We start from the raw sequence: 72,089 nt of genomic DNA on the forward strand, positions 1-72,089 counted from the left end.
CCCGGCGGCTGACCACAGAAATCCATCTGTTTTAAAGATTCCCTCTAAATTCTAAAAAATAGAGTCACATGAGCTATTCTCTGCATAAATGGGGACACAGAAACATTTTGCAAATTGAGAGGCGACTAGACAGCAAACGGTGCATTCCAAGACTCCCTATGTTCCTATGAACGACCACTTCCTCTTTGCGATACTCTGTCAGATGCAGTGCGCTTCGGTGGCGGAAAGAATCGGGGAGCCGTGTTTCGCTGCTTCTGCCTGATATGGCACGCTTCGGCGGCGGAAGGATCAGTCAGCCCTGTTTCATGAGTTCAGACGCAGTGTGCTTCGGTGGCGGAAGAGATCGATGAGCCTCGTCCCGTGGTTCCGCTAGTTTATCTCCGTTCCCCTAAGACGGAGGCTTCCCTCCGTTTAGAAGCCAGCGGCTCGTGTTGCACCGGCCATCGTATCCGGCGCGGATCTGAGCTATCCAGCCTGCCCCGAGCCGACCCTGCACTACCATCAAAGCCGTTCCTGGCGAGCGCGGGAACGAGACCCGACGGACGCGGTGCTCCAGTGCGGCCGCGGGCCCTCTGAAGTGCGGTCACGTGACCCTGCCGGCCGGGCGGGGCCGGCCGGGCCTGGTCGAGGCCCAGGGGCTCGGGCGGCGGTGCTGGACCGCGCCGGCCGAGGCCGAGCGGCCTGCCGGACAGGTGTGCCCCATCCAGCCCACCGCACGGCGCAGCGAGGTGGCCCATTACCGCCCGGTTTCCAGGCCGCGGCGCGGACAATGGCCGTATCTCGGCGCTGGGCATCTGTAGCGCGGCACTGAGCGGCTGGGTGCGCCGGCTGCGTCGACGGACAGCGTCCATCCATCACCGCACCGGCTCAAAGCGAGCCGGCGCCGCAGCAATTAATAGCGCGCGCATTATCTGCTGGCCCCGGGAGGCGACGTGCCCGCGCCAGCATTAGCATGCGGCCCCCGGGACGCTACCGCCGCGGGGCGTATTAACCCGATCAGGCCGATTGCCAGTCATCGCATTAGCTGGAGGCGGTGGCACTCCCGGAAATAGTGTCTCGGGACTGCTCTGGCCCGGGGGCCCAGCAGAGTACGCCCATGGAACTCCGCCGCCGAAAGGAGCACCTGAGTTGTGCTTTTTTCAAATAGGAAACTCCTGCCAGCGCAGCGAAATCATTACCGTCACTAGTGATGCATAAAGCTCGTTAAAGCGGACATTTCCATGCCTGGTTTTATAGTTCTACTCGGGGAGCTGCCGGGGAAGAACAAAAAAAACAAAAACAAAAACGAGCACAGCTGCGCTGCAATGTTCGTTACTCAAATATAACCACTACTAAGTTCTAACATCATCCTAACACGGCACGATCTGACTGCAACCCAGACACGCCGTTAAGAAAGCCTAGAAACGTTTCAAGTCGCCTGCCCAAAGCATCGCACAACACAGCTAAGCCAAGTGGACGCAGCAACCTCAAAAGCACTTCGATCTCGGCTGGGCGACCGCTCACAGTCCAAAAACATCCCAACCAATCCACGGCCTGTCGGTGACTGGTCAGTCGTTGCAAATCGTCGCAGTCGTGTCTATATGGGTCCATCCGTACCCCGCCGTGACTGATATTGACACCTGGGTCACCTGGCGGGCTCGGTGGCGGGCGTCGCAGGCAGTACCGAGCCCGCGCCCCGTCTACGGCCGGGAGCGAAGACATCTGAAAAGTGCGACGTTCCGCCGGTACAGATATTCAATTCCCGGAGGCCGGTAAATCGCAGACAGTGTCGAGCAGAACAGATTGCGGCGCGGGAGCGGGGTCGTGCCGCGGACTGCAATTTACGGCGCCTGTCCAGTGGCAGCCGCCCCCGGCGCTGAGTCATCTCTCCCTCTCGATCTCGCCGATAAATGGCGGCCGCGCCTGTCACTGCTAGGGCAAATATCGCTCCTGGTCTGCGAAGGTTGGGAAAGGGCGCGTCGCATATTTGATCTTCCGCCGTCAAACAATGCTTGTAAAGGAAAAAACTCATGGCTGGCTATGGACTGAGCTCTGCAATGGGAGGTGGGCATCAGAGTACGAAAGCAAGTACCGTTAAATGTTTGTGTCGAGTGCCACTTCCGGCGACAATGAGCTAGATGACCTTACTTCGATTAAAGCCGTTTCTTGCGGTGCTTCAGCGTCTTCTCTCCATGCATGCTTTCCAAAGCATGTCCCTTGATGTTGAAATTCTGTCAGGATCTTCGCCTCCGCTAATGAACACCTGTGCTAATCTCTGCCTCAAGTTTAGTTTTCCTGGTTCAACCCAAAAAAAACTTCTGACAGACAACAAGACAACCCAAAAAAAGAAAACAAGACAAAAAGAGTTTTAAAATCCAGCAAAATGATCATTTGTTTAAATGCACGTTTTCAGGCTAGCATTCGCGGTCACATAACTAGGTCTGCGTGAAAAGTGATCAGCTTGAGCGTTTTTTTCAATCGTGCGGTGCGCAATTTTTCAACTTGAGCGGTTTAGCCGAACTGCCGTTCTGTCCAGAAGCTAATTTCTTTATTGCCAGGGGCATAGCCGGATCCTTGGTAAGGCCAAACAAATCGCTGGGTATGACACATTTGTTACTAAGGACATGCTTATATATATATATATATATATATATATATATGTATGTATATATAAATGAATAAATTACACATTCTTGCCCCCTATAACTAGAAGATAGGCCAGACGCTACCACGAATTCATTTCAGCCTTCAGCTTATACCACATAACCTGACAAAATCACGCGTTAAATGACTAGCAAGAGAAAAAGCCGCCGGCGCTGTTCACATCATTATGGTCCAGTGGACTCTTTCAAAACGATAGAACTCAGAAACTTCGCCAGAATTTTTATCTGGGCTGTACAGAAATAGCAAGGCTTGCACAAATATGGATTAAAAATAAAATGGGGCAGCAATTTGTATTAACATGGCAAGGCCATGTGGTCTGGGTATCTTCAACATTCAGTCAGAACTGATTGGTGGCGAAAGCTATGTAACGTAGTTTTGAGCATGCGCGCTCGTAATCTTAGAAACAAAAATATCCAAGCCAGGCGCTACAGTCTCCCTAGACCGTGCAGCGTTGCTTTCCCAGACGTGCAGTGGTTGACGCAGGTGTGTGAACCACTGCACTATCGGCACTCGACGCGCAGGTCCAAACGTTTTGATGGTATTTGTTTCATTGGTTGATTCTGCAAAATAGTAAGCGTTCTTGGGGAAACATGGGATGGCCTTGTGCGTTTTGAGCCCCTTGCGACCCACCTCTTTCAGCACTAAAGAAACCCCTTATTTCTTTCAGGTAAGGGGGCCCCACTGAGTGCAACACTACGGGACACATTGTTGTTCCCGGTTAAGAGCTGAAGGGCTATTCTGTCTCACCGCGGTGTGTTTTCCGGCCGTCATTCTGCCGACACGGGACGGATCCCCCGGGCCGATCAGGAGGCCCTTACAGGGATATACCATATCACATTGGTCCTCTCCCTGACGCGGGAGGCCTTCTGACCCGTGCAGTTGACCCCGGATCGGCGCATGAACCGCCATCGACGCAACAAGATTCCTGCTCGCCGTAGGTCGTCAAATATTTGGCACATGGACTACAGTTGGGCTTAACGGACCCATGCTGGAAATAGGTTGGAGTGCCCACCGTCCGGCGGTGGGGGCGCTGACTGACACGAGACTCTTCTATTGCCTCAATGTGAGTACTCTCCATAGGTTCCTGTTACCTTTAATTGTCAGAGGGCCCCGACCAACACAAGAAACCCTACGCTGTTCGAGTTCCCGTCCACGTCCCCGTACCCGTCCCTGTTGAACAAATCTTCCCCTGACCGATTCAAGGCCCCGTGTTGACACAGAATGCCTTGTTAGGTACTATGCGCCCCTGAGCGATACAGGAGCCCGACCGATGTAAATCGCAGGCCTGGCCTTGTCCCTGCTTGAGAAATGGGCGCCCAGAGCTCAAGCCAACAGGGAGCTGACTGTTCGTTGCTCGTGATGTCTGGTCGAAATAGAGGAACGCCCTGTCTCAGCGGTTCCTATTGGTGCAAGAAATCATCTTACTGACATTTGAGATCACGGCCCTATGGACAGGGGTCCTTAATGCGACCTGCATCCAGCACTTCGGACCCTTTAGCCCTTCCATTGGACCCTTGATTTCTGGTTTCGAGAGACCCTTCGGCCTCCCTTCAGGCCCCCTCAAAAACCGCTTCGAATCGGGGTCACCTGCTGCCACAGAACCCCTGTTCGGCACTTTGGCACCTAACTGACACAGGAGCCCTGCATTATATCAGGGAACCCAAACATTAAAAGTCGCGGACCCCGGTCTTGTTTCTACTTTGGAAGTGGGTCTCAAGGTTTTAGAGGGACATGAGGCCGACTGTTCGGTGATCGTGGTCTCTGACCGGCTTAGACGCCCGCATTGTCTCAGGGGTTCATAAAACGGTACAAGAAAACTTCTGACTGATATTTCAGGTCACGGCCCTAGGGGCCGCGATTCTTTACGTGACCTACGGCCAGTCCTCCGGGCCTTTATGCCCTCCAACCGGGCATTTGATAAGCAGTTCCGGTGGGCCGCCCGGGCCCTTCTTCGGGTCACATCAAACACTTCGCTTGGTCGGCTCGGGGCGCTCTGTTACGCGCTGTGAGCCCCTGGCAGATACAATGGCCTGACCAGTGTAAATCACTGGCCCCGGCTTTACAGCTGATTGGGAAGTGGGTCCTCAGGCCCATACCGACACAGGAGCCGAACATGTGGTACGGTGGTACCTGGCCGACATATGGGACCATAGCGACTCAAGGACGATAGGTTCCCGATCAACGCAAAGGTCCCACTAACCGTTATTTGAGGGTCCGTCTTCACAGGTCTGGGTCCCCTGAATAAGACACCGATCAGCCCTTTATGCCCTTAGACCCTCCAACCGGGCACTTGGTCGTCGAATCGGGTGTGCCCTCTACGTTCTCCAGGTCTCCTCGAACCCTGCCGCTGGCCATTTTTTTAGCCATTTTATCGCCAAACTCAGAGCCCCTGTTAGGCGCTGAGGGGCCACGAGCAATGCAAATCGCTGGCTCCGGCTTTGCCCGGCTCGGGAAATGGGCCCTTAGGCCCATGCTGCCACGGAGCCGACTGCGCGTTACTGATGGCATCTGACCGAAATATAGGCTGTTATCAACTCAGTGGGCCCCTGATCAGCGCGCAGGACCTTCCGGCTGGCATTTGGGCGTTCGGCCCTGTAGGCCGGGGCTCCCGAATAAAAACCCTTGCTGGCTTTTCGGGCCCTCAATAGTAGATTCCGATTGGCTGTTTAGGCCCCTCGAAACCAAGGGGGGGGGGGGCACGTGCCCCCTGCCTGCGCTAGCCCCCCGAGCCCCCCTGTCTGCACTACTGTTCGTAGTGACAAACAGTAGTGCAGAGTGTGAACAAACTGTGACGACGCCTGTCACCTCACGCTGCTCGGTGTCGCATACTTCGGAGGACCAGGCCTCACTCTCAGTGACGACGCCTGTCACCTCACGCTGCTCAGTGTCGCATACTTCAGAGGACCAGGCCTCACTCTCAGTGACGGTGCCTGTCACCTCACGCTGCTCGGTGTCGCATACTTCGGAGGACCAGGCCTCACTCTCAGTAACGACGCCTGTCACCTCACGCTGTTCGGTGTCACATACTTCAGAGGACCAGGCCTCACTCTCAGTGACGACGCCTGTCACCTCACGCTGTTCGGCGTCCCATACTTCAGAGCAGCTAGCCAGGCTGCTCTCGGGGATCTGTGACTTGTAAGCTTTTGACAGCTCGTGGGCGACGTTTGACATCGAGAAGGCGCCGGATAGCCGCCTTGTTGACGCTGTAGTTTACAACTTGTGTGTCGTTATCCCAGAGAGTGTCGTTAGCCCGGATAGTCTCGTTATCCCGGATCTGGTCATAGTTCCCAGGGAAGAACAGAGATGGTAAGATGCCTCCCTATGATGCTAAGATGCTGTCCCTATTCTGTGTTTTTGTGCATTTCACATTTGATACCAAATTAGGCCCCGTGTGATCTACTAACGTGAAAAGGGCTTATACCTGTCTGACGGTAGCTAGGCCTGGTGTTTGCAAGTAAACCAGCGAAGACGAAGAACCAGGATCTAATGTTTTGTGGGTGAACCAATAGGAGCTAGGAGGCATTGGCTGGCGTTAAAAACAGTGGCAAACAGAAACCAGGCTTCGGCTTTTTATAGACGATGGGACCAGAACAAGCCAGGAACCAGAGCCTGGCGCTTGTGAAATAATCAATGACAACCAGAGGCCAGGCTGTAGAGCTTCGAAAAGGAAGGATGGGAAACAAAATCCCCACCGTCTAGTGATTGTAATATAAGCGGTGAGAACCAAGAGCCAGCATTTGATGTTCACAGAAAGTGCAATAGAGTCAATAAACAGGAGCTGGTGTTTGCGAATAAATCAGCGGGAGCCAGGATGCATATCTTATTTTTCCGAAAGATCTGGCGGAAACCACGAAACAACATTCGAAATCAGGCGCGTACCTGTTGTAGACCGTGCTAGTTTGGTCCACGCAGATTATACACCTCGGAGGGTAGGTCAGCTTCATACGAAATCACCCCACCCAGCCTTGATCTGACGACCTGGATCCGAGGTAACGCGTGAGCTGAGATGGTTTTCACCTGGTACCGATTTCAAAGCTATGCTACGATTACGACGGATACTACAAACCCTCAAACTCTTAAGGTAACTTTGAGGATTCGTGAGTTATGCATAACCTGTAGCCTCATTAGTCACATGGCATATGTCAACACTATGTTTTTTAGATGAGAACGACAAGAACAATCGATTACCACTTAACCTTTAAAGAACTAACGGTGCCATCATGATCCTAAAAGGAAAGGACACAAGCATAGCCCAGGCGGTCGCGGCGAGCGAAATGCGCCACGGCATGACATGCCGAGCTAGACGCGAGCCTCAGGCTGAATCGTCGCATTGTTCAATTGGTGAGTCTCGCAATGACTGCGAATCATTTGTATTGTGAATCATTTCACCCCCATCTAAATCCAGAGAGTTTATACGGCAGCTGTAAATGCGACTCCCGTCGGGCACGACACGCGTACAAGCCGGCCGCCACAGCCACAAAGGCCGCTCGCTCGTGCGGCGAATGATCATGGGGTGGCCCCCACACGACCGCTCGCCGCCGCCCAGGCCGTGACACATGCACCCCGGCCGCTCGTGCAAGCCCGTCGCCGCCGCTCCCCGGTGCACGGCCGCCCGCCGCTGCGTCGCCCGTGTTTGCCGTCTGCCGGCCGGGCGCCGCAGTGGCCATTAGCGGCGGGTCAGCTGGCTGGAAGCACCGCTGGCAGACGTCTCTAACGGCGCCATTCGCGTCAGTCGCACACGTGAGCGGCGACGAACGCGGCGCACTTCCGCGGCGCCGCGCCAGCTGATTTTGGCGTCGGCCGGCTGCCGCGTCTGACTTTCAGGGCTTTAAGGTAAAAAATGAAACGATAGGAGATGCTTAGTGCTGGCGACACGGCAGCTGAGAGACGCGAACGCTGTTTCTGGGCTCTGGGTTGGAAGATATTCGCATCTATCCACACAAAAAAGCACAGCCAGTTGACGGCGGTGCGGTTTTTGTTGCCTTCAAGGAAAATATGCCTTCGGGTTTCGGTGGTTTTGGTGGTGAGCGGGTCTGATTGTGATGGCCTGGCAGTGAATTACACAGTTCCTCGGCATGCAGCTCTGGGTGGAAATTGCAAAACCTTCGCTGAGCTTTATAGATTTTACCTTTGATGATTAGTAAGATCCCAATTACTCGTAAGTCATGTCCGTCTATGGCAGTTACAGGTAGCGGTCCATAAAATTGCCTGGGTTCGAAAGCCAAGGTTTCGAAAAAAACACCTGGTCTCCGCTGTTGTAGCACTTGAAGCGGGTGTTTTGGTGACTTGCGTCCCGCGTGGGGACGGGGCTACGTTGTCGTGCCGAAGTTCACCAAGGAGACGCAAAGCTACACCGGCAATCGATGACTCATCAGACTGGAGCCTGTGCTTCGTTCCGCTGGGCTGGAACTGATTTGACACACGAAGTGAAGCAAATGGAGCTGAATCTAAGCCCGATTCAAGGCAATTTAAGGCTTCGAACTGAATACGGTCCCCGGACCCAGCGTGGCGCAGGCTTACACACACCGTGTCCTCCAGCATTGCTCGTCATAGCTCCTTAAATACCATGAGCGAACGCAAGTAAATCGAATCCTAGCGGACCAATGACTAGGACGTGCGTACTGTGGAGGATCACACCAACCGGGCCATGTCACAGTACCTAGAACCGAAACCAAGAACAGAACACCAAAAAGGTTTGCCACCTGTTCCTTAACCCTTTAACCATAAGCCATCCAAAACAAGAAAAATTTGAAGTGCTAACCCGGTCTATATGACCAGCGCAGTGTTTTCTGTGGTCAGAAATAAGGTATTGTACGTCAACAGGTACTATAGATCGCATACCTACTGTATACAGTACAGAGTGCCTCCGACGCTCGGCAATGCATTTGTAATAAACTGAGAACAGGAACGCTACTCAGATAAAATTAATAGTCTTATTCCTCGGGGGAAAACCAGATGAATGGACATAAAGATGCATTGATATTTCCGCAACATGCCGATATCGAAACGAATAGCAGAAGTGGTATGAGAAGACTCCTGCAGTTGGTTTCGATAAAAGCGCGATGCCGAAGTGTCAATGCATCTGCATCTCTATCACCCTGGGTTTCTCTGAGGAATAAGGCTATTACTACTGTCTTTTCTATGTGAATAATGTTGCTCGCAAATGTACTTAACAGCTTAGGTACGATGGTACATCAAATCATACATCCTCAGCTTCGCAAACACGACAAAGATGTGGTTATGCGCGTCGCATTCGTTCATCTAGCCCCAGCGCTACTGATAACATAGATAATTGACCTTGATTGGCCTCATATGACCTTGTTCTCCCTGCCCTCCTTGGCCTATGACCATGTTCTCACGTGACCTATTGTGACCTGGTTAGGTATTACAATCGCATGACAGCATGTTTCCAGTGGGTTATCCCAATTCTGCATCCAGAATTATCAAGCAAAATGTCTATTCTGAGCTCCGCATGTGTTTTTCAGAAAGCACCCATAAAGCTAGGTCATGCCCTAGGGCAAGGTCATGTGCTCTGTGGCCATACCATGGTTATGTAGTATGTAGTCCACGCTTAGTAGTTCGATTGATCTCCAACTTTCAGGTTACGGTGATCTTTTCCTGGCTTTGAAATTAGCTTGATGATCACTTCTCTGTGTGAGGGCAATGTTTTGGCTTGTATTAGTGATACAGCAAAAGCCCAATGCAGGAAATGCCCTTGTTCTGGCCAAAGTGTTCTAAAATTTAACTGGAAAACCGCCAGATTCCGGCATTTTACCTTGTTCCATCGACGGTAATGCATCTGTAACATCTTGTAACACAATCTCAGAATCAAGCTGTGTGCTGTCACCTGTCTTCAGTGTAGTGGTAATGTTACTGGACATAAATTCTTCGTCTAGCTATTTTTTCGTTTTCAGTTTTCGTAGCTGTATTTCACTTCTAAATTCCGTATCAACTCCGCGAGAATCAGCCGTGTTTGGGCAATCATGCCATCCCCTACCTGACCACACGGAATGTCTTTCTCGCCGTGTGATCCCTTTTTTAACGACAAATAATGTTCGCAATTCTTCTCTCCTTGCTCACGCCATAAAACGCTAAAGCAAACGATTAATCCCTCAATCGTCGGCCGTCTCATTGCTTCTAAATCAATCTTATCAAGCATTATCCAGTAGAGTGAGATCACTTTCAAATGTCATAGCGGCAAATCTCGCCTGTGCTTTGACGACTTCTTGCTTCAGACTGTCTTCTCGTGCTCTGAGCTGCCCACCTTTTTGTTCCGACAATCTCATACATCCTTCCCTTAACCTCATTTTGATTTTTTCATAGGATAATCAGTTCCTTATACGTAAAAAATGAGCAACACAGTAGCTCCAAAACGTCATGTATGCATGACTTAGTTTACGTTATGCGTAATTTTCGCCAAGTAAATGTGAAACATTAACATCCAGAGCTCCTTTCCCCCTGGCTGCTGCTGTGTCTGAACTGTGAGCGTTACTACGCCTTGGTTTGTTCTACATCCCGGCATCACATTTACCTCAGGGACCATATCTATCAAGGCGTCACTAGCAAAGAACATGACTAGATGACCGCACCCAAAACGTTTTTATGCGTCCAAGTGCTGTCTCCGCCGACAGGGTACATGCGTCTCCAGATGTCAACTAAACTATGTTTGTCAGCCAGTTGTATAACCAGTACCGATGATAAAATTCATATCGCCAAATCATATCATCATAATTATAGGATCCACCTCAATGTCTTCCAAATGTTCAACGACTGCCGCAAAGACATCTGGGCTGTTTTTGCTTGGCCCACATTTATTTCTCAACGTAAAAATGTTGGAGCCTAATTTGCATATCACAATGACGTAATTTCCACAGTCAGAATTGATTTATGCTATCAAACTGTGCTGTGCGCTACATTCAGTCAGTGTTAGTGTTCCACGGCTATACGAAGATTACCAAGAGTGGTAACATCCGCCTCTTCATAAGCTGTTGAAAAAGAAAAACAATTCAGTCATGTGAGTATCTTAAAGAAAACCAAATTGAAGCGTGCCTGACCAATATAATGGAAGACGTCACGCGGTTTCTTTTGCTAGCCCAGGTCCCTGCAGTCCACTGACATTTTGTTATGTCATCCATTGCTCACGGTACATGATTTTGTTATGTCATTCGTCCTAGAGAAAGGAAGCGTAAGATGACTCCCAAACATCATTGAATGAACCGAAATTTGTCTTTCGATACCGAACTGTGACAGCCCGCGAGCCGCCGGTCTGTGTAGGGCCGCTGCATGTGTGATGTCTGCGTCTATGATGAGCGCGCCTTGGATGCTGGCGTGTGTGATGAGTGCGCCTAGGATGCTGGCATGTGTGATGAGTGTGCCTTGGATGCTGGCATGTGTGATGCGTGCGCCTAGGATGCTGGCATGTGTGATGAGTGCGCCTTGGATGCCGGTATGTGTGATGAGTGCGCCTTGGATGCTGGCATGTGTGATGAGTGTGTCTTGGACACATGCGTGTGAATAGTGGGCGTGTGATGCGTGAGTATGCGCTGCTCGAGTATGTGGTCGCGCCTCTAAAGAGTACGTCCCTATGATTAACCGTGCCAAGTGCTCCAGCGATGCTCTCAGGCAATATCATGGAGAACGGCAGGTACATTACTAGCCCACACTGCGGTGTGAGCGAATTTCAAGTGAGCCAAAGTGTGACCGGGGGCAGCGTAATTTAGTTGTCAACCCTGAGTACTAACGGCAAACAGGTGTGCCGCGGGCGGCTGGAGGGTCCTAGCACTTATTCTTAAACACGATCATAAGCTTATCTAACCGTGTAACATGCAATGTTACTATATAGCTTGGGGCGCACACCATAGCAAAATGACAAGGCGTGACTATGGTCGATGCTTACGGAAAAGTCTCTAGACCTCCCCGGCCGGGCGCACAGCTGAAAAGTGCCTAACCACCAGCACGGTTCGCTGCGGGTGCCGTCTACGCCCGAAAGTGCGGCGCAACTTCCACCACAACAGCAGGCGGGTGCGTGGCCAACCCGGTCGGTGCAGGTCTAGCAGACCTTGAAACAAACATGTTCGAAACTTCAGCAGATCACGAAACGAGCATGTAACTCCCGGGCAGTAGTGGTTGGGTAAATGATCGTGACTACACAGACATTTGGCTGCAAACATTCTGTGATATTCCAACTATACGAGAAACTTAATTACGTTTGGATCAACGAGACGGATTCGGTTGGTTGACGAGGCCAAATGTGGCAGATCTATGCCTTTAGGATGCGACTTCAACGCTTCCCAGAAGCGAACTGCGACCGAAAAGGAATCTTTTGGAGACAGAAGCTGCGACCACTTGATGCCCCCAGATGGGGACCGGAAGATGATAATAGCGACAATATCATCTTTCAAAGAAGGACTCCAGCGGTCTGGACTAGCCTTTCTGGGCATCTAGATTTGTCTTTCTGGATCAACCGTCTGGAGTTGACTTTCCGGACTAGCTGTCTGGAGCCGTCTTTCTGGACGTCTGGAGTGTTTGTCTGGGAACACCAGACTGCGCCGGTCCTCCCGGCTGTGATGGCGTGCGCACAGCAAGTCCATACTTTTCTGCTGATGGTCACCGGTGTATAACTAAACGAAGATTCCGAAGTCGTGGTTTCGAAAACATTGAAAAATGTCATCAAACTAGTGAAATTATTGCCTTGGAATAAAAGCGTATCAATCAAGTGATGGAGTCAATAATGAAAGACAGTGCCACGCATCTGCAGGCGGTTTTGAACTGAAATAACCATCTTGAAGATCATTCGGTGCAGTTCACAGCCGTGCCCTTCTTAAAACTTAGGACTAAAGGCCAAAGACCCCTCCACTTTCTGAGCTACAACGCTCACAGATATGTGCGGACTTTTCGGGAGGAATGGTTCAAGGTAACCCAGTCATATACGAAGGCATAACAACGCCGACTAAATCCTGTTATTCCATTAACCATGCGACGATTAAAGCAGAAACGCAAAGCATTTGTCGAGTTCTTCATATCTAACGTTCGTGAGCACAATTTATGAATGGTGAGGATCGTCAGTTGACCCTCAGTCAATGTTGTACAAAGCAAGATGACATTAGCAAGTAATCACATATGGCGGAGCATATTTACTAAGCAGAGAATTTTGTTGTCTAGGGGATTGGTGTCCACTTAAAAATGTACCAATACTGATGAATGAGATTACTGTATCATGCATGATGTGTGTTTTAATATATTTGACTGGGAGCGTTCCCTTTCAGTGTTTCTGTACATCACCACTTATAGTTTCCATCGTCTTAATTTGCGCGTGACAATCATTACGGCATTTCTGGCGTCACCACTGACGAAAAACGACCAAGCGCGGAGGTATAAAACGTCAGAACCGTGACCGTTGCACGATATGATATCTAAGAAGCCAAGTTTCTTTCTAGATCTGAGACGGCAGCATGTACAATCGTAACTTAAGTGGTTGATTTGGGGTCGAATGATCATGAGAACATTTGAATGATAATTATAAATGCCTCAAAGTAGCTCAAGTCGATTATGTCCAGCGTTTCGTTGGGTTCAACTGTATGGGTGTAGAAAAGGCTAACTCTATGCTCATCTACTGTGCACACAATAAAGGACCACTGCAAGCTACATCATTTCAAAGGCATAATTTTCTGATGCGTCATGAAATTTCGACGAAATTGTGATAAGTGATTTACATGAATGAAAAGAACGAGTGATGAAATGATAGTTAACCTTTCTTTTAACTCTTGATGTTATGATACACGCTATGTTGCGTCAACACCTGGTGGGTGAATATTACCTTCCTCTAGAGTTGGCATGTGATGCAATTTTATCCCTCTCTTCACACAGTACTCGACAGATGACGCCTCTTGAAGGACCCACTGTGTTCAAAACGGTGACCGGCGGAAAGCTTTGCTTAATCAGACAAACTGGTCGGCTTTTGCATTTCTTCCAAGTTCACAAAATGGCGGTCTTGGAAATTGTAAACTGTACAACTTCCCGGAGAATGGCAGTTGTCATGGCTCGTCGTTCTGTGAGCCAGACGAAAGTACAGAAACCGACCAAAAGCTTGTATGATTGATGGAGAACCGTTGCCAGCCATCTTGGTGGACAAAGCAGGTGCAGCAAGGCAGGTCATCTGCGGAATAGTCACATGCAAAAATAGAGAGAGGACGTAGCTTTGCATCAAGCACGGGCACCGGATGAAGCCAGAATTTATCTACATGTTCTAAAGTCATTATCACAATATGCTCCAATGTGTCAAATGTTTCATTCATTATCAAAAAATAGTATATCACGTACAACTGTTACCAAGTTATATCAAAATATCGTAAGAATTGTACTACGCACAGGCGGCCTTTCCACGATTTAGTACTCCTAAATTATTTATTCACAAACGGTTTCCTGGAAAGCATTTACTCTTCGATGAAGAAGACGAACCCTGTGATTGTGTGTCAAATGGATATATGTATCCTTGTGAGAAGCTTGGAGCCTCCAGATGGAAGAATTTGTTATATGCACGCGCTTTCTGCAATGTGTATCACGACATCTTACAAGAGTCACACCCCGTGTAAGAACACAGCGTAACTTTGCTGACAGCTTACTTCAATGCGGTTTGCATCGCCTGCTTGCTGGGATTTACCTTGCTATCAACTTGGAAATGAGGAAAGACTGTCGCTTTACACGAAACTTCTGTATTCCCAGCCCTCCTCAAACATCGATCAAACCACGTTATTTCTCAACTGACATGCTTTCTTGGCAGCTGTCCATGACTGTTGGGGGCGAGCTGACACAATGCGGACTGGAAACTTCTGCCAACCGGTTTGGAAAACCATTAGCGCCTTGTCTCACTGTTCAAACATTCATAATTCCATTCCAGACGCTCATCTGGGGCTGTCACAGCTTGCAGTACACCGTAAGGGACATGGTGGTTGATGAATCGAACTGCCCGGCTTCACAGCTTGTTTCCCAAAAAGCTGTTTGTGGCGCGCCAGGCAGTTTTTCCAGCGTGAATGAGCAGTCGTGAACAGACAGTTGCCACTCGGGGTAATGTAGATTCAATCAGACCCAACCTCAAGGCATCTTACGGTAATCCCTGGTATCTCAGTCCTCACGGGCGTTATCGCTGTCTGTGCTGCCGCTGCTGCTGCTGCTGCTGCAATCGGACTCGGCGCCCTCCTTGTCCAGCACCGCAGACAACGCCAGATGTGTCCGGCGGCAGCTCTCCCTCCAGATGTGTCCGACGGTAGCTCTCCCCCAGATGTGTCCGGCGGCAGCTCTCCCTCCAGATGTCTCCGGTGGTAGCTCTCCCTCCAGATGTTTCCGGCGGTAGCTCTCCCTTCAGATGCGTCCGGAGGTAGCTCTCCAATCAGCTGTGTCCAGCGGCAGCTCTCCCTCCAGATATTTCCGGCGGCAGCTCTCCCTCCAGATGTGTCTGGCCGCAGCTCTCCCTCTAGATGTGTCCGGCGGTAGCTCTTCCTCCAGATTTGTCCGGCGGCAGCTCTCCCTTGAGTGTATTATTCGCATGCCGCCTGTGTATGTTAGCGTTACTGACGAACGGATCCGTTGCTGTAACCACGTACGCGATGAGGTCGGAGATCGTGTGCAGCCGGCTGTCATCCCCGTAAGGCGCAATCGAGAGTTAAGGACAGGTGCTGGCACGCCACAAAAACAGCTGGCGGTCTCTCGCAGTAAGTGCAGCCTTCAGGCCGCTGCGCATGGGCTCCGGTGCAGGCGGTGAAGATCTTTGGTGAGCTCCTGGTGAGCTCCCTCCGCTGGGCAGAGCTTCAGGCTGGTCTCGTGGTTGGTTACTTACTTGATTGGAGATAGTTCACGGTCGGAAGATCGCGCTGCCTCGCTTAGGTTGGTTTCTCATCAGTGTCTATCATGGCTTGTCAATGATGGCACAGCAAAGACGAGCCCGGAAGAGGTGTACTGCTACCGAAAACCCTCAAGGGCACTGATTTTTTTGCGTGAGTGCCGTGCTTTGCGCGCTTTGGCGTGCTGTCTCGGGGGAAGGGCACCGACAGTCAGCCCGTGGTACCAATGCGCCATCCAAAAGTAAACCAACAGTTATAAGTGAGTTTACTTCATCGTATCTGATGCTTGCTTCGATGTTTTCCAATGTGGAACATTTTCATCAAGTATGAGTGATGCAATTATTGATTATATTAATATATTTGTATATAATGATAAATGATAATATGAATAATAACTGAAAATAATAGATAGGATTAAATATGCATCATTTTTGTAATATTATGGATATATATATATACACCCATATATATATATATATATATATATATATATATATATATATATATATATATATATATTGTAAAGAGATCGCTGATTTTGGGCAGCGCATCACTAGACCACCGTTCTTAGAGACCTCGACCTCTTTCCTGACGTTGCCGACAATCCTCCCGGGAAAGAACTCTGCCAAACACACTGGCCTTGATTTTCCCATTGACTAACTGGCGAATTTCACATCTAATTTGCTGCGGCCAGGGCGTTTAAGCACCACCTTTGACAACCTTCTCTGTGCATTACTGATATGTGAGTCTCAAAAGCGGTTAGGAACAATAAAGCAAGAGAGCCGAACATATGCAGCCAGTGGCATGCATCAATAATGGGATCAATCACGCTTAAAGGAAATGTTCCACATTTGAGGTGCACTTTTAAGTGGAAAAGCCTGCTCTAGACGACACAATTTACCTGCTTAGTGAATATGCTCCTCAATACGTCACTGTTTGATTGCGTGATCACACCTTGCACAACATTGGTTGAAAGTCATTGATGGCCATTATATCTGGAAATCCCGCTCGCGAACGCCAGATATGACCGACTCGACATTTATAATTGTCTTGGCCTTGTTCGCCGCATGGCCAATGTAATGGCAGAATTTGAATGGCGTTATCATGGCGTCATGGAAATCCGAGTGACCTTGATATAGTCTCCCCGAAGTAGTCCGCACATTTTCCCGGGTTTGTAGCTCAGAATCTAGAGTTTTAAGTCTTTACAAGGGCAGGAATGTAAACTGCACCAAATGATCTGCCAGTTGGCTATTTTGGTTTAAACTCCAATATGAATATGAAGCACTCCGCTTAACTGGCCGAATTCTTGACCTCGGTATCCGACGTAACATGACGTGCGCGGGCGTGCTCACAGGTGACCTCACAGAGGGAGGTCCTTCGAATTCTCCCGCGCGATGGCTCACCAGTCGCCACCAATGGGAAAGGCACGGGGCATGGTAAATCACGTTTGGTAGCCAGAAGACAAATGGGAGCAATTATTGCCGACGGTTTCATCATCAGGAGGTGTGGTGAATCCGTTGATATGTGTCGCCTTTGTGGATTATGTTGAGTTCATCGGGGTTGTGATACATTTGTACAATTTTCCATTTAGCTATCATAACTGTGGGCGATATGATTATCGCTCGACATTTTTTGTACTGAACGTTGTTCATTTTATTGGCGCTTAGGCAGAGAAAACCCGTCAGCTGGCTGTTGATATAGTGTCAAATCTCTCATGCTGCTAACCCGCCTCACATCTGGCTACCTCAGCGGCATACAGTCACTCAAAATACGATACATTCAAGGCAATGCTGACGTCGTTTCGCCGACCATACTAGTCTAACGCAGCCATTGCCTGATCACTTGCAAAATGTTGAGAGAACCTCGGCGCAATCCCTTGTGATGAGAGCCGAAAACCTATCGCAAGATTTTGTCGCGCTTGTTCTAGAAAAGTGCCACCGTGCTACGGTGTGATTTTCAGGACTCCGTAATTATGTGAAGGATGATCCAGAGTGTATGTGTTTTGGCAGCTAAGGAGATATACAGAGACTAAAGCATTGGATTGGTAGCGCTAATTGCGATTCGAAATACATCATATTTGACAAAGGATATATTGTAGGAACAGGAAAGCTTTTTCATCTGCAACAGTAAAGATGCAATACCAACGCTATTCAAGGTTCTAGGCTCATGTTGCTATGCATTAAGTTAACGGAGAATTAAACGCGGTGCGCCCCCCCCCCCCCCCCCTCCCGCCCCATGACCGGCTAGAGCAGTTCTAAGACAGTTATAAATATCACTAAATATTTGTCAAACTTTACATTGCTTGTTTGAATGCTGTAGGTAACAATTTGAGAAGACATTGTGGAGGTGCAAAGAGCAGTCTTGCATCTATTCTTGTCGTGCAGTTCCCGACCTGCTTTATGGTGTATGATGTCTCTTGTGTCTACGCCCACCCCTGTGAACCGTCATCAAACTAGCACCGACCTAGCTCTAACTATGGACCGAGCTGCTTAAAAATGTTTTTAAGATGGTTTCTTTTGCTATTAAAGCTTAGGCAGTTAAAATTAGGCATACGCCAAAATGGCCAGGAGCGTGACTATGTGATGAAAGCATTACGCCATCAAGCATTTCCAAAGGAAAAGCGAATCCGTCCTGATGCCGCTGTCACCTACGGAAATCAATTAAAATCCGATTGATTTCTAGTTCCTTCTATGAGTTGAAACATCCAAGGGGTTGACGCCTAAAAACGGTGAAAACGAAAGCGATGGTGATTGTACCAAATCTTGCGCCAAAAGGTTATTAAAATTAAAACTTCTAGTGCGCATTTCTTTCATTATCACAAATCCGTCACAATGGCTTAGCTCTGTGCATTATTTCATTGTGTTGCTTGCAGATGATCGCGTAAGTTAACCACATTTTGAGGACCACGGCATCATCACAAACAAGCAATGAAAGCTTTTCTCCACAGAACACCATGCTGCGTGGACACAGCCAGGCATCGCACTTTCGACTGGTTGGCCTGCTAATTGTGCAGTGGGCTTTTGCAGTAGTGTTGGTATATTGCGAATATTTATGTATTAGTATCTCTTTTAAAGTTTTAGTTTCTTGTATTATGTACGGTAGTGGCCATATTGCATCGTGAATTATAGTATATTGTATAGTGTACTTGCCATGTTGTAATATGCATTGCAGGATATGGTATAGCGTGATAAAGTATATTGTGTGGTAGCCTTTGCTGACTCACCGAGACCTTGTCAGCCCGAATAGAAATTATATTGCATATGCATATTGCATATTGCAATGCATAAGGCTTAAAATTCCGTTTGGTGATAAACATTGTGAAAGTTATGATAACCCTTGATCATAAATCTCTTAGATAACTATAGCAAAAGTATTCAAAACCTAGTCACGTCAATCACGCATATTGACGACAAGTATCACCACAAGTGACCATTGATTTTCTTTACAGGCACCTGCACTGTATGGATACAGCCTGGCATTACGCCTGCAGTTGATGGGTACCCGAGGCCAAGCGGCACCAAAGAGAAACACCGCAGACCTCGTCGCGGTATACAATGGAAATGGAAAACAGTCGGTCCGATGGACTACGACGCAAGCGTGAACATGTCTAAAAATAGCTCCACGTAGGGCATTACTGTCGTACCCGCTAGTCGGGGTCCACTTTCTGGAATTGCAACAGCGCGCCCACTCATGTGTGCCGTTCCGGTTTTCATGCGCCATGCAGTGCACATCGCGCGCGGACGAGGCATTTGAAAATGAGCAATCACATTCATCAAGTTGACGGTGAAAGAAGACACGTGTACCATCACCGGCGACGGCAGTCTTGCCCGCCAACGGGAAATGATGATGATCGCTAAGCATGCAACGCCTAGAGCACGCCGAGGCGTCGGTCGGGCCATCCTGTATATTTGAGCTGCTCCGCGGGTGTCATCACACGCGCCGCCGCCCGAGCTGTCGGGCGGCGGTGCGTTCTCGGTGCAAACTATCCCATTATGAACGGCGGCGGTGGCGCGGCCGGGCCCTCCCAAAGGTAATAGGGGCGGCAGGACGGCTCCGCCGCCCCGTTCGCCGGGCCGATCAATAGCGAAATAGAAACCGCCGCCGTCGTGACCGCGTCGAACCGGCCCAGAGACGGGGCAGCGCCGACCCGTCCGGGTGCGGACGGCCGAAGGCGGTCCCGGCCGGGCGGGTGCGGTCGCTGGGCCCATGACGTGTGCTGACAGCCAGCACTGGACACGCAGTGGGTGGGGCTGGCCCGTTGCAGTGTCAGCAGCTGAATGCCTGGTGCACTTTTAGCCCATCAGGCCAATGGGAAGATATATGATGCCCATCAGGCGTCGCCCGGCATGTGGGTGACGAAGTTATTTGCTAATATCTTCAGCTGGAAGACGTCTGCATGAAAATATATCGCCAAGGTAGGAAGATATAATGTAACATTTAACTAGGGTGATAAGGTCATGTTGATAAAACCATGTGGTTAAAAAGTGGTGACGCATTGCTTACGCATGGCTCTGTAGCCTACTATTTAGGGATAATTTATAGCGATAATTTAACACTCTTTTACAACGAATTAAATAACGAGGAAACATTGTATTCTGCTGCTTCTGAACCAAACGAAAACTTAAATACCGGCGTAAGCCCATTCTTCATGCACGACTTTCGCAAACTATGATCTGCAAGCACAAATCAGAGGATTTAAATATCTTTACATATATAAGAAAGCAGCGCTGGTCATCGCGCCACACACTTGAACGCAATGTAGTGAGGTAGCCTGTCCGTGAAAGTTACGACTGCGAGTTAAGGAAATTAAAGTGTAACGTATGCTTCGCTGGCGACCATTTCAGGAAACCGGAGAAACTGCTGAAATACGGCCACCGGCCAGACTGGTTTTCCGCGGAGGGTGCGGCCGCGGCCTGACGCGCCACTCCGGAGCGCCGCTGAGCTCACAGCCGGCGGTGCCGTCCGGCGGCGTGTTCTCACCTGTCCAGGGAGCCGTTGCTGTCTGCGCCGCTGGCCCGACCGGGTCGGCGGACGCAGCGGGTCAGCCGGATCACCACCAGGGCCGCACCGTCACCCGGCCGTGCGGCGGCGCTCATCGCCGCGGCCGGCCCTCAGTCTCCTCCGGCGCCGCGCTGCCCGGCCGCACGGCACGCCTGTCCCGGCGTCTGGGAGCCGGGCGCGGGGCCGGAGGTAACTGCAGTCTGCGGTGTCCGCCCTCTCGACAGAGGGGCTATCCTGGGGTCAAGGCTGTGACTGGGGCGCGGCCCGACGATTGGGTGCCAGAGTCGCCGCCGCCCACCGGCCGTGTCCAGGTCAATGTGAGGTCACGCGGCGCCCACCGGCGACGCTCTCGGTCAAAGCATGGCGGTCGTTGCATCGCGTTGACCGCGGTAGTTTCGTCTCACGGGGCGCGCGGGCATCACCAGGTCACAGCCGAGTGCTGCAGCGTCACTTTGTAGTGTGAACAGTGATTGTAGTGTTCGATCACCGTGCCTTCGCCACTGTACAGAGCTCCTCGGGTCATCATCAAACCACGGAACGACCGTCGAGTCATCACAGGGGCACTGCATGACCGCCGGGCCATCATCGAGTCACCGCCTCACCGCAGCGTCATCGCCAGGTCACTGCATGTCCGCCGGTTCATCACCAGGTGGTCCCAGTGTGCCCGCCGGGTCATCGCCAGGTCACTGTGATGTGACGAAAGGCCGGCGTTTGTCGGGGGCGCGGCGCTGCGACTCCAGCGGCAGCACTACCGGCACGTGACCAGCAGGCGGGTCACCAGCAGCAGCAGCAGCAGCAGCAGCGGAGACAGGAGCCAGGCTGGCCGGCCGGGCCGGCCGTCACATGACCCGCCCGTGTGCATCGCCTCGGGCCGCTGACCGCCTGCGGGCATCAGGAGACGCGTTACAGTCCCGATGTCGGGTCACTGGCGCTGCCGGGGTCAGAACAGCGCGGAGCTAATTGGCGGCCACTGCAAAGGGACAGTTACTTTGCGAAGGTCGAGGAGGCGGTCCATAATCCAGAACAAGCCGTATTCCTGCATTTCACGTAGATAATTTATATAATGCATAGTGGTATTTGACACAGCATTAGTGGTGTGTAGGCATTTTCCAATCAAAACCAAAACGAAACAGCTATACTGATGATAGTGGTGATAACGACTGATGATGGCCAACAGTTGTAAACAGAACAGCGAAAAACAGTAACAGCAAGCGGCGAAAGTTCAAACAGATGGAACACCAACTCGCATGTGGCGAATGGCAGCTGACGTGTATTCCGGCCCTATCAATGCCGGTCCAGACAACAACTCCATTTGCTATTGCGGACCTGCATCATGCCGCTGCGTGACTCAACATAAATCCCACAGCATTAACTGGATAAAAGACCGGAGAAAAACGGTAATGGTATCGGACCAGTTGGCCCATGTGGTAATTGCGAGAAGCCATACCAGCGATCCCTGTGATCTAATCGCCACCACAAAAATAACTGCGTAAAATATATCAAGGGTTAAGGAAGATGATTTGGGGCAAGGCGTTTCAATGATTTGGTAACATCGCCTAACTAGCGAGTCATGCTTTCATATAAAACATCGCATGAATCATAAACACAACAAATATGCGTACCAAGCAGGAAGGGTTATCAATCATCACGTCGCACCACATAATTAAATATGTAAGTCACTTATCAGGCTGATTGCACGCGAAAGCGTGATTTGAGCAATCGACACATTGCATTACACCCCTCAGTGTGTTTGGCACCTGACAGGATAACAGCATGCATCAGCCTATCACTAAAACGCTTGCAACTCCGTGATACCTCACAGCCCAACCAATGATTGGCAACCGCTAACGTGAGGGATGACTTTTGATCCTTTTGTTCCATCATTATTTGGCTGTCGGTCCAGATAATTTGGCGGAAAACCTATTTCTCTGGTCATTCTTATTCAGAAAGTGTTATGTTGACATGATTGACGCGAATAATAGTGTGGAGGTTATGTCAAAGGCCTTGATAAACCACAGATTGCCTAACATCTTCAAGGTCCGGTAATCCTCCATAAAATAGCTGTAGATGATAACACTACGCCAAACGAAACCCTACGTTTTTCCGCATCACATATGTATCACAATGTCACTCAAATTTGAATAAAAGATAAAGTCAGACCAGGGTCAAGTCACGTCAAGTCCACATCAAGGTCAATACTAGGCCCGGTCAGTGCCAATGCAAAACCGCTTTCCGGTTCGCGTAAAATTTGTTAAAGGTGTCGTCGTGTTCAGGTTGCATCATTCATTGACATTAAATTCATCACAGAACATTTTTTTTGTGTGTAAAATTCAACCGCATGCGCGTGCGCACACACATGAGCGTACGTGCTGGGGTACAGCAGTTCCGGCCAAAATATGGGACTGGTGCTCTAACATTTTGGAAAGATCGGGGTCGCCGGGGCACCTCTCCCGCGTTGCTGACCAAGCAACACGACTATGCTCGACAGCTCGACAGGAAATTGGGTGCGGCACACATATCAAGCTAAAGTTCACCGTGGGGATTGCCGGCCATTATGGCGAACTCTGCTGGCAAAGGTCATCTTGACATTCACGTTCCAATGTCATAGTGTTGCTGCCAGTCCTGATCGTGTTGTAGCCGCAGCGGCGGCCAGGGCCTTCGGCATCGCTCAGTCGACTGGCACTCGCAGTGGCACGTTCAGGACAGCAGCAGCAGCAGCAGTGCAGGCGCGTATGGTCAACGTGCGCCTTCTAACCGACGACGTCACTGGCGGATAATCTAGATGCGTCTTTTAAAGTATGTCAGCCGATGTTAGCCTGCAGCTGTGACAGCTGCCCGCGCTACCGTTCGGCAGGCGCGCAGGAGACCCGACTTGAGCGCGCTTAGGTCCCAGTGTCTCAGGCAAAAATAGGGTAATATTGGGACAGTTATCTACACAAACCTTTGGAAGGGGATGCAAGCTCGCCCGCAGAATTCTGTAGAATTTAGCTTCTCAGAAAACAACAGCTCTATTTATTAGCCACCAATGCCAGGGTAGCAGCATGTGTGTCACTCGCGGCATTGGCTATCACACGGGCTCTTTGTTGGACGTGACCTTTGTCGGCAACCTGATACGATATCGCACCCATGACTTACACTGGTTGGAACGAAATCCATGGATTTAATGCACTGCATAAATATATACACAATACACAAGGTTTCTCCTGGAAGCGAAGGCGACCGTTCAAGCACTTCACTGGTACAAGCCCAGCTTCGTGATCTGAATAAATGCAGAAACGCGTTCAGCTGAAATATCCCAAATTGGTCATTCGACAGTGACAAACATTAAACATTTGGTTCACACATGCTCGGGAGGGAGCCGTTCCAAGGTATTTTTAAAGAATAATTTCCGAACGGCGTTCGGAGAACGGGAAGAGTTCAGTCCGATCCGCTAGTGGAGTGTTGGACGAAGCCGTACATCTCTGAGATAGTTTCTCAGACAATCAGACAATTCGATTTAGAACTACAACAAATCCATTCACCTCCAGTCAGATACGAAGGTCAGACGGAGGTCGAAACCAATCTGTCTTTTTGTCAGATAGCTGTTTATCGGGTAGGTTATGGTGCTTATCTCGTATTCGTTAATAGCAGGGACGGAAACAGGCATTTCCTACCACCGTCGTGATGGCCGGAGGCGGTCACTGATCTAAGATGACCCGGATTGACCTTTTTCTTTAGGAACATACCGCCCAGTGTTATCCTTGACGGTTGTTCCAATTCAAAAATCAGAACAATGTCGCAGGTTTTTGGTCACCATGGCCTTCTTAAGGTCAAACGAGGTCACTGCCCTGAAAGGGACACAGTTTATGTTTTGCTTAGAACAGGTATCTTGGCTCCAGGCATGAGAAGGTCTGAGGTTACTTGGGACACCATTCTTGAGTTCGACCTTATTTGACCTTGTTTGACCCAAATGTCAAGACCTAGGAAGCTCAAATATGGAAAAAGGGAATTCATTTTTAGGCCTACCTACACCGTGTATTTGGCGTATCAGTTTGCTATCCCTCTCAGTTTTAGATCTCAGGGGGTCAAATTAACCCCCATCCCAACCGAGCGCGTCGTAGTCAGCCGGCCGCCCGGGTGCATGTCTAACTGCATGGAACTGTTGAAGGTCTTCTCTAGAATCGGAGACTCTTGTTTGCCTCGGGTAGCAGGTAGTTAGGGCTGTAAATTGTGCCAATTTTCGATGCATTGATCTACTGTAAGAACAGTAATCTTAGGCTTTGCAAGAGGTGCAGGTGATCTGACCACCAGTGTTGTTATATGTGCTCCACACAACTCTCCCTACATCCACGGAATGGCCGGTAAACGCGTACATGCCGTCGTCCTCTGTACCGTCACATGCTGTGGATGCGGAAGCTATTGTCCCTCGGAACATGTCTTACAACAGCATTCATAGCCAGCATTCGTGCAACCGTGGCCGTAACGTGATCACTAATCAGCGCCACCTAGAGTACTTTCAACCTCTAAATTGACCCTATTAATGGTTCCAAAACAATCGACCGTAAGAACTCCTAAATGCCAAATGCGTGATTCGGACTTAACGGGGCTAATCCTGCCAGGGGTCGAAACAAAGAGAGAAGCGACTCGATGGCTCGCGGCCAAATGCCTCCCAATATATTTTTTCCGGGGTCTCGAACCTCAACGGGGCGTTTCGATGCTCTGATTGCGGTGCAGCCGGCTCAGCCCTGCACATCGATTGGCCCCGTCCTCCACAGACCGAACCGGTCCGGCCCTCCAATCTCCCAAATGATTGTCTGGTGGTTGGACAAGAACAATATTGGCTGAACGGGGATAACCGTCGCCGCGGCGACCGTCTGTGGACAAGAGCTACGGGTGACTTTGTTTCTGGTCGCCATCGGCTCGGTGTCTTCCTGTAGCACTTAGGTATGCCGTCGGTGTGTCAGACAAAGCTGCGGCTGTGACGAGGTAGCCCGACAGACAAAGTCCAATTATCGTCGACATTATCGCGCGGCCAGACGCCGCCACGTGACGGGCGCACGATGACATCTGCTGGCTGCAATAATATTGCTATAGAACGGTATTTCCATTTCGCTCTTTTCGATAGTTCCAGGAACCCAATCGCCAAGGCGACGGATTAAATTGAAGTAAATTGCTTTTTGGATGAGTGCACACCCCTGAGCCGCATAAGTTCCGGTGATTGCATGCACCTGAGTTTGACGCCACCGAATTCCAGGCGCGCTTGGCTATTCTCAAACAAAACGTTTGAGCATGCATTGCAAGACTCCTGAGCCATAGGATGACATCGGTCATTAGGCGACGACAGACGCCATCCGTGCCCAGGCATCAGATCACTTAGTTGTATTGATCACTTAGTTAACGATGTTATTAGGAGGAAGGCGTGACATTCGGGCTCACTGTCTTCCACAAAAAGATTCAATCCGAGATCCAGAAGGCCCTGCATGGACTCCTGGAAAAATGGGCAAAACTGGTAATGTAACGCTACTTTGCAACATAACTGCTTTTACCTGTACATGGTCACATGCACTTTGATACTTCTGTTAACGTTTCCTCTAAAGCTCTACTCAGGCAAGCCACCGCCTTTTCAACAACTTCATATGGCTGTCTTTGTGATCGGCTATATGACAACTATCAAGAAAGCATAGCATCACGAGCGTTATAGTGCCATATTATTGGGAACGTACATTGATTAATGTGCGTGGTGAAAAGCCCCTCCTAGCATTTATTCACACTCGGCTCAGCCATCCGATCGCTGATTCCGGCCACCACGAGATTGGAATGCCTCCTGTTTGTTCGCTGACAGACAGTACCGCCTGCCCGTGTTCGTTCGAACCGGCTGCTCTCATATATCAAACACACACAGAAAGGCGGGATACAAATCACGCTGGGTCATCCCATGTTTTTCTGTCTGTTTTGCAATCGGCCACCGAAGTTAGCGGCAAGAGTTCTTTCCTGAGCCTCGCCACGGTCAATGGCAAATCTGGTCACGTCCGTAGGAGCCGAGTTTCTCCCGCAGTCAGGTCCTTAGTCGGCGTCTCGCGCGCAGTCAAGTCCTTAGTCGGCGTCTCCCGTGCAGTCGGATCCTTAGTCGGCGTTTCTCCCGCAGTCAGGTCCTTAGTCGGCGTCTCGCGCGCAGTCAAGTCCTTAGTCAGGCGTCTCCCGTGCAGTCGGATCCTTAGTCGGCGTTTCTCCCGCAGTCAGGTCCTTAGTCGGCATCTCGCGCGCAGTCAAGTCCTTAGTCGGCGTCTCCCGTGCAGTCGGATCCTTAGTCGGCGTCTCCCGCGCAGTCCGATCCTTAGTCGGCGTCTCCCGCGCAGTCAGGTCCTTAGTCGGCGTCTCCCGCGCAGTCAGGTCCTTAGTCGGCGTCTCCCGCCAGTCGGATCCTTAGTCGGCGTCTCCCGCGCAGTCAGGTCCTTATTCGGCGTCTCCCTATAGCGCTGACAAAAATACACCCCCCGAAAAAATCCCTAGGGGATGCACACGACCACGGCGCATCCACGGCATACAAAACCTCCGGAGTCGTGATCAACGACTAATCTCTACCAGAGCAGGGCACGCCTAGCCTCCGCGGAGGCACCATAGCTTCTACACGCACTCGTCTACGTGGGAGCAAGCCGGCGCGGGGAAGGGGAAGGGGGCGCCTGAGCACTTCAGGTAAGTGTCGGCGACACCCTGAGGTACTGATGTATTGGGAACCTCGCTAAAGACGATTTTCAATCGAAATGGGCCAACAATTTTTATTAATATAACTTCCGTTGACGCCATGTGTATCTGGAAATGTTCAACAGTCAGTCAGAATCAATCAGTGATGCAACTCATGCTAGGTAGCTTTGAACATGCGCGCTTGCAAATCTTAGCGACATAAATCTCGACGCTGGGCATAGCGTTCTCCGTAGGCTCTCTGCACGGACCGAAGCGGGGCGAGTGGTCAATGGTGATGACGATCCAAAGGTGCCCCACGCCTTGGGAAAGAGGAAAGGCGCCCCTGATGACTGAAAGAGCGCCCATGTGGTTTGAAAATATGTCCCGAAGTCTAGACGAATGTCCTGAAGAGTAAAAGAACATGGAAAGCTTCCGTACTGGGACGGCGCCCTCCGAGGACCCAATCCGGCACTCGCGTTGTCTATGTCCCGAGGGCAAGAAGAGCGCCCTTGGCAATAAAATGGCGCCCCAACAGCCCGATGGCTCAAAGAGCGCCCCTGGAATGCGGAAATGCGTCCCGAGGATAAGAGGAACGCCCTACGGAATTAAAGGGTTCCTCAAACCCCGGAGGGAAGCCCTGAGAGCTAAAAGGGCGTCGCTAACGTTTCAAATATGTTCCGAGACCAGGTCCAAGACGCCCTAAAAGAACAAAAGATCACCCAATACCCAGATAGAGCTCCCGAGAGCTAAAGGGGTGTCCTTGTGATTTGAATTCACGTCACTAAGTCTAGAAAAACGCCTTAAAGATTAAAGGGCGCCCCAAAGGAACGAGTGGCGTCCTCGAGGAGCCCACAGCCTGGAAAGGCGCCTCCGATGGCCAATAAGGCGCCCCCGACGCATGAAAATATGTCCCGGGGGTGAAAGAAACTCCTTTTAGAACAGAAGGGTGTTCTTCTCCCAGAAGGGCCACCCCTTAGAGCTTCCAGAGCGTCCTTGAGGTCTGAAAATGGGTCCTGATACCTAGAATAACGTCTTAAAGAACAAAAGGACGTCCAAACAAAAGAGCATAAACTTCTGAGGGGTGGTTCCGAGGGCTCAAAGAGTGCTGCTGGGGTTTGAACGCGTTCTCTAGGTTTAAATGGACGGGAAAAATTCAAATGACTTCCCTTATATCCGGAAATGACACCCCTTGGGCTAGACGGACACCCTAAAAATAAAATAGTGGGACAAATTCTGGAGGGGCCCCCAAGGTACTAAAAGGGCGTCACTGAGGCCCGAAAACATTACGAGGGCGTTGCAGAGGTTCTTGGGACTCAAAGGGCACCCTAAGGGCCCAGGGTAGCCTTGGGTGACCTTGGGTCTTTAAATAAGCGCCCATAGTGTTTGGAGAATAAAGAGGTGTAACCTTCAGGACATATTAGTTTTAACACGCGCCCGAGTGGCCGGCTAGACACCCTTCGCTCGGGTGGGGGTGAGGGGTCACTTTGACCCCAACTGAGATCTTGGGAACTAAGAAAGCTAGAGGCACCAAATTCACAGAGTGTCTTGGCCTGTACGTGAGCCCACTTAGGTGAAAGTTAGAACTTCCTGGGTTGTAACCTTCAGGTTCAATCACGTCAAACAAGGTCAAATTCCAGGTTGGTCTCTTAAGTGCCCCCAGAACCCAGGCAACTGTTTCTAAGCAAAAGATCACAAGCCCACTTGAGGTCAGTGGCCTTGTTTGACCTTTTGAAGGTCATGGTGACCAAAGCCGTACAAGACTACTCTGAGTTTTGTATTTGAATAAGCGACAAAGATTACGCTAAGCAGCATGTTCTTAAAACAAAATTTCGACCCCACCATCTTAGGTCAATGACCTGTTCTAACCTCTAAGAAGTCAATGAAAGATGTATAATGCGATTCCTGTTGTCAATAAATTCGAAATGAGTACCACAAACTATTCCATACAGCAAGCCCTAGAGTAATAAATTAGGTTGGTTTTGACCTTGGTTTAACCTTCATAACTGACCTTATGTCAACGTTATTTGCTCATCCAATATTTTTGGTGCCTAAGGAAGCATCTCAGGGATGCATGACTTCGTCTAACACTCCGTTATTACATCAGACTGGACGACTCCCTAGAAATTGTTTTCGCTGAAGCCATGACCTGACTTTGACCTGCCATAAGTCAGCGACCGTACAAGGCACATCTAATTTTTTTTCTATCAGACGATCCGCTCTTCAATTGTCTACAGCTATGCAAAATTTGGCGCGGCTGCGCCACGCCGGTCGGAAACCATTCTGGAAAAACCTTTGGCGGGGATCAATTTGACCCCCTCCACCCGAGCGCGTGTTAAGGCAAGACGTTGCAGATTCATAGGCGTCCGTGCGGCATGATGGAGCCTATAGCTCCTAGCATGACAGAGGAAATTGAATACGTGTGACGATGAAACTTCCGTCTTTGTGCTGCCTGCACTTCAGCACCATCGCGAACCACGCTCATACAACGGTCCGCTGCCGTATGTCACGCTCAGTCCCGTACTCCGGCAGTTCAGTGGCAGAGATTCCGCCCCACCACCGCAGTATTACGTGCCATGGGGCTAAAATAGCACCTCAGGCGTAGCGTAATGACAGAAAGTGTCCGGATACCTGCCAGGCCAGGCGACTCGGGGCCATCTCTCCTGCAGGCTTTGCTCGTCAGAATACAAAACAAATAATAAACGATAATATACTTTTAGAACCTCACCTGCCACCTTTACCATGCGTAAGCATTGGCGCCCCAGTAACCGGCGGCGGCCCCTGGAGGATGATATCATCCCTCTTTCACGGTAAGGCATCACATATGAATGAATGAAAAGTTGACAGTATGCAGCTGAATTAAACTGCCGCAGCACCAGTCCGTCTCAAAGCCGTCTCAAGAAGGGCGGTCGTGGAGGGGGGGGGGGGGTGGTTGTGGTGGGGGGGAAGGGGGGGGGGGGCTGAGTTGGCCGCGTGGCAGCGCAAGGTGAGCGGTCCCGATGGCTGCGTCAGCTTTTATTACGTGATAAGACAATGAACAAAGGCTTCTCGAGCAGTTCCTACGCGCTAATGCTCGTCGTCAAGCGACAGTCGCCGGAGATGATGGTGCACGACACGACCAAGCGGCGTCAACAAGGCTGGAACACTGCTTCACAAACAGGACTCGGAACACGGCGGTTGGCTCGATTTTTAGTCGCAGTTCCTTGAAATTGGCCGTGATGAGACATGTTTGCATAGCACTGGTACCTCTGCTTAAGAATGCTAAGTTTCCTTCGTCGTCTGTTCATTGGTGTAACAGCCAGTAAAAATCAAGCGGCGAGCGCCATGGTTCTTTGAATTCAAACTGCTTACCTTGCCCGGTGCTAGCGAGTATTTTCCTAGCACCAACTACCTATGTATACAGATAAAGCACGATGTAGACCTCCCGTACCTCTGGTTTCCCAGACGCGCAGTGGTTAACGCAGACGCAGAAGCATTAACCGTCACCTGATTCGGGGCCTGAGGGGCGAAGCTGTTGCTGGGAAAATGAGCCGAGAAGGTGGCCGCTCGGTGGGGGGGGGGGGGGGGGGGGCGAGAGGAAGGCCAATGCATGAAGCACATTGCATCTAATGCACGTCATTACAACCACCGGGGGTACATAAAATGGTCCAAAAAGTCACCCCACCGCCTCCAAAGACAGTACGGACCGTGGATTACGGGCTAAGGCGGCCCGCGAATGGAGCGGACAGCTGTCCTGGAAAAGACATTTACTATTTCCGTGAGCAGGGATACAGTGCTTGCAGGAACAGATTTCAGATACCAAGTTCTTAGGCCTCGGACATCTGGACTTGCACCGTCGTGCATCCAAAAAAGCGTCATTTTGGGCTTTACCGGCACATGCCGTAGGGAAACACGTCTAGTTACTGATTGAACAGCTCGCTCCCACGCCGCTTAAGTCGCCCAAAGCTGAAAAAGGTCCGGGGGGGGGGGGGCGGTTGGTGAAAGCCAAAGTAGTTCCAATACCGCTGCTTTTGGACTTTCGTCGGTTGCGCGAAAGTCAGAAATGGTGCTTCAGTACAATCGATCGGGTGTGGAACATAAGGGATCCATTGGGCATACCGTGTGCAATATTTATGCTGCATGTATTATGAGAATCGAATACACAGCTAGGCGGCGAAGGGGACTTACTTCCCTCGCCACTCTTCGGTGTGTTCCACTCTGGGGCGCCGGGGAGGGTCATTTTATTTTAAGTAGAAAAAGAGCATATTGCTGCTGCTCTTTTCAAGTTCTTGAGAGGCCAATTCGAGCTCTGAGAGGGCTATCGAGTTGTCGTACACAGAAAAGGCCGATTTCATGCTGCAAAAAGGCCTATCCTAAACTTCAGAAGTGTCCGTTTGAAACTCTTAAGTGGCCCATTCCAGCCATTACACCTGCAAGAGCCATCTTCCAAAAAACTGGGGGCGAGAGACATCTGCCGACGCCGAGGGAGCCACATCGATGCAGACCGGTTAGCCCCCTAGTGAACTCCGCCCAACCGTGGCTGCGCCCCTGGTGGGAACACGCTGTCAACAAAAGATTCAACTTCATCTCCCTATGCGGTACTCGTTTGGCTTCAGGATGGCTTTTTAAAAGAAGGAACGAAGAAGATCAGATGCACAGTTTAGGGCAGAGCGGAAGAGAAAGAAGCAATCTGAACTGGTCGGTTCATGTAGATCTACTTTAGATTACTGGCGGTAAGTGAACACATTTGGGCAAGTGTTGGACTGTTAAGTTACTTTTGACATTGTTGGCAAAAATAAAGAAAAATGCTGGCATGGTCTTCACTTTAACTTGACATAATTTTCACAACACAAGTGTGGCTTGTGAACAAAGGTGAAATTAACTAGTATTAAATGTAAGGCTTCGCAATCAAGATGAAAAAGAGGCAACATGCACCCATGATGAAAGAGCACCTCCTCTTAGTGACATGATACTGCTTGTTGAGGTTTGCGCTTTCTTAGCCATCTGCTGGCATGACATCACTGCTGGTGGTGGTGATGGTATGAGGTATTCTGCCATGCTGAGCCTTGTGCACCTTACTGCCAGTGTATCCTAATATCACGATATCTCTTCTCCACAGCACATCGGCAGCCGTGCCGGCTCCGCCCCTGGTGGGCGACTCGTCGGTACCAGCGGCGGCCAGCGTCGTCCCTCCAGCTACCAGCCCCGTGCCGGCTCCGCCCCTGGTGGGCGACTCGTCGGTACCAGCGGCGGCCAGCGTCGTCCCTTCGGCTACCAGCACCGTGCCAGCGACTACCAGTGACTTTCCTTTGGCTGCCAAAAATATCGCTCCTGCACCAGTGACGGCCAGCGACGTTCCTCCAGCTACCAACGACGTCTCTCCGGCTGCCACTGATGTCCCCCCAGCTACCAGCATCGTATCAGCGACGGCTAGTTACGTCCCTCCAGCTGTCGCTGACGTCCCTACGGCTGCCAGCGACGTCCCTCCGGCTGCCAGCACCGCGCCAGCGGCGGCCAGTGACGTCCCTGTGGCGGCCAGTGACGTCACTTGCCGCCGCTGACCCTCCAGCAACCTGCACCATGCCAGCGGCTGCCAGTGACGACCCTCCAGCGACCTGCACCGTGCCAGCGGCGGCCAGTGACGTCCCTTTGGCTGCCAGTGACGGCCCTCTAGCTGCCAGTGACATCCCTCCAGCAGCCTGCACCGTGCCAGCGGCTGCCAGTGACATCCCTCCAGCAGCCTGCACTGTGCCAGCGGCTGCCAGCGACATCCCGCCATGTGCTAACTACTGGCAGCGCCATGCCAGCGGCCGCGGACAATTTCTTGGATGTCGCTCCCCCGGCCCCGTTTCAGCGTGGGAAATGGGTCCCAATGACTCAGACGGGCGTGGAGCCGACTGTTTGACTCTGCGTCGAGGCCCTGTACAATAAAGATAGAGAAACTTAATAACAGAGCCCTGGTAGAAGCCCTGATGGGTCCCTAATGGCCCCTGACACAATGACAGGCTCCTGTGTTGATCAGGGACCACAGTCCCTAACAGGGTCCCTGACATTTCAGATCACGGCACTACCGATGGGGTCCGGGCCCGAGCTCTATCGGGCGCTTAACCTTAGGTTGCGAGGAATCCTTCGGGCCGCTCTTCGGAATCCCGCACACACGGCTCGTGGCGACCCGCGCCACTTGACGACATAGCATCCCCTGCTAAACACTGTGGGCTCCCTGACCGACACACTCGCTGTTTCAGTGACCCCGACCCATGAAAATCGCGGGCTCGGCCTTGCTCGTGCTTGGCAAATGTGCCTTCAGGGCTCAGACCGACACGTAGCCGAGTGTGCAGTGTTTGTGGTCTCTGGTCAAAAAAAGAGGCCCGGACTGTCCCAGGGACTCCCAATCGATGCAACAGGCCCTTTCACAGAATTTGAGGTTATGTAAGGTCATGAGGTCATGGTAATTTGGTTTTGCCACAAGTTGAGTAGTTCTTGATTTTTGTTTTGGCCTAAGCCCACATTACATCTCTAGATATTCGGAATATTCTGCATCTGAGTGAAGGTGGACCGAGCATTTTTCGGGATTAAGTTCCAAATGTCATACCACGTCAAGCAGGTAGTCACCCGAAAACGCAAGCGCAGAGCAGATCTGCCTTTTCCGCTGTTTTGGGGAGCATGCCTCCATTGAACCCTCCCCTGCTGAGCCCGTCAGCAAATCTTAGTTCGATCCACGTTACGTTGTGTTTTGAGTGGAACCCCGACCCCGTTTTCGCCATATCTTTAAACTGACCAGCTCAAGGTCCCAATAACCTGTGAAATGCGCTGATTCGCTTGAAACAAGGCCTTCTTGGTGACAACGCTGGAATCTTTGCGGATTGCCTGCGCTCGGGCCTATGTCTTGCCTGTAACCTAACTTAATGCAATGCCAGCGTCAGAACACCGTGGCCAGAGAAGTCATCAGCATCAGAAAAGCTACAGCTGCGTGTGCTGACAGTGAGCCCTGAAAGCCGAACGGAATTCAACTGGACTCATCGAAGCTAATTTAAACCTGTCCAACCCAATGCCTGAAGCACGCAAGTTAAGTTGGGTGTCCGAGTCTGGGTTCGAGGTTTTCAGTATCTTTGGGTATAGGCTTGACTCGCGCCGTTTCAGGCTTGGTTTCAGGTCGTGTCCGAATCCGCTGTTTCTTTGGTTTGTGATTCCGAGATGAAGACTGATTTACCTGATCGGTTCACCGGAGACCAAAAAACTGGACTCGATTCCAGGCCGGACCGTAGTAGGCTCCGATTTGGGTCCGGGCCGGGCCGTAGTAGGCTCCGATTTAGGTCCGGGCCGGGCCGTAGTAGGCTCCGATTTAGGTCCGGGCCGGGCCGTGGTAGGCTCCGATTCAGGTCCGGACCGGGCCGCAGTAGGCTCCGATTTAGGTCCGGGCCGGGCCGTAGCCTGACCCACTACTGGTTATGTCGACAAGCCCCATACCTTCTGGCGCCGAATCATCCCGCTCACCCCCACCCTGTCTGCACCTAGCCCACTTCCCACTCACCGCGCTCTAAGCCGCTCCATCTCCCCCCCCCCCCTTCCACTCGACGCGCGGCGCTGCCAGGGCGCGGGGCGCTCTGCCCACCTTTGAGGACGTGCACGCGCACGGAGGCTGGCTTGGAGCTGGCCGGCCGGCACGTGTAGCGCCCGCTGTCGGGCGGCCGAGCGGCGCGAATCAGCAGCTGCGAGACCGTCGTGCGGCCCTTGGTGGTCACCACGCTAACACCACCCCGCTCCGAGTCGTAGTTGATCGTCTGGGGACGGGAAACGGACGCACATGGTCATCTGACGGCGGGGGTAAGAGGCGCCGGATCGTCGGCGGATAATGACGATGGACAATCTGAGCAGGGCCGCGGACATGCTGGGCCATCTGAGCAGGGCTGCAGACGCGTTGGGCCATCTGAGCAAGGCCGTGGACACAATGGGCCATCTGAGCAGGGCCGCGGACACGTTGGACCATCTGAGCAGGGCCGCGGACACAATGGACCATCTGAGCAGGGCCGCGGACACAATGGACCACCTGAGCAGGGCCGCTGACACTATGGGCCATCTGAGCAGGGTCGCGGACACAATGGACCATCTGAGCAGGGCCGCGGACACGTTGGACCATCTGAGCAGGGCTGCGGATACGTTAGACCATCTGAGCAGGGCCACAGACACGTTGGACCATCTGAGCAGGGCCGCGGACACAATGGGCCATCTGAGCAGGGCCGCGGACACGTTGGGCCATCTGAGCAGGGCCGCGGACACGTTGGACCATCTGAGCAGGGCCGCGGACACAATGGGCCATCTGAGCAGGGCAGCGGACACAATGGACCATCTGAGCAGGGCCGCGGACACGTTGGACCATCTGAGCAGGGCCGCGGACACGTTGGATCATCTGAGCACAGCTGCAGACGCGCCAGTTCATCCGCCTGCAGTGACGTCACACCGGCGCGTCCCGGCCATCGTCAGGCGGGGTCCCACGTGATGACAACACCGCTCGGTCACCAATGCCTCACCTTTTTGTCGTGCTCCCAGAGTATGAAGTCCGGCGGCTGGGGCGCGTGCTCGATCACGCAAGTCAGGTTGATGGTGCTCTGCTGGTCGATGAAGATCTCCGGACCGCCCAGGATCTCCGTGTCCGGCTCTGTAACGGCACGCGCGACCGTTACGGCTGGCCGGCGCCACGTGCGGCGCGCACCTGGTCACGCTCCTCGCGCAGTCGAGGTTGTATGAATTTGGGATGTGCAAAGAACGGGCCAGCGCATGTTGCCTCTAATGCAGATCAATGGCGAGCATATGGAGAGCGGAAACTCTCTGGGTACCGTGCTTTGCGCAGGTGCCGTTCTCTGGGTGGCTGCATGCAGAATTGTGTCGACCTGGCACCGCGCGTTACACGCCATGTGATCATTCAAGTACATGCAGTTAACGTCGATGGTGCAGTCTGTCTCGTCAACTTTCCCGATGCACTCAACAAGGGACTCAACTCCCGATGGACTCAACAACATGAACCACTGGGCGTCACTTAGCAAGCTATGGCAATCATTGGGAGATGACTGGCCGGTTTGTGTTGACCATTCAAGCATCATTCCTTTTTTGCGCTCACCGAGCGTAGAGCCGGGCCCGACTACGGAACCGTTTCCGCCTCCCATCGCCGGGCGCGCTGTGTATTCTGATCGAGCTGAAGGAATGGACTGGGATTTGACGCGGACGAGCGACTCTGGCCAAAGCCGGCGCGTAAATCTCCGTCTGCAGCCTTGTAAACAGACGTGCAGTGGTGCTCGCGCCCCGGCCGTTCCGCGTCGATTTCACCGACAGGGCAACAGTCGACCGGAGTCGAGACATACCAGCCGTCTGTCTTCGTTTGCGTCGTCCTGGCCGCGCTCGTAAAACAAAAAAAACAGCCGAAAACACAGATAGTGGGCGCTGTTGGTGCCTCTGTGAATGCCGACTGTGTTCTGCGATGAGGAGATGGCATGGGATGACATCTCAAGCTGCTGACACTTGAAGACACTCCACTGTAATGATGTGAGCTGCTCGGTTTGTATGCGCGCAGAAAGCACGAGCACAGCGAGCGAAGCTTATCTGATGACGAGAGTATTTATGAAACTGTTTGCGAGTAATTCGGAGTAGTCGTGCGCATTGTTGAAGATAAACGGCCTTGTTTGCCCCAATTTAACGCGAGATAATTTAGAATTTCTCCACAACACCATTTCATGTAATGCAAGTTAAGTGGAAGCAAGGAAATGCGTTTAATGCGGATTATGAGGTGGAAGTTACAAGATGCAAAATAATAAGGCGCCACTAACTTACACATAAGTTCCATTTATTGCTTACTTTGCTTAGCTTTATACTGAGTGGAGGTGAAATTTCGCCCTACCACCGATGGCAAACGGGGGGGGGGGGGAGGGGGGGAAGGGGGGCGGCACGTCCGGATTTGCAGTCATTTTTGTCGACGCAGCGTCCGCAGGACCCTTGTTAGGGCAAAAGAACAGAGGGAAGGGGCCTGTATTAGATAAGTACAGAGCTCTACCTACGGTACCGCGTACCTTGGGTTGGCCAACCACAATCCTTAGAAGCGCCCGCATGTGAAGCCGCCGGAGCTCGCGCAGTGCGACCATCCCGGCGCGAGACCGCACTCCCCATACAGCGGGAGTCAACGAGCGCTCGAATCATTCTACTCGACCGCTGCGAAACGACTGCTCAGCATGCACGAGCCAACCTCAACGAGAATTGTTTCGGAGTCATTGCATGCTTCGCTCCCAGAACGGCCGGCTGAGAGCTATTTCGAGGATGACATGTGACTGGCTCGACCCGTTTGATCGGCGCGAGACAAAATGAATGGCTGGGCGCGGGGTCTATTGTTTCTAACGACTTCAGTGAAATGTTCCAACATCCCTCATATTTAAAGATGCATCATTAATGAACATTACTGCATTCACTTTTGTAAAAGCAAAGTTCGTGAGTGCAGGCGATAAACAACCCGATATCTGGGATACGGCTCTAAAACTCTGTTATGTGCGGTGCAACTTACCGGTGCCACGCACTACAAATATGCTTGGCCCCAATTTCACTCATACAGTGGCGTACCGACGACATCTGATATCGACGACAAAACATTGTGTCATAATGTCACATGATGTGCTTGGCTTTTCATCTACCCACAGTCTGAAGTGCTTCGGCGCCAGCTCTGCTGGCGCCGTGCTTGTGCTTCGCTCCAGAACAATGGTGAGAACATCACCGGGCCCAATTCACTCCCGTCACGGCGTCGATGGCCATCTCGTAAAACGCCCTTTAATTTCGCGCAGGTCAGAGCCGCTGGTAGTCGCGATCGAGCTGGAATATGTCTACCGCATGTTCCCGACTGGCTTCGGGTGGGGCTGAAGGTCCTGCGGGTCTTAGTTCGGCAGTGGAAAATCTGTTGAGTTGAGGGACCCGGCCTGGACCGGCCATCCCGATTGCTTACAAGCGGGATGGGTGAGCAATGGCTTTCACTGTGTGAGCAAGGAGCCCAGTCCCATGCATGTCTCATTGTGTCAGCAACAGCGCAATGCTCAAAAGTCGTGCTGTATGGAGGCATTCTGCGCGCAAACTATAAGCATGAGCAGACATGATCACTGCAACACTGCATGATCCTTGCAGCACTGGCTTAAAACGCTGCTTATTAGGTTAACACGAGAAACGTAGAATTTGTTTAATGTTAAAACCCAGAAGACTATGGCTGGATGTCACACCTAGATTTTGACGACCCGACATCTCAGTGGCAAGGTGCTAACACATTTTGACAGCTGAGAGAACGGACAATCCCATTAGCCAGGACATGGATCGGTGCGTATCATCCCGCCAGCTTGATGACAGACCACGGAACAGCGGGTCTTAAGACGGGTTCCGTAAGGGTTGGATGTCAGATCTCGGCAACCGGAGTGGATGAATGAGGTGATGCGATATCATGATGATAATCTTGATTTTTTATCATCATGATAAAATCAAATCATGATCACTATTTTGATTCTCTCACCTGTCATGACTCGCTTGTTCCTTGACGCAGAACGAATCTGAACGATTTGGGCGTAGCTTCCGTTGCCCTTGTGAATGCCTCATGTCGAGATGCCCTTTAGCAACGCGTGATGCGGTATTGGCATGCGTGCATGCACAGAACACGTACATGCAGCATCTAGCCACGCCAGCCTTTCTGTTACAGTAGCACACACAAGAAACCATATGGCATTATCAGTTCACATTGCGAATCGTTGAAAAGTGACAAAACGAATGGCCGTAGTTTTTTTTCGAAACGACAGCGATCAGCATGCTGCGGTCGTTTCCAAGCGATAACCAACGGAAATGGTTGCGAAACTCGTGCATTGATCCCGATATCTATGATATTATAGCGATAAGCGAAAGAGGATGGAAACGTATCTGTCATTGAGGCAGCCATCTCCGACCTAGCACATCGCTATTCCGCAGCGAATGCTGCAGAAACCAACTCAGCCACAGCACACGGCTGACTGCCGTCCACATCTTCTGACCCGCCCGTATTCTCTGGATGTCAAAAGTAAGACCGAAATTATAACTGCCTGCTCTTGCCGACAGCTCGGCGTTCCGATGGGATGTGGTTTGTTGAAGGCAATAGCTCAGCAGGTGGAATTCTCTTCGCCTCACGGTAAATGAAGCAACCGGATTGGCAACGCTGCCTTGCCAAAGCCAGGCAGAATGGGACAAGGCTTTCCGACGACTGATTACCTTGCTCACCATCAGCCAGCCACTCCGCATCTCTGTTCTTCCTTCTCAGTTCGCCCGCCGAATTAAGCGCGGCTATGGAGAGGTATCCGCGCTGTCGGAACCAGGTGGGTCGCAATTATTCAGCCGTGCTCTGTTGTCCCTGAGCGCTGCATCGCGGCGGCGTGCTCCGGCCAAATCCAAACAAACTGCGGCAATAGCGCGGTCGGCACCGTCCGAATGCCGGCCGAGAGTGGTCTCCGAAGACCGCGGCGCACCGGGGCCGCCCGGCCCCCGCCATCCAGCCGGCAGAGGACCGCGGCACACCGGGGCCGCTCGGCCCCTCGCCACCGAGCCGGCAGCAGACCGCGGCACACCGGAGCCACCCAGCCCCTCGCCACCGAGCCGGCAGCGGACCGCGGCACACCGGGGCCGCTCGGCCCCTCGCCACCGGGCCAGCAGCAGACCGCATCTGCCGCCCCGCCACAGGCAACGGATGTGGACATGTGGACATGGCAGGAGTGGAAACACCGTCGGCTGTGCTCACGCAGCGAGCCAGCGCCCGAGGACAGCTCGGCCCCGGTGCTAGTGGCTCTGGTAAGTCTCCTTACCGGCGGGTGGGACCGGCCCCGAAGCCGGCACCGGGGAGCTCAGCCACGGTGCTGATGGGTGTGGTAAATCTCTTTCCCGGCGGCTGGGACCGGTGCGTTTGATGGCTCTCTGATGCCAGGATTTGAGGATCAGCAGATACAGGCCTGTGGGGTTGGTTTGCTGGTGGTTTGATTTACTGCTCTGGCACGATGTCGGTTTTCCTGCGTTGAAGACGTTGGCGAGGGACCGCTCTCCGGCGCTGAGTTCCATCGTAAGGAGAACGAATCTCTGGTGCTGGCATTAGTGGGCTGTGGGCTGATCTGCAGCGCGGATAGCAACAGCCGAATGGAACTGAGATTTCTGGTACTGTTAATCACGTGGAAATCTCCGGAGGCAGTATGGGTGCGTTAGGTTCGAACCGATTTATCAGCCCCCCAACCTCGCCCGCTTCCAGTGCCGGGCGTAAGGCGCGATCGCCTATGAATAATTAGTATGGGTGTGAGTGGATCAGCAATGGACAAACCCCCAGAGGAAATGACGGTTTTCACAGCTTGCTTGTTTCCTTCATCCAACGCGTATGGTGTACTTAATGTCTGTCTACACCAATTCCCCCCAAATAACCTAGTTCCACTGACTGGCAGAGCCATTACAGCTGATTGCATGCCACGGTAAAGACCAACCAAAGAAGGATGGATGGCTATCCAAGAGGAACAGATAGATGGCCGCCTCGGAAGTGCTCATTGCTCATGGTCCGGGAGTCCTCTGTAATGGAAAAGTGCATTCGTCCCCGCCCTATGAGAGAGTGCAGCATTGTCGCGACGAGCTTTGCGCAAACATGCGAGCCTTGGCCGGTGGTGAGAGCCACTTGGATCCACTCCGGCTTTGCGCAAACAGGCGAGCCTTGGCCGGTTGTGAGGGCCGCTTGGATCCACTCCGGCTTTGCGCGAACATGAGGACCTTGGCCGGTGGTGAGGGCCGCTTGGATCTACTCCGGCTTTGCGCGAACATGCGAGCCTTGGCCGGTGGTGAGGGCCGCTTGGATCCACTCCGGCTTTGCGCGAACACGCGGACCTTGGCCGGTGGTGAGTGTCGCTAGGATCCACTCCGGCTTTGCGCGAACACGCGGGCCTTGGCCGGTGGGGAGGGCCACTTGGATCCACTCCAGCTTTCCGTGCAGGCATGCAGCTGTCTGTGGCCTTGGCCGGTGGTGAGAGCCACTTGGATCCACTCTGGCTTTGCGCGAACATGCAGACCTTGGACGGTGGTGAGGGCCGCTTGGATCCTCTCCGGCTTTCTGTGCAGGGATGCGGCTGCCTGTGGTCCACCCTCAGCACAGGCCACCGTGGTACTGCACAAAAGCGTAGTACAACTGAGGTCTCCGTATTAATTTCAAACAAACAAAAAATGGGGTATGGGGGACATCCTCCACCACAAGGGTGAGAAACTCGGGCTGGTGCAGGCACTTACCCACTTTGGCGAAAGCTGGGGGCAATGTGAGCACCTCAGCACAGTAAGATAGCTAAAGCCGGTACGGTGCTCGCCGACCGCAGTGAGGGAGCCATGACTGGTGCGGTACTCACCGACCACGGTGAGAGAGCTAGGATTGGTGCGGTACTCACCGACCACGGTGAGAGAGCTAAGACTTGTGCAGTACTCACCGACTACGGTGAGGAAACTAGGACTTGTGCTGTACTTACCGACCACGGTGAGGGAACCTGGACTTGTGTGGTACTCACCGACCACGGTGAGAAAGATGTGCCTGGTGAGCGGCGGCGTCGTGCCGATCTGGCAGTCGTACACGCCCGAGTCGTTGTGAGTGGTCCGCTCGAGTTTCAGGGTCCAGTCCGAGGTGTGCCGGTTGTGCTCCACCCGGAACCGATTGTCCATAGTGTAGGTGTAGCTCCCCACCGACAGCAGCGTCGGTACATCGGCCGCGCGCATCCATGACACCTGCCGGGTCACGGGGAGGTCAGGGGTGCGCCTTTCACTGCGGAGAGTCCACAGTGTCCGCCCCGGGGCCCTGAACAAGACCCCACCGGCGCCACCAGTGTCGTGCATGTAGCCTCAAGCCTGCAAAGGTGTGTCCTACCCGAGAGGCCATCCTCTCCGCGGAGTGCCTTGTCCCAGCAGGGGTGACCTGGTCGCGATCCCGGCCTCGTCAGCTGGCTAGCCCCGGCCGAGGTGCCAGGTGAGAAGCACACGTGGAAAATGAGAATACATATCAGGCGAAGAAGTTGCGATCTTCACCGCATTTCTTTCGCTGTGGACTAGCCCGGCCGACCGACCGGCCGGCGAGTGACCGGACCGGGTGCCCGTGACCGCAAGGTGGTCCGGTGTCGCGGGCGCTCACCGCCAGGGTCTCACCGTCTCCGACTCAACCCACAACCGGCTGTCACCCAGAGAGTGTCAGGGTTGACACCAACTCCTGATTGGAGGTGACGTCAATGGCGAGGTTGAGTGCCCACTCGTAACCACTCGAGAACATATCGTCCCAATTGCTCGTTCGTTTCACTCCCACCACGAAAACAACTTGAAACTGATCGTCGTACAGTTAAAACGACGAGGAAATGATCCTTGGAGAGAGAGCACAACCTTTCGGATCAGAGCATATTTTACACGTACGCAAATAGATTCGGTGTGCCAAATTCGGGCTTGTCGAGCAGCGTTCCAGGCTCTTTTCCGGAACCTTAGTATTTCCTATTGAAACATCTACTTTCGTGCAATCTCAGAAAACATATTTCCTTCAACAAGATTCACTGCCGTTTTAGCCACCTACGGCCAGTGTTTATTCGGTGGACTTTAGGACTTAACTTCCAGTGTCATAAATCGCATGGAAGTTTGGCTTACGAGTCGCCATTTGAACTCGCACCGAGAGTGTCGTATTTCCAAATCAAGTGTCTGCCAAATTGCTTGGCAATTTGTTGACTGCGGCTCCGGCCGATAACAGCCCAGGAGAAGCGATCGGGGTCAGCATGGGCGGATCCAAGAGGGGCATGAGGTGTGAGGGGCATGCCCAAGGACGGTGAAAAAACTGCCAATGTTCCTCTTTCAACGAGGTTTTTGAAAAGCTGGAGCTCTGTTCACACATGGGCTTCATCCAAGACAAAACACAGAATTTCTTTTTGGACGAACTGTCTGTTTTGTCGGCAAATGCAGGCCGCAGCGTTGAAATACTGACCGGTCTGTGCGGGGTGGCCCACTTGAGAGCTGAATGCAGGCGGCAGCGGTGAGATACTGACCGGCCTGAGCGGGGTGCCCCAAGTGAGAGCTGAATGCAGGCGGCAGCGGTGAGATACTGACCGGCCTGAGCGGGGTGGCCCATGTGAGAGCTGAATAACCACCGATATGAAGAGCTTATCGACAGGAGTTCTGTAATACAAATGCTGCTCAAACCTTCTCTTTTCTCTCAACGGAAGGAAATTTAAGGTGCATAATTTCTTCGCGTAGTGTGCCATCCAAAGTAATACATATATTAAAGTAATCCGTAACAGACATTCCTTGCCATCACAGCTGAAAGTGGTCGCCTAACACAGCTGCCTGACCTGTATGGACCCCAAGACCAGCACATTCAAGGTTGGAAAACAACATGCGTCTAGCTGCTCGTTGAATTATTGGCGTGACACTGTTTATATCATTGGATTAGGGGCAAGTCTACTTATTTTACATTTGCTGCGGTTGAAGGCCTGTCATAAGGACCCAATATTCTTGAAATTCCAGAAAAACTTGAGCACTTCTCTGCTGCAATTACTTCCCCCAGCCTGCCCTCTGTATTTAACGTCAAAAGCTCCCGCCTGGCCTGTATTTACATCTCAGCCTAGGCAAACAAATGTTCCCGGGCTATGTCCACAAGTGCAAAATCCAGGTGTCTCGGTGTTAAAGTTCTTTGGCCCGGCCTCCCGGGAACAGCTGATACGCTGTTCAGCTACGCGCCAGCAGTACTTAAGCTGACGCAACTGCACAGCACATCAAAGCTGTACGACATGGCAAACATTACTGCGTCGAAAACCGCCGCTTTTAATGGGCTTTTAAACAAAAATGTTTTTCGCCGGTAGACGCTGACTGCATCCTTTGATCCGCGTGGCTTGGGTCAGGTTTCCTGTGCAGCCATCTTACTGCTGGTGACGGCAGTCCGCAGAGCCCCTGGGGGACGGTTGCCCGCCGGTCGCTGCCCGCTAATCAATGACAATGGGCGACGCTCGTGCAACACCCGCCTGAACGGAGCAGCCGATTACAGAGGGTGTGAAGTCAGTGTGTTTGCAACAGTGCTCAGCCCGGCGATCGGTCCCTTTGTTCAGATTGCATGCTGGCGGTGCTGTGGAAATGATGGGTGACCTCGGCTAACGGCGCCGGCGTGTCAGAGCTGATGCCATCGCCAGCACCGCTGTGACGAAACTCCGGCTTGAGGGCCGTAATGTGACAGCCTGGGTCGATGCGGCTTGGAGACATTGTTGACAGTTTTCGTGTTTGCCCTGGACGTAATAAATAATTGATCATAAGCATTTGGCGTTTGGTTGTGGTGTTATGGTGCTGAAGGGCGCGTCGGCTTCGGCGCCATTTCACACCCACCATGTTGGCGTTAACAATCAACTCCATCTTTACGAAGGAGTACAATTATTGTTGTCAAAATTTCGATTAACGTGAGAAATATTGCGTGTGGCATAGTTCCCGTACACGTACATTAAACGTCACCTCATGGAAAACCTAAGAGCCGCCTTTCACAATGTTCTATTTTCTCGCGGTAAAAGCACATGACCGGGTTTGCCTCCCTGCCCCCTAGATATTTAAACTGTAAGGAATTGCTTCATCCCACAGTCCGTCAGACGGAAATGCGCATACCATACTTGCTGTAAAATAGAAAACAGTAACTTACATTAGACACTTGGGCATACATTGCAACCACTTTGAATATTGCTCGACTTCTCAAATATGAACAGCCTCGAACGAAAAGCTTCAAGCCAACAACCGATCTTCCATAATATTTTTGGGCCTTACTCCGATTTCCAGATATGGTGGGACCATGCGATAGATGAGGCTACATGAAGAAACACGTCGCCGCTACAGTTCCCGTCGGGGGCGGCCTCTTCGCACCAGGCATCCCTCCCCGACTGATGACATCACTGCCCGACTGATGACGCCACAGCGCTGCTCCAGGCGAGCCTCTGCTCTCATCGTCGCCAGTGGCGGGCGGAGTGTCAGTCCGCCCGTCGGCAGCGTCAGCTGGCACGCGCCAGCGGCCCGCGTGGGGGACCGGGCGCCGCGCGCGCCGGCGTGGGATGTCCTGCGTGGGAGCACTGCCGCCAGCTCCTGTAATCTAGGCCCATCGGCATATGGGCTTAAGCGGCGGGAGCAATCACCCCGGCCCGTCCGCTCGGCCTGGCGTGGGAGACGGGCCGATGCGTGGGGGTCTGCTGACAATCAGTGACGTCACATGGCGTGACCCGACCTCGTGCCGTGAGAGCCGCGGCTGGGAGCGTGCCGCGAGGAGCTGCGCCTGGCAAGCGCGGTCTGAGAATAGAGCGCTGCAGAAACGACATCTGTGTAGTGCTGCTTTCTTTCTCTTCTGCCGCACAAGATGAAAATATAGGGAGGAGGTGGACAACCAATGGGACAGCTTTTTGTATAGGGAAAAGACGCGTGCGCTGCGTTGCCCCGACACAAACATTTCAACGTACCACAGTTCGCTTATTTTATAAGTAGCTTACCAAAGTCATCCAGTCTCTGACATCTGAGTCACAACAGCGCACGTTATTATCACTGAGTCACAACAGCGCACGTTATTATCACTGAGTCACAACAGCGGACATTCCCAAAGATGTCCAGCGTCCGGAGGGTTCATTTGGCGATGAGCAGTACCACAGCCCAAGAACCTCAGCCACCAATACCACTCTGCAGATCCGGGCCCGTTCGGTGACCGTTTTACGACCACTCGGTCCGCCTACGGCCCAGTCGGCCGCAAACTTCCATCCCTTGGCCGCCGCGGCGTCCCCGTACCGTGGCGTTGGCGACCTGCTTCACCCGGCAGTTGAGGCTGGCGGCGCTGCCCAGCAGGACGGTGACGTTGCCCGAGAAGTACTCGTCGTAATAGGGACCGGGCGCCGGCGTGCTGGCCGGCGGACGCAGCACGTGCTCGAAGTTGAGACCTGGGGGACGCGGCGTACCGCAGTTAGCGGCAGACGGCTACCGGCCGGCACACATTCAAGTGCCGCGGAGAGGTTCGGGCGGGAGATAGAGAGAGAGAGAGAGAGAGAGAGGGGGGGTGGGGGGGAGAGAGAGAGTGAGAGAGGGAGAGAGAGGGGGAGGGAGAGAGGGAGGGGGAAAGAAAGATGATGGGAGAGAGAGAGGGTAGTAAGGGGAGAGACATGGGGCGTGGAAGAATGCAAAAAGATAGAAGATGAAGGCACTTGGAGAGAACGCAGCGCTTGTCCCAACACCGCAAAAAAGCCCACTTGCATTCACAAATGTTGAAAACAAGTGCCCATGTTGTTGGTGCCTCTGTCATGAAGAAAAGACGACTTTTCCTTGATAACCTAAATCACACATAACAATCATAGATTTTCTGCAAACAAAATAAATCGTCACTGACATCCCACAGACGTTTTTTTCTATTGGAATCTGCAGACTCATCAAACTGCCAGCATCTCGACATTATGGGCAGTTCTGTCAATCTATGCTAGAATTATCGCCAGAGAGGCACATTCAGATAAAGGCTCTTTCCATTTAACTCCTCAAATCACTCCTCATTTACATTTCAACAGCTTTGTTGACAAAATTCCAGGTGGACGTCAATGCAGCGTCCATGTTTTATGCATGAGCTCGGCTCCGCACCCCGGTCGGCTGCCGAGGGCCCGCAAGTGAGGAGAACCGCCCGTCACCGCTCTGATTGATGCCCAGGGGAGGAGAAGGGCAGAATCACTCGACCGCCCTCCCCTTCCGATAACGCGCCGCCTGGTGAACGGGCCGGCGGAAGAGGAGTCCCACAGGCCGTGCGGCGCCGTCTGAGCTGAAGCCGCCCACTCTGAGGCAATCCACACCGCCCCACCACTGAGCCGCCCGCTCGTCTGACTGGCAGGCCGTCCGACAGTGCTGTCGGCGCGCGGCTCAGCTCAGCGGGGATCGGGTGGGAGGGCGGCGGTAACTGCCCGGCGTGCGGCTCAGCGGAGATCGGGTGGAGGGCGGCGGTAACTGTTGGCGCGCGGCTCAGCGGAGATCGGGTGGGAGGGCGGCGGTAACTGTCGGCGCGCGGCTCAGCGGAGATCGGGTGGGAGGGCGGCGGTAACTGTCGGCGCGTGGCTCAGCGGAGATAGGGTGGGAGGGCGGCGGTAACTGTCGGCGCGCGGCTCAGCGGAGATCGGGTGGGAGGGCGGTGGTAACTGTCGGCGCGCGGCTCAGCGGAGATCGGGTGGGAGGGGGGCGGTAACTGTCGGCGCGCGGCTCAGCGGAGGTCCGACAGTGTTGTCGGCGCGCGGCTCGGCGGGGATCGGGTGGGAGGGCGGCGGGTAACTGCTCTGATTGAGGCCCGCCGCCGCCGGCCACCTGGGGCCGGCTGCCAGTCAGCGGTAAACGGACGCGCCGCCAGCCGCTCGGGGCTGCATCGGCCCTCCTTCCGCCGCGTCCGTCTTCATTTTTCGGCCACCGACAGTCTCCGGCGCTCTCGACGCGTCCTCGACGAGCGCCAAACAACGGCGTTAAGGCGGCCATAAATCCCGCGGCTTATGGGCGGGCGGCGTACGCTGGCGACTCCAGATGGCCCAGGCGGGAGACCAGAGGACAGCGGACGGGCCGCGCCGGCCGGCCATTACACGGGCCCGACGGCAGGCGGGCGGAGCGGGGGCCGGGCGGGCAGGCTACTGGTGATCAGCGCGCCGGCGAACCGGCGAGCAGGCTGACTGGTAACCAGTGCTGGGACAGACCGATCAGCGGGCTGGATGGTAACCAGTGCAGGAGCAGACCGATCAGCAGGCTGGCTCGTAACCAGTGCTGGGACAGACCGATCAGCAGGCTGACTGACAACCGGTGCCGGGGCAGACCGATCAGCAGGCTGGTTGGTAACCGGTGCGGGAGCAGACCGATCAGCAGGCTGGCTGGTAACCATCCTGGGGCAGACCTGTGAACCAGCTGACTGCCAGTGCAGGAGCAGATCGGTGCTCACGGAGACCGTTGAAGAAGCGAGCTAGCGAACGGCTGAACAGATGGACGACAAGCCCAGGGGTCAGCGCACATGCGGGCGGTGAGACCAGAGGACCAGCGGTCGGTGGGACCAGCAGACCAGCGGTTGGTGGAGCCAGCGGACCAGCGGTCAGTGGAGCCAGCGGACCAGCGGTCGGTGGGACCAGCGGACCAGCGGTCGGTGGAACCAGCGGGCCAGCGGTCGATGGGACCAGCGGACCAGCTGTCAGTGGAACCAGCGGACCAGCGGTCGGTGGAACCAGCGGACCAGCGGTCAGTGGAACCAGCGGACCAGCGGTCGGTGGGACCAGCGGACCAGCGGTCGATGGGACCAGTGGACCAGCGGTCGGTGGGACTAGCGGGCCAGCGGTCGGTGGGACCAGCGGACCAGCGGTTGGTGGGACCAGCGGGCCAGCGGTCAGTGGACCAGCAAACCAGCGGTCGGTTGGACCAGCGGTCGGTGGGACCAGCAGACCAGCGGGTGGCGGGACCAGCGGGCCATGCGGGACTGCTGGCTGACCGCAGCGTTACATTGCATGCACTGTCCAGGCGGGCCGGCAGACGAACGAAGTGGGTGGTCAGGTGATGAGACCTCATCGGGAGACCTCATCAGCAGGCATGTGGACCGGCCGATGGGCTGAGGCACAGACGCTCTCAGCGCCAGACGGTCGGCAGAACACACGCATCAACGGCGGGACTGATGGTCTCACTGACAGGAGGACCGGCTGTGCGGACTGGCAGCGAGATGGTCCGGCACTTGCTAGGCGGAGATGTGCGTGAGCTGGCGGAAAAGTGGACAAACGCTGGGCAGGAGGGAATATTGGTTAGCGGCAACGTAGACAGACGCTGGGCAGGAGGGGGTAGTGGTTGGCGGCAACTTGGACAGACTCTTGACAGGATGACCGAGCGGGTTGGCGACGGCCAACCGTGGATGATGGGGCGGATCAGACGACCAACCGCGGATAATGGGGCGGATCAGACGACCAGACGTGGATAATGGGGCGGAGCCAGACAACCAGCCGTGGATAATGGGGCGGAGCCAGACGGTTAAGCGCGCGGTCTGCGCAGTCCGAACAGGGCTCAGTCGTCCGACGACGTGCGGCAGGGGGAAGCTCAGAGCCGGAGGGGAGGGGGACGGCCGAGCGGTGCCTGGGGCGAGCTGCAGCCATTCGCGGCAGATGTTCGTCGTCGTTTCACCGCCCATTCCAGGTAATGCTCAGCCATTCAGACTGATGCCAGCAACAGATAAGTCGAGCAAATGGATTCGGCGCAGTGTGTCGCTCAGCGAGACGCTCTGCTTGATCGCTGGCCCCTCTCGGGACTCCGGAGCCTCCCCCGCCGGAGCTCCGGAGGTCACCGCCCGGTGGGCGCCGCCGGACCGGCAGTTTGCATGTACAGTGGTGTGGCGCGAGATGCAGGACCGTGCTGATGGACTGCGGCCGCGGCCAGACACGGCCCGTCCAGCTGCCACGGCTGAGTTACGAGCGCTATGTGTCTCACCGGCTCGGGCCGTCGACTGAAGGTCAGGTGGGGGGCGCACGCCGCCGCCGCCGCGGGCGTTCGACATTGGAGTGCTCCGCCGCTCGCCCCGGCAGCGGGCCGCGACGCCGTTACCGGTTCGGCATGCCCCGAACGGAAGCGCTACGCGTCACGGCGGCCGCCGGAGCCGGCCGGGCCGCGGCCGCGTGCCGTCGGAAGCACCGAGCGGCCGGCTCGCCGCTCCGAGTGCGACAGGTCACGTCAGGCGCGTGCCGAGCTGCCGGCCGGCGCCGTGGCCGGGGCCGGTCCCAAGCTGCGCGCCGGCAGGCCGGCCGGCAGCGCCGCTGCAAGCCGGTCCCAGGGCGGCACCGCGGCCGACCGACGCGCGGCCGGTCACGAGCGCGCCGCGGCCAGACGAGACGTGAGCGGCGCTCCTGGCCGCCCGGGAGCTGTCCGCCGGTCGCGGACACGGCCGCGCCCTGTCACAATCGATTGGTGCAGGAATTCATTAGGCGGCGGCCTGCTGGCGTCGAACTGGAGTCCGGCAGTGGGCAGTGATTGACCTGTTCCGGCTGGGCGCGGCGACGCCCTGCGCTGGCAGGGCGCGGCCGGGCGCGACACAGCTGCGGGGTCGTAGGTGCGCAGAGTGCCTCGGCACTCCGCCCCGCCAGGGTGCCGAGGTCGCCAGGTCATCCGGAGGAAGCTGACACGGCTCCCCCAGGCACCAGTATACGGATCATTCCCTGGCGCAGGTGACGCCATTAAATATTCATGGGTCAGATGATGATTGGCATGATGCATCTGCCTGCGTGACATTTCGTGTCTGCCGGCGGTCTCCTAACTGGATGGCAGGATGACGTTGGAAGCTACCAGGACTACCAGGGGCATTAGCAATGCATGCTGAAAATGCATCGGGAGAACCCTTGTACTCAGAAATAAAATTTTAAGCAGGATTTTGCCAGCTCTGTTGAAGTTTGCATACACTTTACGGGTATTAATTGCAACATAATGCCAATCTTTGATATAGGCATATCAAATTCTGGACAACCATGACGTTATCTGTCCCGAAGACGATTGAAAAACTGTTTATGTCGTTCCAAAATTTGCATTTCGGTAAAGCTTACGTGTGCGCCTTGAAACCCTTTCGGCCGGGATAATATGCAGAAGCTTCACAGACAACAGCTCCCACCCAAACCGCTCTATATTTTTTTACCCGCTTTGGTCAACAAGCAAACGTAAGTCGTAAACTCATTAATCGAAAGCTGTGACTTTTAAAACCGTAACAATAGTAGTTTGGAAAAAATGAAACAAGCACGCCAGCCTGCTAATCAGGATGCATTGCGTTACGCTAGAGAAACATCGTGAAACGCTTACTAGCCCCTCATTTGGATATCAAAACGTGCTCATTAAGCACAACCATGAAACCCAATGTTCCGGCGCTTATTCCAATCAGCGGAGCATGATTGACGCGATGCATGAGCTGCAGGTAAAACCTTGTCTAGGGTTGCAGCATTACTCGGGCAGCAAGCCGGCCAGGCGCCTGGCCAGCCCATGGCACCAGTGGTGGATCGATGAAGTTTTGATGGAGAGGCGGATTTACAAGTTAATGAAATGGCTTTTATTCTTCTTAGTAGCGTCAGAGTAAATCAAGCCAGCAGATCCTTTCGTCGTCAGAAAGTGCAGTTAGTTGGTCTGCTGTGGGTGGTTTCTCAAACGGATATGCTATTCGGGTATTGATATTTCGTAAGTCTGTGGCAGCCAAATACGTCCTTAAAACTCACGGATCCCGACTGTTTCGTTAAGTGGATGTGTGAACTGAACATTTAGGTTATTTATGCATGGGTCGGTAAAAATGTAGTTAACAAACTGATGCTGATCTAAGCGTTCAATTGTAACGAACTCTTCAAGATGAACATGGACGCCCAGGGAAGGGTTTCAACTAGGAGTTTGGTCGACCCGCAGTTTTATCAACGAATCTCCTGCACCCACTTGTTCAGCTGGCAGACGGCGATTCATAAGCACGACTCGAACAAGGAAACTGTCGGAGGCCTGATTGGAAAGCTTCAACGAATGGAATTAAAACTTCCGTCAATAAAGTGACGGTCAATACACGTGCAATATCTTTTACTGGAACAACTCCGCGTTTGAAAAAGAAATTCCAGCTTAGCGGGCCTCTACATTTTGTATTATTGTTAAACACCGGCCACAAGGTTGAGCAGATCGGGTGCGATCAGGCGCCAGCCATCTGTGCTCCTGAGCAGTCCCCTCCACGGACAGAGCGGCGCCATCCGGTCCTGCGCGGCTGTCGCAGCGAGCGTCAGTGGCCGGCCGGTGCCTGGCGCTGATACTGGGCACGCCACCGGCCGGCACCAGTCCGCACGGGGTTCGAGGCCTCAGGACTCAGAGGCCCAGCCCGCAGCGGCGACGCAGGTCAGCGGCTGGCACTCACCGTCAGCAGAGGGCGGGGTCAGCAGCAGTGCTAGGGTCAGCACGCCGAGCATGAACGCAGGTCGGCGGCTGGCACTCACCGTCAGCAGAGGGCGGGGTCAGCAGCAGTGCTAGGGTCAGCACGCCGAGCATGAACGCAGGTCGGCGGCTGGCACTCACCGTCAGCAGAGGGCGGGGTCAGCAGCAGTGCTAGGGTCAGCACGCCGAGCATGAACGCAGGTCGGCGGCTGGCACTCACCGCCAGCAGAGGGCGGGGTCAGCACACCGAGCATGGACGCAGGTCAGCGGCTGGCACTCACCGTCAGCAGAGGACGGGGTCAGCAGCAGTGCTAGGGTCAGCACGCCCGAGCATGGACGCAGGTCAGCGGCTGGCACTCACCGTCAGCAGAGGGCGGGGTCAGCAGCAGTGCTAGGGTCAGCACGCCGAGCATGCTGACCGCGGCGCGGGGGCCGTATCGTCGGCCGCGACCGGGCCGCGGCCCGCCCGGCTCCAAGCGGGCTGCTGTACCAGCCCGGCTCCAGGGGTCGGCCAGGAAGGCCCCGGGTGCTGTACCAAGCTCGGCAGGACACGTCTTCCGTCCTCGGAGTCGTCAGGGCTTCCCCACGCTCCGCCGCCGGGCCGTCAGCAGCATTGCGGCGGTGCCTGCGAATGGAACGCCCCGGTCAACGCCTTGCCGTCGGCAATAAAGGAAGATGAAGTGCCTTAGTTAGTTTTGTTCGTTAAATTGGCCGTCCATATACCTGGGCCACCACCGTCCTTGGCCAAATGAAAAGAGGATTAAGGGCGGGGAAGAATTACACCAGAGACGCAGCTGCTCTGCCCATGGCAGCCGCGGTGAGCCCCGCCGGAGCTGCGGCAGCGCCATTATTGCCCACGTCGAATGGAATGATGTCGTGGAGGGCACACCATGATTGAATGGAAAAGCTCCAAGGGCACACGCGAGTTGAGAATTGTGCAAATTTGTCAGACTGGTGGCATTTGTGGATGGTGCAGTGAGTTAAGTTATTGCGAAAACTTTCGAAATGCTCAGAGAAAATTAAAGTCGGCCGTTGCTTTCCATGGGAAGAAAGAGTGATAAAAGATTTCATCTCAGATCGGTCTGAATTAACCACATAATCAAGTTTGTCTTGCGCTAAAATCACTTGGTCGTATGCATCAGGGCGGTTTCAGAGGTGGGACTTCATCTGTAAACTTCCTTTTTTGTACTCCCTGTTCAGGACTGTACCGCTAGTTTGGAACACTGGACAATCCGATTCAGCGGTTATAGCAGCATACAATGCGGTTACAGTAATTTACCATAAGCACCATAAAGAACGGCAAAAACTGAAGGCATCGTGGCAGCTCAGGTTCAGTCAGTACAGCGAACGCCATGGCAAGTTATGAATCTCAATAACTCTCAAACAATAGTTCAAAAAAGAAATATTACCTTTGACAGTGCTCCAATCGAGAGAAATAATTATGGTCTGCAAACGATAAGTCCTAGCAATTATATGTTTCTCCAATTCAGATAAGTCCTTTGAAAAATGATGGGTTAAACGTCTTTTCTTGTAAATATTAATGTACTATTTTTGCAAAGAATTTGCCCGTTGGGAAGCATCTTCTCGCTGCAGCTCCAGTGAAAACGGCTATCATTGCACACAACATCGGTATATGATGCATGCGTTTGAAGGCGTCTGTGGTTGGGGTGGAAGGCCATAATTTGGTTGCGCCCTCACTTTCGCACGGATAATGGAGGCATGGCCGGCATGTGAAGGATTATTCGTGGTCAAGGAGCCGCCATTCTTGGCTCAATATTGGTCCATATGATTCATGACTCATCGGTGCATCACCCCCTACTAATGGAATCCATTTTCGTGATAGGACGTCGTGTTGTTTGTGTTGTTCGTTATACTACAATTGTTGGCACCGTTGTTATTCTAATCCAAGCAGCCAACATGCGTCTGGAGCCCCAACAATTCCAGGATGCCACAAACATAGGATGCATAGGGAGTCCTGGATCCTCCATTGGAATCTAGACACATGTTTGCACTAAGAAGGCTCATTTTTTTAAGGATTTAATTTCGAATTTTTTGAATGAACGGATCTCTGGAATCAAAGGTCACGCTAATGTAGTGTCTTTGTGAGCGCTTACCCCTACCACCTGATCTCGCAATTCCATGTAAATGACTGAATTTGGTGGCGAAAGCTGAACATGTCGCAATAATACGGTAAATGGCAATGGCTCAGCACAGTCCGTCCTCCTTCTGGCGTCCTTTGACCTTTAGCGCGGCCGCTGCCACCGGCCGCAGGCCATGCCCATCAAGGACGAATGGACCCATGGTCTATTCGACTGAACAAAGACGTTTGCATTGGGCGCTGGCACAAAATGCCATTACGCGATGCATTTTGATCCGTAGCAGGTCAGACCAAAAAGAAATGAACCGCTCTCGTGGTGAGATGAACCGCTCTCGTGGTGAGATGAACCGCTCTCGTGGTGAGATGAACCGCTCTCGTGCTGAGATGAGCCCTTCTCGTGGTGAGATGAACCGCTCTCGTGCTGAGATGAACCCTTCTCGTGGTGGCATGAACCGCTCTCGTGGTGAGATGAACCGCCCTGGTGGTGTGACGAACCGCTCTCATGGTGAGATGTTTTCCGGGCGGCCTACTCTTCTGGTCGCAGCGCATCCGCGTTGCTGCCCTTTAATTAACATAGCCGCCGTTGCCACTAATCATCTGATCACCAGATATACGTTTTACTGCTGATTAACCACGTAATTCCGTCGCGTTTTACGATTGCATAGAACCTGTCGAAGCCTCCATCATCCCTTTGCATATACTTTCATGATATTCAGACATAATTCAATGTTCGGTGCGAGGTGGCAATAGCACCAGCACATCCAAGTGAGTTTTCAAAAGTCGTCGATCCTTTTAAAACGCATAATGATTAGGTGCAACCGGTGAATCTTCTCTTACCTGTAAAAGCAACAATGGCTGTTTGCTGGGTAGTATTGTCACTTATTGTGCAAACCGAGGCATTTTGAAAGCTTTGCTTTTTCGTGGAGAAGATGTTGTTTTTGTTTTCTTCCAAAATGTGTTCACCTTGTCTTCATTTTCAAGTTTTCAATCATTGAACACACTATCTCAAGAACACTTCTTGGCATGTTTCATCAGCTTCCTCAAGAGCTTATGCTGCAACCATGTTGTGCTGTTAACTGGTGACGTGCGAGAACGATGACGCTTCTCATCGCTATAATGTGACATTTTAGCGTTGCTTACATCTGCTTCGATGCGATGCGATGAAAGACGGGCGGAGAGTGACATCCTCCCCGACCCCCATCGTTTACCGAACACATATGTTGGAGTATGTTATGGCCGTGGGTAGAGGCATGTATAGGAAGGCAGATGGGTAAGTAGCCTGCCAGTTGTTGAAGTTTTGTTCGTGGATCCCCGCAACTTTCATCCCCACCTGCGCTGTCAGGGCAGCCCAGCATCATTGCCAGGTGGTCAAAGAACTGAAAGAGAAGAATAATTGTCTGGTGCATTACTTTCGTTGCTCGCCACAAACGCGTAATATTGTAAAATCGACAAGGTGCGTCTCCCCCTTCGCCCCCCCCCTCCCCCCGCCCCCCAGTCAGAGAGACGTACCTATGGCAGGGGTGCACTTCGCCACAATCAAATAACTTCACATGCTATGGTTTCGCACATCGGCAAGTGTGACGTCCAGGGCCCGTCGCCCTATTCTGGTGTCGCATCTCGCTCCCCACTCGCCCCCAGACCGCTAGGACCTTCGTAATTTTCAAACTTCCCATGATCGGCTTGGTGCAAAAGAGCACAAGTTCGGTCTCTCTTCAATTTCTATTGGTGCTAACGATGTTATTTGATGAAATTGAGATATCATATAATTGTGTAATCATACATCATATGAATTTAGATATATAAACCATACAATGCAAGCTTTTTGTAAGAACTGGACGGTTCATTTGAACGAAAAATCCTATAGTGAAGTCATTAATCCGTGTTATTATTCCCTCCAGGACGCCTGGCATTGTAAAGAGACCCTTTAACAGAAAAGTTTGACTGAGCCCTCTGTGGTCAAGATGAGCTCATAGCTATGTGCTGACTGAATGGCTAAGTGTGCGAGTTATGATCATGTCTTACCACGCACACCAGACGAAGCAAAAATCTACGCGATACTCTCGTTTTCTCAAATACCACGCAACCTAAAAGTTGCTAGGAAGCGGTTTTGGTGTGCCTACTAATAGACAACGAGACGTCATTTCAACAAAACATACAGCTAGATCATCCGAGAACGTTTTTGTTCACAACCTGGCGGTCAGAATGGCCGCTCACTGCATTGTCACCCAGCCATAGTGACGGACAAGGTTCGCAACGCGGTCGAGGCACTCTCGACTGGAGGCTGGTGTCCAGGGGGAAATGTCCGCCGTTGATGCCACCCTTACGAAAATGATTGTCATAAAGCGGACGACTTGCTCAGCCCGTCCCTGGACACACCTAGTCACTTGATTACCCCGGTCCACCGGAAGCTGGTGGCGCCGTTCGCGGAAGGCCAGGAGGGGACGGAGAAAAGATCAGATTTGGGAACGCTTCGTACGTCTGTGTGCGTGGAGATTTGTTGCACTTAACTCTTTGCCGAATGAGCTGTTTTTGTGAATCAGAACTATCGGTTTGCCCAGTTTACCTTGCATTTACCGCGTATTTTGCCAAGTTCACTTTGGCTGGGTTCAATTAGACATCGTTTGAAACCATATCTCGTCAGTCACGTCATCACTATGCAGCACTGCGCGATTGTCATGAATTGCCGCACTGGTTTTCAATGGTTTTCCCGCCCATGTGTATTGAAGACTGTGGTATTTAGCGTTGTTGTTCGTGAGTGAAAAACATTCGTTTTTCACTGCTGACTTCATTTGACTCTAAACATCTTGACCTAGGCTACCGTAACACTATAATCACAGATCATCACGCAGGCACCACATTTTCTGAAAAAAAAAACAAAAAACTGTGTATTGCCTTACTAGGGGAAAAGGAAACAGGCACACATTTGACTCAACACCCCCCCCCCCCCCTCCCCCGTTGTGTTATTCCAAGATACTCTCCAGAGCGCGTGTGAAGTATAGATGGTGAATTGACAGACATTTATGAAGTCGTACAGTTCAGTTTGCGTTTTTTTCCGTTGCATTTGATGTTTATGGCACTAGAGATGATTTGCCAAGGTGAACACCATTTTGTTAAAAAAGCTGCCTGACTAAGCCGCCTGGAGAATAAATGCTACAGTATTAATGGCATTGCTGATCCACAAAACTAATGAGTGACACCGATTATACAATTTCTAATTGCTTGTCTTGTCGTGTGTCCACTTCTCGGAGGACTTTGACAGCGCAGTCGGTTTACTTTAGACCCGGCCAGCCTGCCGCCTTTGGATAGACTCCCTCAGCACTCTGTTTGATCTTCTTTCATGCCGACCGACGCACTACTCGTTGGTAGAAGTGAAAAAACCAAGTATGATGTCCTGCATGCTCACAAAGACCTCATTGTTGGTGCATTCTCTCACGGTCGTTCGTTTCTTTTGGCGTCAGGGGCAGGTTCAAGTATTTGTACTTTCTTGATGATGAACACGATTCTGCTCCGAAATCGAAACATACATACATGAAATCACTTAGCGTGCTATGGTGCTATGGTGCTATGACATGTCTAACGTGAACCTGTTCGTGCTATGGCCATTGCCCTAAAGACCTCCAGTGGATAGGATTATAACATTTGTTTTTTTTTCAAGCTACAACCACGCAGCTTCCAGCCACACATTAATAGGTACTGCACGGGGCGTAAGTGTTCAGCAATGCTACCAGTGGGGATGTCTGTACCCACGCAGCAGTGCGCATTTTCAGCCAATGCATACTTATCTCCCTGTGGTATATTGGGAAGGTTTGTCCTCCTTTGCCAGACCCCCAGATAGCATCCATCTGTCACCTGTCAGCAGAAGCGGCTCGCCGCAAGGCGCCGGGGGAGCGTGCAGTAGGCCGGCTATGCATAGACATCATCTTTATCTGTGCGTCGGGCTTGCAGACACACAGCCCAACAGACGGAGAACAAGGTCGCGGGGCGTGGGAGAAGCCAGTGGTTCAGGCTGAGTCGAATGCTCACCCGCCAGCAGGTCAGTGCAAACGCGCTCGCAAGCAATGAGCGGTCTAACATGGTCTTAATGCATTGGCCGTAAGGTGATCTGTCATCAGCGCGTCACGTGACCAGCCGACAGCTCCCGTCACGTGACCAGCGGACAGCTTCCGTCACGTGGCCAGCCGACAGCTCCTGTCACGTGGCCAGCCGACAGCTCCTGTCACGTGACCGGCCGACAGCTCCCATCACGTGACCAGCAGACAGCTCCCGTCACGTGGCCAGCCGACAGCTCCCATCACGTGACCAGCCGACAGCTCCCGTCACGTAACCAGCCGACAGCTGCCGTCACGCCCTCCAAGCCGTACCTTGGCGGAGCTCCCGTCCGACGCGGCTCTCGTCAGTCGGAAAGCGGGCTGAGTTGCGGGCCACTCCCTCAGCCCCGCCCACGCGCCGCTCACCACACCCACGCGACCAGCGTCGGCCGTGCACAGCGGTCCGCCCCCGCGCCCGCGCCCGGCGCCCTTCAGTCTCGTCGGCCGCCGATGCAGCTCGACGAGCCGGCGTGCGCTCCGCTGACGTCACCGGCCGCGGACCGCCCGTCGCCGCCGACGACCCCGGCCGTCGTCGCCCGTAAGACTGGCCGTCGGCGGCGTCGGTGCCGACGGCGCGGCCCGGGGTCGGGCACCAAGGGCGCGGCTCGGCGGACGCGGCGGCCTGGGGACAGATGCCGCTGGGTGGGACGAGGCTCCAGGGACAGACACCGCCGGGTGGGACACGGCTGTCTAGGGACAGACACCGGCCGTCGGGTGGGACGCGGCTGTCTGGGACAGACACCACCGGGTGGGATGCGGCTGTCTGGGGACAGACGCCGGCCGTCGGGTGGGACGCGGCTGCCTGGGGACAAACACCGCCGGGTGGTGTGCCTCAACCACCCTGGATGGTACGTGATCTGGCGACTTATCCAGCAATGTTGGGCAACGCTGTGGGACTGAGGGGTGCATCAACTGTAGCAGAAAAATCGGTACAGCGCAGTGTTCAGCATGTGAGGGGCTTCCCAGAGAGGCTTCCGACTGTGGGGTGGTTGTGTCCATCGTGAAATAGCGGAAACGCGAATGGTGGCCAAAAAGCAATCATTTGTCGACCATAACCACGGACATAAGTGCCCGCTTAAGCTAAGTAGCTACTAAAAACTGTTCCAATGACGTCAAGTGAAGACTGGGCCAGTCACTTGCATTCCCCTGACACGGGCGGCGCCGGGGATCCCAGAAGTGCATTGGTAGTCACTTTGATTTGTGCAACTATTCAATTCTCAATTGATTAAGAGTCCATATAAAAGCTTTGAAAAGACTGGCCTTTAAATCAAGAGTTGGATGCCCCGCTCGGTTTTCACAGATGGTTTGCACTGAGGTCGGCGACAAAAATGTTTATTTTCCTGCGACGCTTGGTGCAAAAAAATGTTTTTGACCGAAGTTTTGGTGACTGTCAGGGCAGAACATTACAGCGCGCATTCCACAACCTTGTGTCGGCTTCAATGGTAATACGTTTCATCCCACACCAACAAACCTCTGTAAAGACCCATTACTGTACCCTATGGCGCGATGGCATCTTTCTCAGGCTCCATCACAGCCTGGCGACAAAAATATCCTATGATTTTTAGTTTGTCACTTACCCCGGTGACAGGTCGGAGACAAATCAGTGTATTGCCTATGGCCCGGCCGGTCGGTCGATTCGCTGTTTTTAACAGCCGACTCTCAGTGTCCCAAACCAGACAGTAGACAATACTGAAAAAGCTGGATATGACGATCCATTTGGCCGCAATGGCAGGTTTTGATTGTCGCGATGCAATTGAGATATGTGAGATAGGCGGTGAATTTCAATGCACTTATGCTCTGCAAGCGGCGCTCACATTATATTTTCACGATTGCCTATCTAGGTTTAATTTTTGGTGCTTGTTAACTTATTTATTGACAGTTCAGGGAAGGTCGGCGAAATGATAAAATCAAGAAAATAGTTGACCTGTGATTATTCAGACTAACATTTCAAGACACAGAAAAGAAACAGAAAGACTGTTGACTCACCGTAACAGTCCCAAGCACCGAGCCTTCCGCCCTTTGAAGAGAACCGTGGACTCGGCGCTGAGGGCTGATGGCACTCCTCAGGGAAAGGAACGACAAGAGGTGTGAATACTTCTTAAGTGTCCTGTTATGCCATTGTTGCTTAGTTCCTAATTGAGAATCATTGCCAATTAACTAGATATTCAAATCAGGGTATTTACCTAGCTCCTGTTCAGTTCAGGCCTCCAGCCTCCGTACCCCGCCCAATTTGCGAAGAAGTGTGCAAAATCTGATGAGACAGGCACGTGTACTTTGGGGAATAACTGCATGATTTTTCTTTGCCTGGCCCTTCCACTTTTCCTCGAAAATTTCCCTCTCCTTAAAATGCAATCTTTTCATGAATGTTTTGTTAGCATTTGAATGACAATTTTTCCCAGTTAAACCTTTTCCCAATTTCAATCTTGCCAGCTGGAAACTGATATGACAGCCAAGGATTTAGGCAACGATGAGGCAATTAGGCGTGAGGAGTAAGAAGTTACAGACAATATACATGCAATGATGAGGGAGGGGGTGTTAGGAGCTACATTACCATCTCGCTTTAGCCAGGAGTTGCAATTCAAATGAAAGGTGTTTTTTGGGAGGGGATTTTGGTCCAATTGCTATAGCAGTTCAGTAAAAAATTGACATTTGGCTCTCTCCCTCCGAAAGCCACTTCGGCTATTTGCTGGTGATAGCACCCCTATTGGAAAAAAGTAAAACTGGAGGTGAGTCCTTCTGACGTGCTCATTTATATGTGTAACAGCTTCGCACCTATAAGCATGACATTTGCGTGGATGCAAATGTGATATATTCCACTATTCCTTTTGCTAAGATTGAAGCGAAATGTTTCTTTCTGATGGAATATTGAAGATGACCACCATTTATTTCAAGTGCAGGTTGTGATGGCAGACAGTCTAACTTAACACGCGCCCGGATGGCCAGCTAGATACCCTTCGCTCGAGTGAGACGAGTCAATTTGGCCATCTGAGTTCGAGGGAACTAAGAAACCTAGAGACACCAAATTTACAGAGTATGTTGACCTGTACGTGAAATCACTTAGGTCAAAGTTTAAGGTTCCTAGGTTATGACCTTCGGGTAAAATAAGGTCAAACAAGGTCAAATTCCAGGTTGGTCTCGAAAGTGCTCCAGAACCTAGATAACTGTTTCTAAGCAGAATTTCCATGTTCATCTAAGGTTAGTGACCTTGTTTGATCTTTTTAAGGTTATGGCGACCAAAATCATACTAGGCTGCTCTGAGTTTTGCATCTGAATGGACGACAAAGATTACGCTAGGCAGTATGTTTCTAAAAACAAAATGTTGACATGGGTCATTTTAGGTCAGTGACCTATAATGACCTCTAAAAAGTCCATGGAAGATATATAATGCGGTTCCTGCTCTCAATACATGCGAAATGAGCGCCAGAAACTACCCCATACAGCAAGCCCTACAGTAATAAAGTGGATTAGTTTTGACCTTGGTCTGACCTTTATACTTTACCTAAGTTCAACGTCATTTGCTCATTTAATATTTTTGTTGCCTAAGAAAGCATCCCAGAGATGTATGGCTGCGTCTAACACTCCATTATTGCATCAGATTGAAAGATTCCCTATAAATTGACTTCGCTGAAATCATGGCTTGACTTTGAGCTGCAATACGTCAGTGACCTTAAAGTGCATCTAAAGTTTTGATGCCAAACGATCCGACATTAAATTGTCTGCAGCTATGCAAAATTTGACGTGGCCACACCGCGCCATTCGGAAACCATTCTGGAAAAAACTTTGGGAGTCAGTTTGACCCCTCCACCCGAGCACGTGTTAAATGCAGCCGTCACTAGAAGAAAATAATGTAGTTTTTGTCTGGCTGTGGCACCATGTCCGGGGTGTCAACTTTTATGCATGATAAGCGCGAGGGGGTAGCAGGACATGGGCCTCACCACCTCTCTTCCCCTAAATGCAACAGATTTAATCCGTTTTATTTTGAGTCGCAGGTAATTCTAAATGTTTATTATCTCGTAATATTATATTTAATATTTTGTAAAACAAACCTTTATTTGAGGAGCATTGCGGTGATCGCCAGTTAAAAAATGCCGGAGAAGATAGGCTTTGTGTAATGGTTTCTCCCCATATTTTGTAATTTTCCAGTGCTGGAAGGGACCGGGATTGAAGGGGCCAAATCAATATTGAGGGGGCTGTCGAAAGTGCTGGGCACAGATCCGGGCTGTCGAAACTGCGGGGCACAGATCTGGGCTGCCGAAAATGCGGGGCACAGATCTGGGCTGTCGAAACTGCGGGGCACAGATCCGGGCTGTCGAAACTGCGGGGCACATCGACATAGATGCAATGCAAACTGGAAATGCATGCTTTGATGGAAACACTTTTTCCATTTCGGGGTTCGGGAATAGCCTTTGAAGTATGATGAGCTTTGTTCTCGTAGGTCAAGCGCTGCTGACCACGTTGCTTCAAAGTAGAGGTTGCGTGGCAATCAGCCAAAAAACACGCGCTGTGCGCGAATGTTTGGAAAACTCACTCAACTTTTTGTCAATTTGCTGTTTTTTTGTGAATTGCTCTTGCTGCTATTAATCCGAACCAATATTATAATGTTTGGAAAATGATTGGTCGTAAACAATATTTGTAGGGAAGGTTTTGTGGCGGTATGGGCTCAGAACGTCGAATTGTCTTTATTAACGTTGGCGATGTTCCTCGTTTGTTTTCACGACATTCGGCCTGATCTAAGTTTACCTTATACAGTGCGGTAAGACAGATCACATATCTGTGGGATTAAGTGGAAGGGCTTGGAGGCAATCAGCCCACCATAATCGCATTCCAGTTGGCATGCACAAAGTTGGCACTCGCTCATCTGTCAAATTGGCATATAGGCTTGTTTCCAACTTATTATGCACCACCTAGCCAAGAAACCAGACGGCCCAACTTGGATCACCGTGTTCATTCCTCGAAGAGCACTGATGTGAATCACTACAAAACCTTACTTGAGCGAAACAGACACCTTTGGAGACCCACTCAAATGGATCTTGCCAATGCAATGGAAAATCTGTCTTCCATTAAAGTTGAGCAGGCAAATATGTACAAATATTTTGCTTCGAGCATGTTCTAAGCAATTATTATTATAGCAGCCAATAAAAGGAGAGAGATCCACAATATACCACCTGTGAATAACTCACGTCGTGTTGTTACAACACTAACATTAAATGACCACTGCAAACTTTAAATCACCTGGCGTCCGAATCACGCAGCATTTAGTGCGCTTTGCACAGTAATGTACTGCCATGTAATGCACATTGCATAGCAAGGCATTGAGTCAACGATACAGGGGCAACGAGGTCAAATAATCTGTTAATAAATTAATCTGTTGATAATCTGAGAATGAAACAACATGATAACAATCCGCTTTCGGACATGCGGGCATGACGGTGGATTAGCACTTGTCATTTGTGATTCAAGAATCCTCCATCCTGAGGCGGAACAGTCTGATCAAGCCCTCAATCTCTGGGAATGATATCATTCAGTTCATGTTCTCTGCCTTTTAGCGCCTAGTTTTTCGTTGATAGATCACCCATCATTGCAGCAGTTTTTGAACACAGGGCCTGGTTGGGATTGCTCTGCAGGGCGTACGTTGACACGGAACTGGCCGACTGCAGAGCTATAACAACCACGCGCCGGCCTGCCGAGTAGACAACTTGTGCGCCCGTTGGACCGCGGCGGAGAGAGCGGCGGGGAGCGGCGGGGGGAGCGGCAGGGGAGCGGCGGGGGAGCGGCGGGGAATGGCCGGAGCGACGGGAGAGCGGCGGGGGAGCGACGAGAGAGCGACGGGGGACTGGCGAGGGAGCGGCGGGAGAGCGGCTGGAGCGGCTGCAGAGAGGCGGGGCCCGACCGGGCGGATCAGGCGCAATCAACCCACAACTTGGTGAAGCCTCTTGACAGGCAAAACAATCACACTGAGTGGGGAGAGTATCAGGAGTCTAAAAGGAAAGCAGACATTTCTGTAGTTGGCCGTACACGTGGGAGCTTATGACAGTAAGCGGCATATGCAGCTCAATCAAATGATTTGAGAAAAGGCCTATGCACGAATTACGTTTGACGGAACACTACATGCGACTAGACGCATCTTGGGAACAAATGGAAGCGTACCCACATACCCAACGCCAGCGATTTGATCCGGCCGAAGACGAAGCAGAACAAAGCAGGCCTTGTCCATAATGTGTGTCAATACAGGTCAGTAATAAGATAACATAAGGCCTAAAGTATACGCAGGTTTTCCGGTGGTTCCTTAATGACTAAGGACTTAAATATGCTCACAACACGACGCGTTTTTCACATTTTTTAGATATCTCATCGCGTCGTGATGAGATGTCTAAAATACGCGACCACCGACCCCACAGTCTAGTGTTATGCGTACTTCTGTGACTGCATCATTTGTGACCTCAGAGAGTCATGCCGAACCGAACTAGTAGTGTTTTGCATTTCTGTACAATAGGGTTTCAGATGCCGTGGGGAATGTCCGTGATTATTAAGGGCAGGAAGCTGAGCAGCACCTTGAATAATATCGCAGCCCTGGAATCTTCACGCAAAACGAATTTAAGCTGATCCATGTACCCTGCGAAGCGGTGCCCCGTGTCATCGTGCATGCCGGCCCATGCATTCGATGGCAGCAGTTCTGCTTAAAGTTACAATGCCCTGTACGTATTGAGGGACTGAAATAGTTGTCGACGGCCTTTCAAAGAAGCGGGTTCATAACGTATATAAATGGCAAAGCGAAAAGGCATTGTCGTGGACCTGAAAAAAATGATTGTTTTTTTGGAGACAGGATAGTACGCAGGCTCTAGCTACAGGGTCGCATTAAGACTTCGCTCTTTTGCATTACAATGCGGCATTTTGTGGTACTGCTTCCCCGACTTCTGAAGCTCCGCTTTTTTCCAGCTTCTTGGGAACCAATCCCCACCCCTGTTCCAACGCTCCCTGATTGGAACAAATAAACTGTCAAATGCTTTGCATGGCTGGTTTTGTGGTCATAGCACTTGCTAAGCGGAGCTTGTAGCGCACACGCCGATCCCACGACCCAGCGTGTGCCGATCCAGTCTATCCGATAATTTGCGCTCCGGCCCTGCCAGACAGGACTGCGAGGGCGTCACCTGCCGGACAGGACATACTCCGACATGGCTGAGCAGTGCAGGTTGACCCTGTCACATGCCGGACGGTACGTACTCCGACACGGCTGCGCAGATGAGGCTGGCCCTGTCACGTGCCGGACGGGACGTACTCCGACACGGCTGCGCAGATGAGGCTGACCCTGTCACGTGCCGGACGGGACGTACTCCGACACGGCTGCGCAGATGAGGCTGACCCTGTCACGTGCTGGACGGGACGTACTCCGTCACGGCTGAGCAGTGCAGGTTGACCCTGTCACGTGCCGGACGGTACGTACTCCGACACGGCTGCGCAGATGAGGTTGACCCTGTCACGTGCCGGACGGGACGTACTCCGACACGGCTGCGCAGATGAGGCTGACCCTGTCACGTGCTGGACGGGACGTACTCCGTCACGGCTGAGCAGTGCAGGTTGACCCTGTCACGTGCCGGACGGGACGTACTCCGACACGGCTGCGCAGATGAGGCTGACCCTGTCACGTGCTGGACGGGACGTACTCCGTCACGGCTGAGCAGTGCAGGTTGACCCTGTCACGTGCCAGACGGTACGTACTCCGACACGGCTGAGCAGTGCAGGTTGACCCTGTCACATGCCGGATGGGACGTACCCCGACACGGCTGCACAGTGCGGTTTGACCCTGTTCGGTTAGCTGCTAGCAGACTTTTCTCCGTCAGTCAGTGAAAATCCCACCACGGTCGAAACGACTCAGGTTGGCCTCGTTTGGACAGCTGCCGGCTGGCTTTTCTTCGGCAGTTGGGCAATACAACCCACCAATCCTGGAGCTCGTACCCATTGACCACACCAGGCGCCAGGAGGGAATCCATTGACGGGCGTGAAAAGCGTCGTGTCCGCCCCAGGGCTCGTGTCCTGTGCCACAATATCAGACGTCTATCACTCTCCCACGAGGCCGCGAGCCTCGTGGCTCGGGCATCAACAGAGTTCGCGTTGCGCCACTGTTCCTGCTTCCAGATTAAAATTGCATACACTGACTGAACAGGTTAAGGCCGCGCCGAGCCCTTCTCAGATCCGCGCAATGCGCGGTGCATCAAGTAAGCTGCAATTTACTGCATTCAGATAGAGCACAGCCGCCACAAGTTCCTTACCGTGCTTTTGAGAAAATCCGTTCGCCGTCGTCCGCAGTAAATAATTCTCTCTTAGCCCCGCTGGGTGATGCTGATTAGTACTGATGTCTTGTTTGGCACGCTGTGGGCGGCTTATTACACTGATGTTGAAACATGTATGAGGCCGGAATATTTACACTTATTTCAAAATCCACGACTCGTCCATCTCTACATTTTGGTGACCGGCTGCTGCTCTATTGAGCCAGATTGCATAGACCCAAATAGCCCAACTCCTCTGCCATATTCGGTGATCCCAATTCTGAAGATTGCACAGAAATTTCGATATTTTCCTAAACAAATTTACAAATTTCCTGACTTTATACCAGGAATACGAATGCTTTATCTTATCGCACATGGAGCTAAAGAAACAGAGGGACGCAAAACGATGTCAGGTTTTTGCCAGATGACGCATGACTTTTTAAGTAACTCACAGAATTAAGGACATAATGCGCAATAACGTTCTTCACCATACGATAAAAAGGATTGTTTTTTTGAAAAAAATGCGGCCCATGCGACTCGCTTTCTACACCATTGATGAGAGGCTTGATGCGGCTGTTTGAATTTTTGTAACTTCTGATTTATCAGCTGCAGTCATCTCAGCAGCACACAGTTCTTTTTTGTCTGCATTTGCTTCACATGTGGTCTACGAAACACAGGATCTGTTGCCACGCATGAATCAGGGTTGTTCAAAACATGGAAGCAAATGCAGCCGTGGTTTAATATGACTGCATACCCGATATCAGAGGGCTTTGCGAAGATTTTTAGCTAAGTGCTTAACCCACAATATATGTTGTTTATAGCCAATCCTGATTATCTAAAAAGTTATGTCCTCGAACTGTACCATACTGCTTGTGCTTCCATAGCGTTATTCATCACCTCGCCGTTTTCATTAAGAGCAAAGAAAATAAAATGTTCACGTAAGCTTTGCGCATAACATAAGCTATATAATACTTTTCCACACCAGCAGAGCGTGTGCTTTTATTAGCGTAAGCCGTATTTCCCGGAAAATTCCTTTGCGCATATATGATGCTTTGAAGACAACAGCCAACTCTTATTAATCACCTTCTTTACACCCCTGTCATTGCGTAGCAACTCATCCCATCCCTTCCATGTCATTTTTAAATAAGAATAGTTGCATGGCATGTTTGACATTAATTCGATCTGCCTAATGCTACGGTAAACAGACACAGAAACATCTCAACGAGCTACTCAGTTGGTAGCAGCTTGGAATCTTTATCATCAAAAATCACAAATTTGCTCATGTTAGGAACTTATTCAAACACAAAACATGCTTCTTCACTATCACAGCTATGGCAGTGGCCATATCGGCCAAAACCTGAAATGGGACACCCAGGTGGTTGCAACTAAGCCTTTGCCGCAACTTAATTCTACAATTTTGTGGTCAAGCTTTGTAAATGGCTATATCTGTAAGTGATACAGGACCAGATGGTTGCACAAACCCCAACACTTTTACCGCAACTGAAGTTCAATCATGTGATACGCTATAGGCATTTCCACGCTACCGTTATCGCACAGGAGCTTGACTTGGTGCCAGATATGAAATGCATGGAAGGTATGATAAACAAGAGTGGAACTTATCAGTTTTCGTCGGTTATATCCAAAAAGCCAGTGAAGTTGGCTACGAAAGCTTTTTTCTTTCGTCATGATATCTCGATATGTGACTTTACATTTGCAAATTTGGTCTCATGGGAACAAATAACAAAATAGTCCAAACGTGGTATAGCGAATAGGTACATGATGACGAAACAAAGGCGCTTTCTGATTAACGTTTGTCACTTACGTTGGAAAGCCTAATGATTACGATAAAGGCAAGCTTTTCTGTCCTAGTTCTCGTGAATTTTGGATTTGTTAGTGAGCTAGATTTGACAATCCTAGCGAGAAACGTGAAGAAGGTCTGTAACAAATTGCGCACAAACCCGATCGACCTCCCTCACACAGCGTGGTTGGACCCGACTGGAAATGGCTTTACATATCTCCTACATAATGACCGCATCATTTAAACGCCTGGGAAAACGCTCCTAATGCAGTAGTCAACTCCAGTGGCTTCAACCGCTAAATGCGTCATAAATATGATGCTCCCTAATTTGAGGTGTGAGTTGTCGCACACGAAACATCGACTGAACAGCCGATGCACATCAGCACAGCGGCTGAGACACGAGCACACCATTTGCGTCACAAGTGAAGTGTGCCACCCGCCAGACAACTGAAAGTGAACACACTGGGCTGGTCTAGAGGATGTCCGCGAAACACATCCCGCCATGTTCAGCGCGCCGTCAGCTGATGCACAGAAGGCCTGTGGCGTGGCGTGGCTGTGTGCAGTGGCCGCTGTAAGGCCCTGCGTGCCAGCTCCGTAGGCACACCCTGTCGGCCTGATGGATGTAATGGCTGAACTCCAATCGCACTGGTCGTTTCCTCGTGCCGTTTTACCCGGCACACCCGAAGCGAGGACCTGCCGAGTTGCGCTCTGCGTGGCCCTGGAGTGATGCAGGCAACAGGTGGGGAGTTCCACCACATCTGGTGAGTAAACCAACATCGCATGCCACCGCGCGGAAGCCGACGGGGAAGTTCGCGGGCTTAGAATGGTGGCCAGAGCTGGCCAGTACTCTGCTGTCGATTGCCTGACAGTTGAGCGCCCATAAAGGGCGCCTGCCAGCCGATGGGAACAGTTTTAGATGGCGTGAGCATGCTTCGCGTCGCTCAGCCATACCAAGGGTTCTCACACTGTGTCCAGGTCTAGAGTTGTTCCACGAACCGCGTCTGTACCGCAAAAGCATCGAGCACCGGGCTTGCAGTGCGTGCCGCTTATCCTCGGGGCGGGCTCGACTGCCGGCACGCGCACATTCCATAATGGACGGGTCGTACGGAGTCAGACAGCCGCATCCACCTCAATGCACGCAGCCGTGACCCGTGACGCGTTCGTGTGGCCGGGGCGTTACTTTGATCAGTCACGTGCTAGCTAATGAACACAGGAAACGGTGGTAAGACAGCCGGCTCACACGCACGGCGCCCACTGGATACACCATTTTGAAGGCGTCTTTTCGGCGTGACTTCGAAACAAAGCACAAGGAGCAGGTTGTAAGTCGCGAGTTTGTGGCCCTAAGGGCACGAGCGGCGGTAGTGGTCCGAATTGAACCGAGTTTGCTGCGAGTCGGCGAAATGTGTTTAGCGTTCTGTGGGATTCTGTGTTTGTACTCGCTTCACCGGACGCGTGTGCATGCGTTCCCCATTGTCGGGTCTCTCTCAGGGCACGGGTGACAGCCCACCATTTGCTGAGCGTTGCGGGGGACGCGTCCCCACGTCCCCCACGGCGTCGCCGTCCCTGTCCGTGAAGGCCTTTACGAGCGGTGTGTGCGCCCCACTCGGACTCGCTGGCTGGACTGTGCCGCCTAGCTCATGTGTACTGCGGGTCAGACTATCAATCTGTCTGCTGACGTACGGCTGAACCGTCTAACATTGGCCCGCCGTCTTGGGGAAACGGTGCCAGAACTTTTAGTCCTCATAACAGTCCACACGGAGCCCACTTTTATGCCGCACAACAGTCCACACTGGTCTACTTTAAGTCCACTTTCATCCCATCCTTAAAAGTTGCACACAACAGAACCTGTCATTGTTTGTTAAAGGGAATGTTCCACATTTGAAGATATTGAGACAAGCATCAGATATGATGGGGAAAGCTTGCTTGTAGCTATTGGTAAACTTTCAAGGTTCATAAATGACCCTATGTAGACAAATTTCAACGTTTTCAAAAATGCGTCCCATTACGACATTGCTTGCTGGCGTCATGGAATGGTTTCATGACGACAGCAATACCTGGCAGCATCTGGCAGCCAGACCTGAAGAATACCTCGAAACGCACGAAAGCTGACGCCAACCGGCCATTCTCGTCGCGGGCACTGTGCTGGGCGGCGGATTAGTAAATGGCTTGTTGTTCGTGGATTTTTTTGTCTTGGCACTGGTCGTAACAGAAGCTTTGGTGGGCTGTTTGACATACGCAACGTATTGTCGACTTGTTCTTGTCTGCAGTGGTGTAGTCCTGACATTGGTATCATATGGTGTGCACAGTAGCTACTTGTTATCACTTTTGACTGGAAATGCAGTTGCATGCAAAGATTAATAAATATGTAGCATTGCTTTGAATTGATTGCCAAGCATTGTTATTTTATGGTAAATATGGTAAGGTTGAGCTACCAAGAATGCTTTTCTTGCTTAGGATTATTTATGTAATTACTAGTTAACCCTGCTTTAACCATTGCGGTGCAACAACATTCTCGCTAGTGATAGTTTTTTGGCGTTGTTAAATCGGTTGTTACCAGTCATTCATAACTTATGAGCTGTTGTCTCATAGGCTTGACATAAAGTAGTCAACCAATGTGATACATGGCGTCATGGCGGTCAACAGCGTCGTCGTGGCACTACCTCAGCGCTGTACTGTGACATAACATAATGAACAATGATACGGTTTTTGTACTGCAATCCCTGCTGCTTTCATAATAAATGTCATAATGAATAAATGGCTTAAGCATGCATTCTTGTATTAACTCCACATCTGACATAAGAGTGACCAAAAACCCGTGATGCAGTATGCATATGATTTGCGGCAAAACACACAACCATTAAGTGACATCAGTTGCTCAGCCTGGTTTGGGAATTCACAAAATATAGGTGACAAAGATGTAAACACGTCTTCTGCTTCCACAGAAATGCAACATACTGCAGCCATCAGACTGCTTTACTCAAAAACGTTGTTCACATAAGTAATAACACATGTATAACAAGAAAATATTACATGTAATGAAGTGACACTGCAAACCTGCTGACCTTGCACAACACTGGAGGCATAACAAGTGTAGGTAGTTATGGTTAAATGGCCGAAACGCGGGAAGTGATGAAGCTGCAGGTGCGCACAAGGCTCATGATAGAAATGTTTTTAAGTGCTATCCAAAAAAACAGCGTCAATACTTATCCATCTTTCTGAGGAACCAAGCATCTCACACAAGTTGCAGTGACTATGACAGTGATGATTCGCAAGGAATGCCTCCCTGCGTACCAAATTTGTTAAGGCACTCGTGTGTGCACCCATAATAATACAACACTATATTTTCAGAATGCTTAAGTGAAAGACAGTTTTGCAAAGCTGCATTATGTGAGCTTATACCAAGCATGTGCATTAGTGAGTTGTGCTGGCCTGTCCCTACTGCATAAATGCATTCCTAATATAATGGATTGCAATGGATTTACAATGCTGTAATACCTCAATAGGTTCAAAATGTTGACAAAATCATCATGAAGTAGCAAATTGCCTTCGAACACCCCTGCGGCATGGGTGCTAGTGTTTCTAGCAGTTTGCTGACATCACTCCCTTGTCATGTTCAAACGCAAACCTAAAGATAGAGTCAGGTATCAATATATCACATTTTTGGGGAGTCATTAGATTTAAAGAATATCAAAACAATGCCCCCGCTCAGGAGTACAAACCTCGCGCGCACACCCCCATCACGTCAAGATCAATACAAATGGTTGTGCGGCACTGGCATGCACCACCAGTGATCACGCC

At 52.0% G+C, this 72,089-nt stretch overlaps 1 protein-coding gene across 1 annotated transcript; it reads right to left on the reverse strand.

The window, feature by feature from the left end:
• Nucleotides 1–20,612: 20,612 nt before the first annotated feature.
• Nucleotides 20,613–52,078, reverse strand: LOC119102790 (cell adhesion molecule 2). The gene is made up of 6 exons (XM_037226244.1): nt 52,027–52,078; nt 45,924–46,072; nt 41,669–41,882; nt 35,645–35,772; nt 34,729–34,897; nt 20,613–21,362 (listed from the first exon to the last, which is right to left on the reverse strand). The coding sequence occupies exons 1-6, from the start codon at nt 52,076–52,078 to the stop codon at nt 21,229–21,231; spliced, it is 846 nt and encodes a 281-aa protein (XP_037082139.1). The 3' UTR covers nt 20,613–21,228.
• Nucleotides 52,079–72,089: the final 20,011 nt, after the last annotated feature.

The sequence above is a fragment of the Pollicipes pollicipes genome, unplaced genomic scaffold (genome assembly GCF_011947565.3).
Source record: "Pollicipes pollicipes isolate AB1234 unplaced genomic scaffold, Ppol_2.1 Scaffold_5724;HRSCAF=6776_pilon_pilon_pilon, whole genome shotgun sequence".
Classification (NCBI taxonomy): Eukaryota; Metazoa; Arthropoda; class Thecostraca; order Pollicipedomorpha; family Pollicipedidae; genus Pollicipes; species Pollicipes pollicipes.

Coding starts and splice junctions, on each gene's coding strand:
- LOC119102790 (XM_037226244.1), bottom strand. CDS start 52,078: ATGCTCGGCGTGCTGACCCTAGCACTGCTGCTGACCCCGCCCTCTGCT. Junction 46,073..52,026: donor GACCCCGCCCTCTGCTGACG/GTGAGTGCCAGC, acceptor CGCGTCCCCCAG/GTCTCAACTTCGAGCACGTG. Junction 34,898..35,644: donor TCTGGGAGCACGACAAAAAG/GTGAGGCATTGG, acceptor TCCCGTCCCCAG/ACGATCAACTACGACTCGGA.